This window comes from Giraffa tippelskirchi, chromosome 2 (genome assembly GCF_054371585.1).
Source record: "Giraffa tippelskirchi isolate mGirTip1 chromosome 2, T2T-mGirTip1v1.2.pri, whole genome shotgun sequence".
In the NCBI taxonomy this organism is placed as follows: domain Eukaryota; kingdom Metazoa; phylum Chordata; class Mammalia; order Artiodactyla; family Giraffidae; genus Giraffa; species Giraffa tippelskirchi.
Window position 1 is genome coordinate 223414308 of NC_137276.1, and position 72089 is coordinate 223486396.

Genomic DNA, 72089 nt, shown 5'->3' on the forward strand with positions numbered 1-72089 from the left:
TCTGCTCTGTTATACTAGAATATTAGTCCCCAGAGGAACGTCAATAAATTCTTCCTCCAGAATAGCAGGTATTTAAAGGTTTAACCATGAAGTAATGAAAACCCATGCAGGCAAATCCACAACAGTAAGATCCTATACTTGAAGGAAGGCCCCATACTGTAAGGTCCCACCCACATCAATAAATAGATGAAATAGATAGATGATAGATAATATATACAGATACACATAGATAGACTATAGATAGATAGATAGTGAAAGTCTCTTAGTCGTGTCCAACTCTTTGTGACTCCATGGACTGTAGCCTGCCAGGCTCCTCTGTCCACAGAATTTTCCAGGTAAGAATACTGGAGTGGGCAGCCATTCCCTTCTCCAGGGGATCTTCCCAACCCAGGGATCGAACCCAGGTCTCCCTCATTGGAAGCACATTCTTTACTGTCTGAGTCACCAGAGAAGCCCAGAGAGTTAGGAATTAGAACCCACAGAACCAAGACTTTTTAAAGGTTTGACTCCTCTGCCCATGGAATTCTCCAGGCAAGAATACTGGAATGGGTAGCCATTTCCTTCTCCAGGATATCTTTCCGACCCGGGGATCAAACTCAGGTCTCCTGCATTGCAGGTGAATTATTTACCATCCGAGTCACTAGGGAAGCCCTCAACTTTACTTAGTTGCCTGCCAAATTCTTAGAGGAATGACTCAAAAGAAATTTATAGGCTCAGGGTAGTGGAGAGAAAAGTAAGAAAACAAAGTCAAAGTTAGTGCTCTCAGATGTCATACACACAAATCAATGGGAATCATGTTAAATTTCAGGTTCTGATTGAGTTGCTTTGGGCAGGGAAGCCTGGGCTTTTGCAATTCTAACAAGCTCCCAGCTGCTGTTGTTGCTGGGGGTCCATGGACAACACTGAGTAGCAATGACCTAAGGCAGCAAGTTTTAAAAGGGGGTCAGGGGAATGGAGAAGTCCTGGCTACCTCCTTGTCATGTATTCATGCTAAATCACTTCAGTCATGTCTGACTCTGTGCAACCCAATGGACTATAGCCCACCAGGCCCTCTGTTCATGGGATTCTCCAGGCAAGAATACTGGAGTGGGTTGCTATTTCCTACTCCAGGGACCCCGTTATCATTGGAGAATAAATAAAAAGGCAGACTCATAGGCCCCATGCTTCATGATCCAAGTGAGCAGAGCTTGATGAATCTGCATTTTTAAAACATTCCCCAGGAGACTCTTCTAGGACACTAGGTTTGAAGTCTGAATAAGATGAGATTTTCTCCAATGCATGTCTGGCAAATGAGGTAATAGCTCATCCATCGCTATTATAATAGCATCAATTAACTTTTGAAAAACAGGGTGGAGAGAATTGGGCTAATTCAGATCTGTCACCATCCATGATGACAGATTAAGGATTGTCATCCTCCTTTGAGATTAAGGATTGCAGAACAAGGTCTCAATGGGGAAGAGATTCTATAAACTATCATAAAGGGAAACTGTCTTTGATATGTTGAAACTCTTCATTCAAAAATAAATAGCCTGAATTGACCCTAGTCTATTCCAGTACTTCATGCTCATGTTCTCATTAAATCCTCACATCATCCTGAGAGGTAATATTATATTCATTTTACAGTTAAGGAACAGAATGAAAGGGCTATTAAGTCAATTGCATAAAGTCATAAAGCTAAGGAGAAGGAGAATTGGTATATGACTCAGGTTTTTCCAACAGTAATCTTAAATTTGGAACATCAGATTCATGCATGCTTTAGGATATTTTGGAGAGGATGGCACAAATTCTAATTCAATATTTTGGAAATTTTGCAAATTTCCCCTGTGAGCTATATTTGGTGCCACAATGATAATGGCAAAAATCTCTAGAACTGTTCACATGCTGGTGTAAATGCATGCATTTGGATATATAATGATTAAAGAGAAATACCCACTGAACTGTTTCAACTCATTAGTGATGGTGGTGGTAATAGTCGAGGTGTTTTGTAGAAATCACGTGGTTGTGGAATATGTTCACGCTATGCAAGTCATGTAACTCCACATTGCTGAAGCATCATAGAAAGATCAGTTTGCATAGAGCAGTCATGGTGATAAAGCGGGAAATTTAAAAATATTATCTTCTGATATCAACACATGAATCTGCAAGTTTTTGGAGGGGTACACTAAGGAGAACAACCCTCTAAGTAAATAAAGAAAGAAAAGCTTGGTACACAGTAATCTTTGAATACTAATATGCACATTGATTAATAATTTTTTGCAACACTCAGTATGAATCTCAGTATAAATTAAGGATGCCTTGGAACACAGAAATTGATCCCACTGGCTAGAGGCTTATCCAGTCACCCAGTGAATGGTTCTCATGGTTCTTTGATGTGAAATAAGAGGGAAAAAGAATCTTTGTTCTTATTCAGTAAGTGTGTATGGATGTACGCTCAGTTCTGTATGACTCTTTAGGACCCCCTGGACTGTAGCCCACCAGGCTCCTCTGTACGTGGAATTTCCCAGGCAAGAATACTGGAGTGGGTTGCCATTTTCTCCTCCTGGGGATCTTCCTGACCCGGGGATGGAACCCACATCTCCTATGTCTCCTACATTGCAGGTGGATTCTTTACCTGCTGAGCCATTGGTGAAACAAGAACTACATATAATAACAATAACCGAGATCAAAGCCATATTTTTCTTTTACTATCCCAGTTCATTCTTCCCACTAAAAACTTAATTAAAGTGCATAGGTTAGTGGTAGGGAGTGCTGATTGTGGAGCCAGATTACCTAATTTTGGATCCCAGCTCTACCCCTCCCTAGCTGTGTGACCCAGAACAATGTAAATTAGTCTCAGCTTCATTTGTAAAATACAATTAAGGGCAGTGGGTTGAGTTAAGTTGTGAGACTCACATGAGTCAGTATCTGTAAAGTGTTTGGAACAGTGCCTGTATGGAGTATTTAAATGTTAGACATCATGAGAACAACTTTTGTGGAGATGCTAGGCTCTGTGGTGTACTTAAAGATTGTCCCTACACTAAGGATATTTATAACTTTGAAAAATAACATATTCCTCTATAGTATTCATATGCTGAATACATGACAACCTGAATACAGGTCTTTTTTTTTTTGGAAATGAATATTTAGAATATATTGAGTTGGCCAAAATGTCCATTTGGGTTTTTACATTTTTTTTTTAAGACAATGATAGCTCAGTCCTAAAGAATCTGCCTGCAATGCAGGAGACCCTGGTTTGATTCCTGGATTGGGAAGATCCCCTGGAGAAGGAAATGGCAACCCGCTCCAGAATTCTTGCCTGGAGAACCCCATGGACAGAGGAGCCTGGCAGGCTACAGTCCATAGGGTCACAAGAGTTAGACACGACTTACAGAATAAACCACCACCACCACCAATAGTAATGAGTGAATATGTTCGTTTTAGAGGAAGTAGTTAAATAAATATATGGTTATTTGGTAAGAAGCGATCTTCAAGAGCAGAAATAGGGTATTAGCAGGGGATGGGGGACACATTCAGAATTATAATTCAGTAAAGCTTGGCATTCTATCCAATCATTAACAAAATAATTTAACACAGAAGTGAGTGGCTCAACATCAATATTATTGGTCCTTGTCTGAGCTACTATATCTTCTGGCCCACTTTATTTATCACAGGCACTTTTTTTTTCCTGTTATTCTGGTCTGCCTTGAAGGCTAGTGCTATGGTTGACTCCCCGGGAACACCCTGAATAGAATTTAAGTCACCATGATGTTGCCCCCTTTCTGCTGGCCTTTAATGATCAGCTACCTTGCTCAACTGTGACCACATTACATAAGCATATTTCCTTCACTTCTACATGCTTAATAAGATTTGTTGTTGCTGTTTAGTCACTAAGTCGTGTCCGACTCTTTGCAACCCCATGGACTGTAGTCCGCAGGCTCCTCTGTCCATGGATTCTCCAGGCAAGAATACTGGAATGGATTGCCATTTCCTTCTCCGGGGGATCTTCCTGACCCAGGGATTGAACCTGGATTTCCTGCATTGTAGGCAGATTCTTTTACCATTGAGTCACCAGGAAAGCCCTACTGGTCTTTGGAAAGTCTCAATATTCTCCTTGGAGGGTAGGAATGCAGATAACTGCCCATTTCAGAGACTTGTTGCAGAGATCAATTACCTACCATTGTGGCAAATGTCTTCGAAGATTAAGTTCTTTCTCAAATTAAATAGTGTTATTAGGTACCCTAGAAATACTCCACTAAAACGTCCAGACTCACAATGACCATTTATAAAACACTCGAATCTCAAATACACACAGATTTTACCATTTCAATCTCTGTACAAAGTTATCTCCAAGATAAAATTCTTTGATTTACAAGTACGGCCTGCAAAAACAGGGGAAAATGACCACTTGAAAAATTATTTGAATTTAACCAGCATTACAGTCATTTAGTATAAAGCACTGGGCTCTGATGTTTAGCCTAAAATGGAGAATAATACTATAATCTGATCCTTAAGAAGTTTAAAGCCTAATCTGTGAGATTAGATATCAAAAGTGTACATGTCCACAAGAAAAATGTTAAAGCAGTGGTATTCAACCATATTCTTCCATAGATTATTTCTTAAATGAATCTTAAGAGGAAGTCCAATATGGAAAAAATGTATACTTGTAGTGGTTCTGATTGGAGCTGTGGAGCCTGAAAAATCTGATTCCTGATGTGACAATGTCCTCCATTTAAAATAAAAATTCCAAACAGCACAGTTTGAAAGCCACTGATTTCATTAGCCATTCAAGACACTACCGATGAAATGGAGAGATCTTGTAGATTTTAGCAAGTACTGTTGCTTGTTTTCCAACATCCATTCTCCCATCTTCAATGCTTCTAACAGTTCTACGTTTCCATTCCATCCTTTTCCAGGTAATCATGGCCTCAAGAGAAAATGCTCTACCTCTAGACCCAAAGGGGGACTCCTGATTGGTCCATGAATCCTCAGACTGTCTCCAGACTCTGTTATAGCTTCAAAGACTGAAGACCCCAAAGAGCATTTAGGATTATATATCTATCAACATTTAACATATTAGAAGTTAAGCCTGAGAAATGTTGAAAATATTCATTAAATATATACATAAAATATTTATAAAAATATCAAAATAAGGCTATTAATATTCATTAATATAAATAACATGTTGTATGAAAAATTGCTACAGTTTCCAAAATAAAAGCTATTTGTTAAAAAAGTGGCAACGTTTTATATTTTTACAAGCTTCTTTATTAGCCATCTTAATAGGGGACAGCTAGATTCTCCCATCTGCGTTGCGTTCAGTTTGTTGTATTATGTCATTTTGTTTGAAGACTGAAAAAACTACCTATGCTGTTAGATTGTTGGAAAGGGGAGATTATTTCAATAACCTTTTCAGAGAATTATGGATATTCCTCTTTGATAGAACCAAAACTTAACAAGTGATCATTCCTTAACAATAGTGTTGTGAAATTTAAAAACATATTTCCAAAACTTTTGGTCCTGGTTAAATTAAAATTCTTCAGTTTTATGTGCATAATAGTGCATATAATTTATATGCACTAATAACGAATCTTTTACTCATGCATAGTTTTACAATAACATTCACTGGTCATTTAGAAAATGGCTCAGTGTCATGCATGTCTTCCAAATTTTACATTTCATTTTACAATAGCAAAAGATCACATTTATTAACAACATCATCAATCTCATCAGAAACATCTTTAAGTATTAGGAAGCTGTACAGCTCCTGGTAACAGAAAATAGTATACTCAAATTCCAATTTTTGCTTAGAAGCTAATATTTTATCATTGGTGTAGCCAATTAATGTCAGTGGTTTTCCTTGACATCACTGACACTTTTTTTTCTTTCAAAATAGTATCTGCAGATGCTCATGTCTGAGTAACCACAATGTATCCATCAGGTTTCGTTCAAGAAAAAATGGTGGTCTATGAAAAAAGTGGGCTTCCTATATGGCTCTTATAAAGAACCCACCTGCAATACAGGTGACATGGGTTTGATACCAGGGATGGGAAGATCCCCTGGAGAAGGAAATAGCAACTCACTCCATTATTCTTGCCTGGGAAATCCCATGGACAGAGGAGCCTGGTGGGCTACAGTCCATGGAGTCACAAAAGAGTCAGACACGACTTAGCAACTAAACAACAACAATAGAAATAGTTGCTGATTCAGGGATAACGCAAGCAATTGTATAAGAACTTTTCCTAAATGTAAGCATCATACTGTGGTCACAATAGAAGTTTTTCGTTGTTGTTGTTGTGCTTTTTGCATTTTCCATTTTGTCACACAAAATAATGAGACATTTGTACAAGTAAAAAATTTTTTATTAAGATATAGTTGATATACCAAAATTTGCTATGTTAATAATTTTTACTGCTTCATCAAGGAGATTCTTAAATGAAACAAGCTCTCAAACTATTTACATCATTTTATTTTTGTAAGTATATGGTAGTGAAGAATACAGTAACTTTTTAATCTGATGCCACTGCTCAGCTGGTGCTAAGTCAGCAGTTGCTTTACCCATCATTGCCTTTGCAATGTCAGCACAAATTTCAATAACACAAAAAAAGCAAATAACATTGCATGATTTTTATGACACTAGTTTTGGTTTTGCCAATTGTTATCATTGTTGTTCAGTCACTAAATCATGCCCAACTTTTTGTGGTCACTTGAAATGCAGCATGCCAGGCTTCCCTGTCCTTCACTGTTTCCTGGAGTTTGCTCAAACCATGTCCATTGGGTTGGTGGTGCCATCCAACCATTTCATCCTCTGTCACTCCCTTCTCCTCTTGCCCTCAATCTTTCCTGGCAACAGGGTGTTTTCCAGTGAGTCGGTTCTTCATATCAGGTGGCCAGAGAATTGGAGTTTCAGCTTTGGCATCAATCCTTCCAGTGACTATTCAGGGTTGATTTCCTCTAGGATTGACTGGCTTTGCCAATACCTGGAAGAATTTAGGGGACAGCCAGGAATCTGTAGATCATACATTTTGGACTGCTAGTCTAAGCTAACCATATCTTAGTTACAGGACTGTGATAGGTATTCAACTCTGGCAAATGATCTATAAAGGATGTATGCTTGGAGTTTCCTTGAAACGGTCTCTTGGGTCATAGAAAGACATATTGGCAGAGGTAGCCCTCTTCTTCCTGTATATTTTGTCGTGTCTGTGTGTGGTATCTTGAACTGCAGTAGCCACCAACTATGGGGTAGACTAGACTGTGAAGAGGTCATCACAGAGAGAGTGGCGGGACTTCCAATGCAGAAAAAACCTTGATCCTTGATGGTGTGTGAAACCACCAAATTGACTAACCCCAGAGTCATTCTGTCTCTGAACTTCTTGTTTGGGAATTTAGTAAATTTCCATTTTGGTTTTCTTATTATTTGCCATCAAAACCATCCCAACTGGTACCAAGATACCTTTTCTTACTTTCACTTGGGCTGGGGTTACATCATAGTGAAAGAGACTTAATTCTCTAACTAGCAAAAAAAAAAAAACAACAAGGTTTATGTAATTTGTTATGTAAGGAAAGAAATAGGTGATAAGTTACAACATTTTGAAGTTTAAAAATGGAGCTTATTTGAGCAGATGGTCCTCCTTACAATACTCAGTTGGCTAGAGTTTCTTTAGAGGGCACCATGTTCTCTCTTCTGAATGAATTAAATATGTCGTAAGAACAAAACCAAGATTATAAACCTATAAACTTAGGTTTCACTGACCTAAGTCTGAGTTATTTAAGTGCTACCTTCCTAAACACTCTACTCTTTTTCTATGAAGGAGTTAACTCATAAAGTAGTGCAATCATTTCCCGTGGTATATTTTTTTGTCATATATTAAAATTGGAAGGTGCCCAGTAGAAGTGTGAAAAAAACAAGTAACTGGATGCTAAAATATGTTTTAAGTGAAAATAACATTTGAGCAAAAATATTGAGGATCACAAGTCCAAACTGCCTGCCACTATTCAGTTATTTATTTTAAATATTTATCTAAAAATATCTGAGGTTTAAACTATACCCCAAACTATAAAACAAGCAAATGATGACATTTCAAATCATCATTTTAGTATTGATGCCATCCTTCAAGAAAAGAAGAGCAATCAGCAAATCAGGCCACTGAATTGATAAGCCTCCTTCCCATGTGTGTCTTCTTTTTTTTTTAGAAACCAGAATTACTACATGGAAATGAGACAAACAATGCTTTTAAAGTAACATTCAAGTTCATTATCAAAGCTTACCTCATTAGATGTCATTACTAACTACCTAAAGATTTAATATCTGAATCACCCTTGAACATACTTTGTAGCTGTGTGTGCATGTGCTCAGTCCTGTCCAACTCATTGTGAATCTATGGATTGTTGCCCATCAGGCTCCTCTGTCTGTGAGATTCTCCAGGAAGAATCCTGGAGAGGATTGCCATCTTCTCCTCCAGGGGATCTTCCCAAACCAGGGATCAAACCTGCGTCTCTTGAGTCTCTGCATTGGCAGGTGGATTCTTTACCACTAGCACCACCTGGAAAATGCCACTTTGCAGTTACAGCATTCTAAAGTGTTTTTTTCCTTTTATTTTATTGTCTGTGTATACTTTAAATATAATATATAGAATAGCCACTTTCCATGATCTTAATCACCGAATTAAGGAATTATATTTGACTGTTAAAAACCAGCTTACATTGGCAGTTTTTTTGGTAGTCCAGTGGCTAAGATTCCATGCTCCCAAAGTAGGGGTCATGGGTTTGATCCCTGGTCAAGGAGCTAGATCCCACATGAGGCACCTAAAGATCCCACGTACTCCAGCTAAAGATGTCTCATGGGGCAACAAAGATCAAAGATCTCACGTTCCACAATTAAGACCAGCTACAGCTAAATAAATATTTTTTTAAAAGATTGTTTCCCTAAAAAATTAACATATTAATTATGTTAAAAACTAATTAAACTAAGTAAAGTTATTTATATTAAAATCATGGTGGCACAGTGATAAAGAATCTTCCTGCCAATGCAGGAGGTGCAGGAAACATGGATTCTATCCCTGGGTTCAGAAGATCCCTGGGAATAGGAAATAGCAACCCACTCTGGTATTCCTGCCTGGAGAATCCCACGGACAGAGGAGTCTGGTGGGCTACAGTCCATGGGGTTGCACAGAGTTGGATGTGACTGAGCACATACACACATGTTAAAATTATATTAAGAGAATGTATTCAGTATATGTGAGAACTCTAAAGACATCCAAACTTAATGTGATAGTTTCTACACCTTCTTTCCTTCTAATGTAGAATTCTATTAGAATTCAATCCAATATTGGGTTGGCCGAAAAGATGTACATACATATTTAAACCCTGTGTTCTCCCACTTTTAAGTACTTCAGCCAGAAGGCCCCTGTAGCATACCTACCTGTCCTTCAAAGCCAATTTGAATTCCACTTCTGTCAGAAAGTTTCATCTCAGCTGTCCTGAGGGGGACATAGATCTCTCTTTCCCATAATAATATGGCACTTTGTTTATCTTTTGAACTTAGTATTTACTACAGTCTTTCTTGAAACTGAATTGTTTATGAGTAGCCTCTCTCGTGATGAAGTACAAGAGGTCAGGTACCATGCATAATTTATCTGGACAAACCCCTAAATGCTCATAATAATCTTTTGCATATGCTATCCATGAACAAGGGTTTGTTGAAATAAACTGAACTGAATTTTGAGTATTTTAAAATTTGAGGTAATCTTACATTCAAACAGAAGATCAAGGAAGATAATTTGAGAAGTTTATGGTTTCTTTTGCACTATATTGAGTGACACATTCTCAAAATCAATTGTCAAAAGATGAGGGTCAAAATAAATTTGGAGATTCTATTTTTCAGTTTCTAGTTGCACTCTAATGAAAGTAAGTGGAATTTTATTTTCCCCAGTTTTCCTCAGGCTGCTCATTCCTTAATAATATCTCAATATTTTGTTCACTATTGAACCACTATTGGGGACATCACCTGGGAGCTTGTGAGCAAAGCAGAATGTCAGGTCAAATCAAGACCACTAGGAAAGAAAATCCACAGTGATTTTTGTGCACATTAAATTTGAGAAGCAAATTTGATAATCTTAGAGATAATCATGCAATCTCTAAGAAAATCGCCTCCCTTACCCACCCACTCCTCCACCCCATCCACCACCCCTACCCCATATATACAAGTCCTGGCTGCCTTTTGAGGCAATTTCTGGTTTCTAGACCATTAATAGAGATGGTAAACAATTTTTATTTCCATTTGTATTAGATGAGCTCCACTTAGGTAGGGACTGGAGGACTCTTTTATGTTATTAAAACTTGTCTTTTATCTTCAGTCTTTCGATTACTTACCTCAATTCCAAGGCTAAGTATAAAGTTAAGTAAAACATCCTGTCTGTGAAGCAAGAATAATCTAGATGTTTAAAGTTATGTAATGCATTTGGGCTTTTCATCCTTTAAAAATCATTTATATTTTTCTAGGCTTCATGCCTGATTTCCTTTGCTTCAGTCAGGTAAATGGTGATGTTTTCTTCTACCTCAGTTGTAATTAACAAGCAGGCAAAACTTCTCACATTTTGTAATATTATGAGAAATAGAGCATTCACCAAATACCACCTGTTTATCAGAAATCCAGCTTAAAATTATTCTCATAATCAATTAGATATCATTATTTCCATTTTACAGATGAAGAAAGTTATATGTTTCTTGAGGATGGATTGGATGATCTCCGCAAGATCACTTCTGATGTCATGTATTTGACTTCAAAATTTATGATTTATCAAGCACATTCATACATCCAATAATAACAATTTGTTGAACCTTTCATATTTTCCTGCTCTAGGATTACAGATTAAGAGTAAGTAAAACAGACATAGACTTTGCCCTCAAAAACCTGCATTATACTAGCAGAGCTGAAAAATACTGATGTTATCAAAAATGAGGTATTACCAAAAAACCTCAACAAACAGTTTGGCCAACCCAATAGTAAAACTTTTAGTGAATTCGTTAACAGTGTTTGTGTAAAACATTTTGAAGGAAAGTTTCAAGATGTAATGAAAGTGTGCTACATGAGAATCTAAATTAGTCTGAAAAGCAGAACAAGACTTCCCTGAACTATCTTCTGAGTTGAACTCTGAAAATGAATAGCTATTAACCAGGCAGGAATGTAGAGGAAGATGAGCATGTGTAAATTCCTGGGAAAGAAGAGGCATTGGTCCACCCCCACATTAGAAGGGCAGTTTTAAATTCTGGGATTTGATTCAAAGTTTGTGGATGAAAATTTCAGCTTCACCAAGTTTGAGATTTCTCTGATTTCTAGATTTATTGCAATGAGAATAGAAACCATAATAATAATAACAAAGCAACAACAATAATCAAAACAACAAATCAGGAAAATAATATCTACTGCAAAGTGCCTGGCATACAACAAACACTCTAGATACATTCATTAAATACATGGGTTATTATTATGAGGATAATAATAATAACAATTATTTTATAAGGTGGTAAATGAGGGAAAACCATAATCATTCATTTATCCCTTCATTTATTTGTCCTTCATTCACCAAGCATTTATTCTTTTTGTGAGTCCAGTAATGAAACATTGAACAAAGAACCTTTATTATATAAATGGGCATTATTTTTACTAATATATAACATTGATAAGGACTCCATAAATATTAATGAATCATGATTTTCAATGCTCACATTTTTTTTAATAGCTTATCATTTGTAAAAAATTTAAGTAACCACATATTTCGAAGTGTGTGGCCTTAGTATTTACTTCCAATTTAAGTTTCGGTATTTATTAATCTTGATTTCATATAACCTAGGCTTTCCAATGAGATGGTTGGATGGCATCACTGACTCAATGGACATGGGTTTGGGTAGATTCTGGGAGTTGGTGATGGACAGAGAGGCCTGGCATGCTGCAATTCATGGGGTTGCAAAGAGTCGGACACGACTGAGCAACTGAACTGAACTGAACTGAACTGAGGCTTTCCAAGAGCTTCCCTTGTAGCTCAGCTGGTAAAAAGTCTACCTGCAGTGCAGGAGACCTGGGTTTGATCCCTGGCTTGTTAAGATGCCCTGGAGGAAGGCATGGCAACCCACTCTAGTATTCTTGCCTAGAGAATCCTCATGGACAGAGGAGCCTGGTGGGCTACAGTCCATGGAGTTGCAAAGAGTCGAACTCAACTGAGCAGCTATGCATAGCACACAGCCCAGACTTTCCAAACTGGATGAAACACTGCCTATGCTGATGAATAATTTAATTTGTTCTGGGAGACTTCCATTCAGATAGTTTCCTGCTGAGAAAAACACCCAACTGGCCTCTTACCTCAGGGCACCTTATTCTCTACTACCTGTCTTCACCACTAAGGTAATAGCCAGCTGGACCAGGAAGAGATAACTGACTCAACATCATCCATTGATCTATGGAGTGGACTAGGGTGAAAGCTAGACAGGGCAATCTAGATTGGATGGCAGCTATTAGCACTAAAACCAAATAAAGTCTCTCAGAATATAAATGCAGGAGTTACAGAGAATAAGTAAATAAGTAAATGGTCAGTGTAAATGGAAAAAGTAGAAATGTAGAGAGAAGTTGAGCCATAATAGGCATAACTAGAATGAGGCAAAAAGAACATCAGTGTTTGAGGAACAAATCACTGTAGTTCTAATGACGTCCTATTTGCTGTTGTTCAGTTACTCAGTTGTGTCCAACTCTTTATGACCTCATGGGCTGCATCACACCAAGCTTCCCTCTTCTTCACCATCTCCAGGAGATTTTCAAATTCATGTCCTTTGAGTCGGTGATGTTATCCAACCATCTCATGCTCTGTCATCTCTTTCTCCTCCTGCCTTCAATCTTTCCCAGCATTAGGGTCTTTTCCAGGGAGTTGGCTCTTTTCATCAGGTGGCCAAATATTGGAGCTTCAGTTTCAGCGTAGATCCTTACAATGGATATTCAGGGTTGATTTCCTTTGGGATGGACTGATTTGACCTTCTTTCAGTCCCAAGGGACCCTCCAGAATCTTCTCCAATACCACAGTTGAAAGCAATAATTCTCATATCCGAAAAGTGACTACTAAAAAAACCATAGCTTAGACTAGACAGACCTTTGTTGGCAAAGTGATACCTCTGCTTTTTAATACACTGCCTAGGTTTGTCATAGCTTTTCTTCCAAGGAGCAAGCATCTTTTAATTTCATGACTGCAGTCATGGCTGCAGTTTCTTTTGGAGCCCAAGAAAATAAAGTCTGTTAGTGCTTCCATTGTTTCCCCATCGATTTGCCATGAATACGGCAGAAAGTGAAGAAGAACTAAAGAGCCTCTCGATGAAAGTGAAAGAGGAGAGTGAAAAAGTTGGCTTAAAGCTCAACATTCAGAAAACTAAGATCATGGCATCTGGTCCCATCACTTCATGGGAAGTAGATGGGGAAACAGTGGAAACAGTGTCAGACTTTATTTTTGGGGCTCCAAAATCACTGCTGATGGTGATTGCAGCCATGAAATTAAAAGACACTTATTCATTGGAAGGAAGGTTATGACCAACCTAGATAGCATATTTAAAAGCAGAGACATTACTTTGCCAACAAAGGTCCATCTAGTCAAGGCTATGGTTTTTCCAGTGGTCATGTATGGATGTGAGAGTTGGACGGTGAAGAAAGCTGAGCACCGCAGAATTGATGCTTTTGACCTGTGGTGTTGGAGAAGACTCTTGAGAGTCCCTTGGACTGCAAGGAGATCCAACTAGTCCATCCTAGAGGAGATCAGTCATGGGTGTTCATTGGAAGGACTGATGTAAAAGCTGAAACTCCAATACTCTGGCCACCTCATGCGAAGTGTTGACTCATCGGAAAAGACCCTGATGCTGGGTAGGATTGGGGGCAGGAGGAGAAGGGGACGACAGAGGATGAGATGGTTGGATGGCATCACCGACTCGATGGACATGGGTTTGGGTAAGCTCCGGGAGTTGGTGATGGACAGGGAGGCCTGGCATGCTGTGGTTCATGGGGTCCCAAAGAGTAGGACACGAGTGAGCGACTGAACTAAAATGAACTGAACTGATGGGACTGGATGCCATGACCTTATTTTTTTGAATGTTGAGCTTTATGAAGCCCTGGAGATAATGTCAAATAACCAGAGCCATAGATAATTCTTGAGTCTAGTTCTCAAATTATATATCAATCTTCAAGAAGTTTGGTTATTTAGTAGTTCTGTTTTTCCACATAAGAGCTATGTGGTAATCCTGGATTTTTGTGTTCTCCACATAATTTTAAACAAATGTCAATTCATTAAACTAAAACAATTTGAGAAAACCTAAGGGGTAAACTATGCCAGATTCAAGTTTTTAAATCAGGAGCCTATGTTCCTACTCCTATTTTTTCAGAGAATGCCAGAAGGTGCTTCAGAACAATTTGTTGCAGTAGAGGTTTCTATTTTTTCCTCAACTATCATCGGAAAAATTTCTAACTATTACAAACTATCAAGTGAAAAGCTATTATTCTAAATCATAAACATGTAGTACTAATTGACATTCTCTTCTATGCTTTGTGTAAATGAAACATATATACAGGATTGCTTTCAATTGGCAGCATTTCTACCTAACACATAAACTTACTGACTTAAACTCTATTTTCCTTGGATCAATGGATTAAACACCATTGTAAATCACCAGCAATTGCAACAGGTCTTTAGCAAAATTTTAAGCTTATTTCTATGCATTTCAAATAAAGCATAACCCATTTCTTTCCAAACATTAAAAAAAAAATCAAAAAAAAAAGAAGGAAAAATAAACACTACTGGATATGATTTTGCAACTTTTTAAAATCATAATTTTTATAAAGATGCTTAAATATTTTAATGGAAAATATGAAGTTAGAAAATGAGCTTTTGATATTATAACTCCCAAATTAAGTATATTCCTTTTGATCAAATGACAACTGAAAATATAATTTTCTATAATTGTATCATTTTACTTAGGTAAATTAAAATCAGTTAATTTACTTTGGTTTATATTTTCTATAACATTTAGTGCTTGAAGTGTAAAAATAAGCAGGTGAATTTATCTGGTATTTATTCACTTAGCAATAAAATGAGAATCTGTCCAAAACCATTTACCAGAAGATCAATAATAAAGATCTTATATTAACCCACTTTTGTCAAATTTGCAACAGTGAAATAGAATAACAATTAGAAAAAACAAATTGCTTATCAATTCAGTTCAGTTCAGTTGCTCAGTCATGTTCAACTCTTTACGACCCCATGAACTGCAGCACACCAGGCCTCCCTGTCCATCACCAACTCCCAGAGTTTACCCAAACTCATGTCCATCGAGTCAGTGATGCCATCCAACCATCTCATCCTCTGTCGTCCCCTTCTCCTCCTGCCCTCAGTCCTTTCCAGCATCAGGGTCTTTTCCAATGAGTCAGCTCTTCACATCAGGTGGCCAGAGTACTGGAGTTTCAGCTTCAGCATCAGTCCTTCCAGTGAACACCCAGGACTGATCTCCTTTAAGATGGACTGGTTGGACCTTCTTGCAGTCCAAGGAACTCTCAAGAGTCTTCTCCAACACCACATTTCAAAAGCATCAATTCTTTGGCGCTCAGCTTTCTTTATAGTCCAACTCTCACATCCATACATGACCACTGGAAAAACCATAGCCTTGACTAGACAGACCTTTGTTGACAAAGTAATGTCTCTGCTTTTTAATATGCTGTCTACATTGGTCATAACCTTCCTTCCAAGGAGTAAGTGTTTTTTAATTTCACTGCTGCAATCACCATCTGCAGTGATTTTGGAACCCCCCAAAATAAAGTCTGACACTGTCTCCCCATCTATTTCCCATGAAGTGGTGGGACCAGATGCCATGATCTTAGTTTTCTGAATGTTGAGCTTTAAGCCAACTTTTTCACTCTCCTCTTTCACTTTCATCAAGAGGCTCTTTAGTTCTTCTTCACTTTCTGCCATAAGGGTGGTGTCATCTGCATATCTGAAGTTATTGATGTTTCTCCCGACAAACTTAATTCCAACTTGTGTTTTATCCAGCCCAGCATTCCTCATGATGTCCTCTGCATATAAGTTAAATAAGCAGGGTGACAATATACAGCCTTGACATACTCCTTTCCCCTATTTGGAACCAGCTATTGTTCCGTGTCCATTTCTAACTATTGCTTCCTGACCTGCATACACGTTTCTCAAGAGGCAGGTCAAGTGGTCTGGTATTCCCATCTCTTTCAGAATTTTCCACAGTTTATTGTAATCCACATAGTCAAAGGCTTTGGCATAGTCAATAAAGCAGAAATAGATGTTTTTCTGGAACTCTCTTGCAACATGAATAAATTAATACACTGTCTTATTTATCATTGATTGATTCAAATTGAGCCAGGAAAAATTCATGCAAAAAATGAATATAAATCACAGAGTTATATTCTCCTATAATTCTCATATAATTCTCCTATAATTCCATATCCATTCTCCTATATCCTGTTCTAACTCCTTAAACCAAAACCCATAACATGTAATACAAGCTAATGTTTCACATTCAGAGTTAAAAAATTCTAAAGATCTTGGGGCATTAAAAACTATGGCATCCACTTTGTTGTATGGGATAACCAACAAGAGCTTTTAGGAAGAGATGACACTTGAAATCTACCTTTAGTTGAATGTTGATAATGCTGGGTGGCCAAGGAGAATGAACTTTGAAGGAAGACTGTGAGAAAACCACAGAGGAAAAAAATTCATCTTTTAAAGTCCAAATAGATTGGACTCATAGGTAAAAATACCATATTACTTCAATTCAGAGAGATGCTCATTACACCAGCCCTCATTTATATTAAAGTTAGTATATTTCATCTAAATTTAGATTGTACTAATAATCTGCACAATTATTTAATATCTCAATAAGAGGGAACTGTCAATTATAACATTTCACATCATTAATTGTAAGATGCCTCTAACTTCAAAGATTTGCAATATGGAAATTATATAAACAAGAAATGATGAAATATATAAACAAAAAAATCATATTCTTCACATTGCTGTTAAAATATTTAACTTGCTTTTCTTGTCTTTAAATAAGCAATTTAATTGAGAGTTGCCAACTTACATAAACTTAAATGGCTATTCAGGCAGTTATTCACAGTTTCTGCCAAAAACCTAGCTGGAGTCAGATATAACATAACTTTATCAAACAGCAGGCAAGAACAAAATGTTAACATTACTCTGTGCTTTGGAGATGATGAGGGGATAAAAGCTATCAGTTAAACTCACTGGTGTAATGCTTATATCACAGTATAAGAGGTCTTTTTGCACCTCTGCTCAATTTCAACAGTTCCATTCACTGGGCAGTATCACTTCAGTGCATGGCCAAAATGCTGACAGAAAGCCAGTTTTTCTTTTCTCAATTACTCGATTTCCCTCTATCTACTCAGAAAGTAACAACCTTGAGAGACTAAAAATTTATACTGTAAATGCAAATTTCCAATTAAAACTCTCTCTCCCTATGACTCTGACATGTTTTTCTCTGTTTTCTCCATAAATTAGTGAACTTGTGGGCTTAGCTTTTACATAATAGCTCCAAGGTCTTAACCTCATGTCATTTTGTCTGACAGTTTGGGGTGGGGAGGGAAAAGCAATTTGATTACTTTTCTATCAAAATAAAAACACAAAACCATCATTACATTGCTGAAAATAATAGGGATTTCACAGGTTTTAATGCAGCCTCTCAGAGTTAAGTAGCCTTAAGGTAGTTATTATTTTGCATGGCCAAGGCTGTGGTTTTTCCAGTAGTCATGTATGGATGTGAGAGCTGGACTATAAACAAAGATGAGTGCTGAAGAATTGATGCTTTTGAACTGTGGTGTTGGAGAAGACTTTTGAGAATCCCTTGGACAGCAATATGATCAAACCAGTCCATCCTAAAGGAGATCAGTCCTGAGTGTTCATTGGAAGGACTGATGCTGAAGCTGAAACTCCAATACTTTGGCCACCTGATGTGAAGAGCTGACTCATTGGAAAGACCCTGATACTGGGAAAGATTGAAGATGAGAGGAGAAAGGGACGCCAGAGGATGAGATGGTTGGATGGCATCACCAACTCGATGGACATGAGTTTGTGTAAACTCCGGGAGTTGGTGATGGACAGGGAGGCCTGGCGTGCTGCGGTCCATGGGGTTGCAAAGAATCGGACTGAGCGACTGAACTGAACTGAACTGATGTTGCTTTGTTTCACATTATCCACGAATTTGTTTTAAAGTGATATGGTAGATTAGGTTTCTTTTTTCTCCTGTGGAAAATGAAAACCATGCTCTTTCTAAATAGATACAAATGAAAAAAAGTTCAGCTAATGGAAAATTAACAGCTTACAAATTATAAACAGATTCATTCATTAATTAGTTTCTATCCAAGATATGCATACAGCTGTGTGAATTAATACACATATTGAAACTAAGAAGTTATGAGAGGCAATGCCATCAGCACATGAAACTCTGTTTCATGAATTAGGAAATGCAGGTTAACTCCCAATTCATTGATGATATGGGTATTTGAAGCTGAATCAACATAAAGGGATGTTGAATATCTACCAGATTGATCTACATAACATCAACAGAACGATGTGTCCTCTTTTTCATTGACATTTTTAGAGATCAAAAAAGTCCTGTGCCACAGATGTATGTATGTGCTCAGTCACTCAGTTGTGTCTGACTCTATGCGATCCCAAGGGCGGTAGCCTACCCAGCTTCTCTGTCCATGGAATTTTCCAAGCAAGAATATTGGAACAGTTTGCCATTTCTTACTCCGGGGTTACTTTCCAACCTAGGGGTTGAAACTGGTTGAGTCTCCTCCATTGGCAAGCAGATTCTTTACCACTGTGCCACCTGGGAAGCCGCAGGTACAATTCTTTAATTTGCACTTAAACTCATAAAATATTCTGTCTTCAAAATATAATATGAAATGGTTTATGCACTTTACATATTTGTCTTCTTTTTCTTTACAGATCATGAAGCTTTATATCAGTTCAGTTCAGTCACTCAGTCGTGTCCGACTCTTTGTGACCCCATGAATTGCAGCATGTCAGGCCTTCCTGTCCATCACCAACTCCTGGAGCTTACCTAAACCCATGTCCATCGAGTCGGTGATGCCATCCAGCCATCTCATCCTCTGTCATCCCCTTCTCCTCCTGTCCTCAATCCTTCCCGGCATGAGGGTCTTTTCCAATGAGTCAGCTCTTCACATCAGGTGGCCAAAGTATTGGAGTTTCAGCTTCAACATCAGTCCTTCCAAAGAACACCCAGGACTGATCTCCTCTAGGATGGACTGGTTGGATCTCCTTGCAGTCCAAGGGACTCTCAAGAGTCTTCTCCAACACCACAGGTCAAAAGCATCAATTCTGCAGCACTCAGCTTTCTTCACTGTCCAACTCTCACATCCATACATGACTACTGGAAAAACCATAGCCTTGACTAGATGGACCTTTGTTGGCAAAGTAATGTCTCTGCTTTTAAATATGCTGTCTAGGTTAGTCATAACCTTCCTTCCAAGGAGTAAGCGTCTTTTAATTTCATGGCTGCAATCACCATCAGCGGTGATTTTGGAGCCCAAAAAAATAAAGTCTGACACTGTTTCCACTGTTTCCCCATCTATTTCCCATGAAGTGTTGGGACCAGATGCCATGATCTTAGTTTTCTGAATGTTGAGCTTTAAGCCAACTTTTTCACGCTCCTCTTTCACTTTCATCAAGAGGCTCTTTAGTTCTTCTTCTCTTTCTGCCATAAGGGTGGTGTCATCTGCATATCTGAGGTTATTGATATTTCTCCCAGCAATCCTGACACTTTATATATGTCTCGATATTTTAAACCAAATATGTGTATCTGATTTAGTCTGTTTGTAAGGAAAATGTCAAATGCCATAATCTATATATCATTTCAATAGAAGATAATTTTGTTAATTTTTAAGATAACAAGTGAAAGAGATTCATTGCTCCTATTTTCAGTCTATAAATAGTACCTATTTTTTTTTTTTTGGTTTTTTTTGGTCAATAGTGTCACCCTCCTAGGCTATCAATTCTTTGAATAAACTATTAAATGCGTTAACTTCATTTCCATGGATTTTCATTGCCCTAGTTTGTCACCATATAAAAATGTTAATGAAGCATGAAGTTGCCAAATAGCAAGTTCAAGGATATACTAATTTGGATGTGTTTGGATGCATGCAATAAAAGAAAACACTCACTCAAAGTATCTCATATGGTTAAGAAAATCTATTACGGCACATCTAAGTTGCCAAAAGAGGCTAACTCCCAGGTGAGTTAATTTAGTGGCTCAATAATTTAATCAAAGATCCAATTTTTTGCTGTCCTTATACTCTGCCTTATTTCTTGGATTAACTTTATTTTTCAGGCAGTCCTCCTTTTGATTTCATTTGCAGTCCCATATGAAGACCTGACAAATTCCATGAAAAGAGCGATATTTTTCATCCACTGTTTCAATTATTGCCTGTGAGGAGAGGCAAGGACATCTTTTCCAGAGGCCTCCACATTCTTCTGTCTTTATTGACCAGACATGTTCCTATGCTCATGCTTAAACTGAGCACAGGACTGAAAACCAGGAGATTCATAGCCTGCCCAAGAAGCACATGGCCATGTGGAAGGTGGCGGACAGTGGAACAAACTAGACACTCTATAAAGAAGAAAGAGGGGGCTGAATATTTGCTGAATGGGAGCAACATTTAATAAGAATCAGAGAAAGAAAGCAGGGGATATGTTTCAAACAGTACAAGCTGATAATTTGAGTTTTAAAGAATGTATGTATTCATCCAACACGCTTTTTGGTCCAAAATTTGGTGGCTCCTTACTAACTTGGCTGTAATTCCAGACTTCTGTCATCCCTATTATACCTCATTCTGTACTGTCCTGTTTTATTCTATGTTGCATGCATGCATGTTAAGTTTCTTTCCTGGCGGCTTAGCTGGTAAAGAATCCACCTGCAATGTGGGAGACCTGGGTTTGGGAAGATCCCCTGGAGAAGGGAAGGACTACCCACTCCAGTATTCTGGCCTGGAGAATTTCACAGACTGTATAGTCCATGGGGTTGCAAAGAACAGGACACAACTGAGTGACTTTTCACTTTCACTTCATGCTAAGTTGCTTCAGTTATGTCTGACTCTGCAACCCCATAGACTGTAGCCTACCAGGCTTCTCTGTCCATGGGATTCTCCAGGCAAGAATACTGGAGTGGATTGCCATTCTCTCCTCCAGAGGATCTTCCTGGACCAGGGATCAAACCTGAGTCTTCTGCTTTGGCAGACAGATTCTTTACAGCTGAACCACCACAGGAATAAAAGAGGTTGCTTATTTACTTCTCCAGTAAGCCCAAATTTGATTGTTTTACGGTCTAAGCATTATCATGAAAGGTATCTTTATTTAAAGTAAAACAGACTCTTTACTACAATATATACCATGCTGGTGCATTAGTTATGCTAGTTTACAGTGGTCTTCATAGAATATCTGTTTCTGTCACCGTTTAGTCTTTCTGTCAAAAGATGTATTAAATAATAAAATAGTCATCTGTATACTATAGCTGGGATTAAACAGCTTGGTCCCTTAATCTGAGAATCCAAAATATTTGTTCTCGATTTTTAGAAAGTAAGGAGCTTCATTTGTCCTGAAAGTATTAATCAGCAAAATATAAGATAAAGAATATTGATGCCAGGTTAAATGTGAAGTATGACAAATTGAGTTTTTCCTGTAAGAGAAATAGTATACTTGGCTAGAGAAACCAGCATTTCTCATAAAGTTACCTAGCAGCAGACTCTAATGCAGTAAGATATGTGACTCGGGTTTGCTGTCAAATCCTGTAACTTGAGGCTGTTGGGCAGCATTATCCTTGTTGGCAGATATTGTCATCTTGGTGTGTGAACACCAAGGACAATGACATTTCTTAGAGACAACTCTGTTCCTAAGCTCCATCTCGTAGAACCTGCTCATTCTCCGATCTTTTACATCAATATGTGTCTTAGTGATCCTTTCAAATAATATTAGGATGTAGAGATTGAGCACATGATAGCTTGAGTGAACATTTCTGTGTAAATGAAAGTGATAAATGAGCAGTACTAACAGACTATACCTTCAGATTGGGTGCCTACATCTTCACAGTGAGACACGTGATTTTAAAAATGAGCAACACTATTTAAGCACTATGTTTCTCCGACTTGATCTTCTCCTCATCTCATTCCCTGATTCTGACACAACAGCAGGATAGATAAAACACTCAGAAAATTTAGCTTATTTATCTTAGACCAGAAGATACAGAATTCTTCTGTATCTACAAGAAATCAGAACATCAGAAAGTCTTAAGAATTGATATTTAAGATCTATAAAAAGTTCCCCTTGAAAAAGAATAGAAAAGGTTGGTTTCTGAATAATTTTTTATAGAATATCTTTTTCTATATATGGTTTGTCAATATAATATCTTTGTTTTCAAAAGGGAACAAAAGATTCAGTTCAGATCAGTTCAGTGTCTCAGTAGTGTCCGACTCTGCAACCCCATGGACTGCAGCATGCCAGGCTTCTCTGTCCATCACCATCTCCCAGAGCTTGCTCAAACTTATGTCCATTGATTTGGTGATGCCAGCTAAACATCTCATCCTCTGTCGTCCCTTCTCCTGTCTTCAATCTTTCCCAGCATCAGGGTCTGGGAAAAGCAAAAGATTGACCATATGTAAATTATGAAATTGACATTCTTCAAAGGCTAAAATTCCAGAAAATATTTCATACCAGTTCATGGATGGGAAATAAAAAGAATTGCTCAGACATAAAGTTGAATAAGCTTATTATAAAGCACAGATATTCATTCATCTGAGGTTAATATTTAAGACTATTTTGCTATTGTTTATTAAGACATAAGTCAACCCAAGCAAAAAAAAAAAAAAAAGGAAAAAAAAAGAATCTTATGTTAATGACTACTCTAATAATCTGAAATCTTATAGAGGAACCAGAGATCAGATTGCCAATATCCGCTGGATCATCAAAAAAGCAAGAGAGTTCCGGGAAAACATCTATTTCTGCCTTATTGACTATGCCAAAGCGTTTGACTGTGTGGATCACAATAAACTGTTGAAAATTCTGAAAGAGATGGGAATACCAGACCATTTGACCTGTCTCTTGAGAAACCTGTATGAAGGTCAGGAAGCAACATTTAGAACTGGACATGGAACAACAGACTGGTTCCAAATAGGAAAAGGAGTATGTCAAGGTTGCATGTTGTCACCCTGCTTATTTAACTTATATGCAGAGTACATCATGAGAAACGCTGGGCTGGAAGAAACACAAGCTGGAATCAAGATTGCCCGGAGAAATATCAATAACCTCAGATATGCAGATGACACCACCCTATGGCAGGAAGTGAAGAAGAACTAAAGAGCCTCTTGAGGAAGGTGAAAGAGGAGAGTGAAAAAGTTGGCTTAAAGCTCAATGTTCAGAAAACTAAGATCATGGCATCTGGTCCCATCACTTCATGGCAAATAGATGGGGAAACAGTGGAAACAGTGTCAGACTTTATTTTTTTGGGCTCCAAAATCACCGCTGATGGTGATTGCAGCCATGAAATTAAAAGACGCTTACTCCTTGGAAGGAAGGTTATGGCCAACCTAGATAGCATATTTAAAAGCAGAGACATTACTTTGCCAACAAAAGTCCATCTAGTCAAGGCTATGGTTTTTCCAGTAGTCATGTATGGATGTGAGAGTTGGACGGTGAAGAAAGCTGAGTGTGGCAGAATTTAGGCTTTTGAACTGTGGTGTTGGAGAAGACTCTTGAGAGTCCCTTGGACTGCAAGGAGATCCAACCAGTCCATCCTAAAGGAGATCAATCCTGAGTGTTCATTGGAAGGACTGTTGTTGAAGCCGAAACTCCAATACTTTGGCTACCTCACGCGAAGAGTTGACTGATTGGAAAAGACCCTGATGCTGGGTAGGATTGGGGACAGGAGGAGAAGGGGATGACAGAGGATGAGATGGTTGGATGGCATCACTGACTCGATGGACATGAGTTTGAGTAGACTCCGGGAGTTGGTGATGGACAGAGAGGCTTGGCGTGCTGCAATTCATGGGGTCGCAAAGAGTGGGACATGACTGAGTGACTGAACTGAACTGAGATATATTTGAATGATTAATTTTTAATCAAAAAATTTATGCAAGTATAGAGACATTCTTATATGAACTTTACTTCTGTGAAATAAATTTTGATAATATTTTGTTTAATTTGGTATAAAGGGAAAATAATTCATATCTCAATAAGCTCTAGAAGAATAAATAGAATAGTATGTGAAAATGAAAGTGAAGTCGGTCAGCCATGTCCCACTCTTTGCCACCCCAAGGACTGTAACCTACCACCAGGCTGCTCCATCCATGGAATTTTCCAGACATGAGTACTGGAGTGGAATGCCATTTCCTTCTCCAAGATATCTTCCCGACCCAGAGATCGAACTCAGGTGTCTCACATTGCAAGCAGATGCTTTACTGTCTGAGCCACCAGGGAAGCAAAAAAAATATTACAGGCCAGAATGCTAGAGTAGGTAGCCTCTCCCTTCTCCAGGGAATCTTCCCAAGCTAGGGATTGAACCCAGGTCTCCCACATTGCAGGTGGATTCTTTACCAACTGAGCCACAAAGGAAGCCAGAGATTACTGGAGTGGGTAGCCTGTTCCTTCTCCAGGGGATCCTCCCAACCCAGTAATCGAAGCAGAGTCTCCTGCATTGCAGGCAGATTTTTTACCAACTAAGCTATGAGGGAAGCCTAAATAGTATATGGGAAGCTCTTAAATGTTACCTATTGGTAAAGAACCCACCTGTTCATGCAGGAGACATAAGAGACTCGAGTTCAATCCCTGGGTCAGGGAGATCCCTGTCGAAGGACACGGCAACCCAATCCAGTGTTCTTGCCTGGAGATTCCTATGGACAGAGGAGCTTGGTGGGCTGAAGTACTTGGGGTCACACAGAGAGTCTATAGGACTGAAGCAACATAGCATGAACGCACACAGGAATCTTTTTGTCCTGACATCTAAATCCTTCCACAGTTTAGCTCCATATGACCCAGACAAATTTACTGTCCTCCCTTATGTGTAATATATTTTTCCTTAAGCCACGTTTTCACAATATTTTTATGTTTGTGCTTCTGTTCTTTATGGTAGAAAATGTAGTTTTTTGAACCAGCTGGATCTTCATTTGAGTCCTGATTCTGTCCTTAGCTAGCTGTGACATTTTTGAGCCTCAGGTGCTCCATCTTACAAGCACAGCACAGCAATACACAGTTCATGGGACTTCCCTGGTGGCTCAGATGGTAAAGAATCCACCTGCAACACAAAAGACCCGGTTTCAGTACCCAGGTTGGGAAGATCCCCTGGAGAAGAAAATGGCAACCCACTCCAGTATTCTTGCCTGGTATTCCCATGGATGGAGGAGCCTGGTGAGCTACATTCCATGGGGTCAAAAAGAGTCAAATATGACTGAGTGACTTGCACTTTTACTTTTTCGTACAGTTCACCCTCAAAAGGTTGCTTCAGAAATATTTTTTGGGTTACTCCTTGGTGGTAGGCCAAATGATGGCCCCTACAGAGTTTCACAACCTAATTTCTGGAACCTATGAATGTCACTTTCTTTGGCAAAAGACTTTGCAGATGTGATTAAGTTAAGGTTCTTGTGATAAAGGAATTATCTGGGTGGGCCCAGTGACATATCCGTCCTTTTAAGAGGGAGGCAAAACTCAGTGGTGGCCACAGGATTGGAAAAAGTCAGTTTTCATTCCAATCTCAAAGAAGGGCAATGTTAAATAATGTTCAAACTACCATTTAATTGCGCTTAATTCACATGCAAGCGAGGTCATGCTCAAAATCCTGCTGGTGTCAGCAGTATGTGAACCAAGAACTTCCAGATGCATAAACTGGGTATAGACAAGGCAGACAAACCAGAGATTAAATTGCCAACATTCAATGCATGACAGAGAAAGGGAATTCCAGAAAAACATCTACTTCTGCTTCACTGACTATGCTAAAGCCTTTGACTGTGGATTATACAAGCTGTGGAAAAGTCTTAAAGAACTGGGAAAACCAGACAACCTTACCTGTCTCCTAAGAAACATTCATGTGGGTCAAGAAGCAACAGTTAGAACCTCACATGGAACAATTGACTGGTTCAAAATTGGGAAAGGAGGACAACAAGGCTGTATACTGTCACCCTATTTATTTAACCTATATGTAGAGTATATCATGTGAAATGCTGGACTGGATGAATCACAAGCTGGAGTCAAGATTCCCAAGAGAAATATCAACAATCTCAAATATGCAGATGATACCACTCTAATGGGCACAATAAAGGACAGAAATGATATGGACCTAACAGAAGCAGAAGATATTAAGAAGAGGTAGCAAGAATACACAGAAGAATTATACAAAAAAGAACTTAATGACCCAGATAACCACGATGGTGTGATCACTCACCTAGAGCCAGATATCCTGGAATGTGAAGTCAAGTGGGCCTTAGGAAGGATCACTATGAACAAAGCCAATGGAAGTGATGGAATTCCAGTTGAGCTGTTTCAAATCCTGAAAGATGATGCTGTGAAAGTGCTGCACTCAATACGCCAGCAAATTTGGAAAAGTCAGCGATGACCACAGGACTGGAAAAGGTCAGCTTTCATTCCAATCCCAAAGAAAGGCAATGCTAGAGAATGTTCAAACTGCCACACAATTGCACTCATCTCACTTGCTAGCAAAGTTATGCTCAAAATTCCCTAAGCAAGGCTTCAACAGTCCATGAACCGAGAACTTACAGATGTTCAAGCTGGATTTAGAAAAGTCAGAGGAACCAGAGATCAAATTGCCAACATCTGTTGTATCATCAAAAAAACAAGAGAGTTCCAGAAAAACATCTTCTTCTGCTTTATTGACTATGCCAAAGCATTTGACTGTGTGGATCACCACAAACTGTAGAGAAAACTTAAAGAGATGGGAATACCAGACCACCTGACCTGCCTGCTGAGAAATCTGTACACAGGTCAAGAAAAACAGTTAAAAATGGATATGGAACAACAGACTGGTTCTAAATCAGGAAAGGTGTATGTCAAGACCGTATACTGTCACCCTGCTTATTGAACTTATATGCAGAATACATCATGCGAAATGCAGGGCTGGATGAAGCACGAGCTGGAATCAAGATTGCCAGGAGAAATATCAATAACCTCAGGTACGAAGACAACACCACTCTTATAGCAGAAAGTGAAGAAGAACTAAAGAACCTCTTGATGAACGTGAAAGAGGAGAGTGAAAAAGTTGGCTTAAAACTCAACATTCAAAAAGCAAAGATCATGGATTCTGGTGCCATCACTTAATGACAATAGATGGGGAAACAATGGAAACAGTGACAGACTTTATTTTGTGGGGCTCCAAAATCACTGCAGATGGTGACTGCAGCCATGAAATCAAAAGACCCTTGTTCCTTGGAAGAATAGCTATGACCAACCTAGACAGCATATTAAAAAGCAGAGACATTACCTTGCCGACAAAGGTCCATCTAGTCAAGTCTATGGTTTTTCCTGTAGTCATGTATGGATGTGAAAGTTGGACCATAAAGAAAGCTGAGTGCCATAGAATTGATGCTTTTGAACTGTGGTGTTGGAGAAGACTCTTGAGAGTCCCTTGGACTGCAAAGATATCAAAGCAGTCAGTCCTAAAGAGATCAACCTTGAATATTCATTGGAAGGACTGATTCTGAAGCTGAAGTTCCAATAATTTGACAACCTGATGGGAACTCATTTGACTCAACTGACTCATTGGAAAAGACCCTGATTCTGAGAAAGGTTGAAAGCAAAAGGAGAAGAGAGTGGCAGAGGATGAGATGGTTGGATGACATCACCAATTAAGCAGACATGAATTTGAGCAAACTCCAGGAGATAGTGAAGGACAGGGAAGCCTGACATGTTGCAGTCCATGGGGTCGCAAAGAGTCAGACATAAATTAGCAACTGGACAACAACAGCACCAGGAGGATTAGAGTCTGAAAGAAGTCAGTGTGATGACAAAGCAGAGGTAAACAGAGCCAGAGAGAAAAAAAATGGTCATGAAAACAGAGTGAAGGGACCATGAGCCAAAGGATGCAGGCAGCCTGTAGAAATGCAGAAAGGCAAGAAAATAGCTTTTCTCTGGGACCTCCTTGCCTGCACCTTGGTTTTAGCCCTGTGAGACACAATTTTGGATTTATGATCCCCAGAACTATAAGAAATAAACCTGTGTGGTTTTCAGCCATTAAGTTGTGACAATTTGTTACAGCAGCATTTGGAAACTAATACTCTCTTTCTGTCAATATTTTTAAAATTCCTATGACAGCTTTTCATTTCTTCAGTAATAAGTATCTCTCGGCTAGTGAGTCTATTTTCACAAGCCTTGTCAGAAAATGGAAGAAGCTTTATTCCAAGGCTTTTCCAATGCAAAGAAGAGAAAGTGGGGGAGGGAAGGAAGCAAGGAAAGAAGGAAGGATGGAAGACAGAAAGGAGGAAAAGAGAAAAGAAGGAACAAGAAAGTATACGAGGGAAGGACAGATAGAGTAAGAGCTATAATAAAAGTGTAACATGATTGTTGTTTCAAGGGGAAAAAACAAACTTTCTTGTTACTAGTAAGAGAGATGAATTTCTTTACATATACCTATTTCAGTGTTAAGTATAATCAAGTCTTAAATTGTAAAAATGATATCCAGCATTGCTTTAAGAAAAGAATGAGAAAAAAGTAAAACACCTGTGATCTTGTTCATCTGAGAAGAAAGATGATGGGAAGCATGACTCAGCCATTTCCAAAAAATAACGTGTATTCTTCTGTAAAGTATATGGAATACCTATTTTTGTTTGCCAGAGGGACTCACCAGTATCAAATGTCTGGTATTCTTATATTTTTTGTCCTGGGGGGAATAATCCCTCTCAGTCTCAAGGTGGGGACTGAGGGGGTTTTCGGAAATACTCCCAGAAATAAAGTAAATACTTCAAAATATCAAAGAACAACCAGTGGCTCACTATTGCTTTGCTTCACCAACCTGGGGCCAGGACAAGTAGTTCAGCATTTTCTCCACCAGGAGGCAAACTTCAGAGACATCTCTGGCACGCAGAAATCAGACTGCTTAGACTCTGAGGTGTAACCTACTTCATTCCTCACGAAAAAATCACGTCTGTCTTCTCCTTGCAGATTGATTTCATTTTGCATTTGATTTTTCATTTCATTGATTCCCCTTATGGTGTCCAGCCCCATCACTTCATGGCAAATAGATGGGGAAAAAGTAGAAACAGTGACAGATTTTATTTCCTTGGGCTCCAAAATCAATGAGGACAGGACTGCTGCCATGAAATTAAGACACTCGCTCCTTGGAAGAAAAGCTATGAGCATATTAAAAGGCAGGGACATCACTTCGCTGACAAAGGTCTGTATAGTCAAAGCTATGATTTTTCCAGTAGTCACGTATGGATGTTAGAGTTGGACCATGAAGAAGGCTGAGTGGCAAAGAATGGATGCTGTTGAACTGTGGTGCTGGAGAAGATTCTTGAGAGTTCCATGGGCAGCAAGGAGATGAAATGAATTAATCCTAAAGGAAGTCAACCCTGAATATACATTGGAAGAACTGATGCTGAAGTTGAAGCTCCAATATTTGGCTACATGATGGGAAGAGCTAACTCACTGGAAAAGCCCCTGACGCTGGGAAAGATTGAAGGCAGGAGGAGAAGGGGGCAACAGAGGATAGGATGGTTGGATGGCATCACTGACTCAATGGACATGAGTTTGAGCAAACTCCAAGAGATAGTGAAGGACAGGGAAGCCTGGTGTGCTGCAGTCCATGGGGTTGAAAAGAGCTGGACATGACAATGACTGAACAAAAACAAGAGATCCATCTTTTCATGGAATTGCTTTGTCTTCTCTTCTTGATCCCCAGGGATAACTTTGCACAGGTTCTTTATATATTTTTCATACTTTGGAGAACTTTCAGTGTTCAGTTTGGCTACATAAATTTAAAGAAAAAGAAAGACATCTCATTCCAGTGTCTTTGTGTCTGTATCTATCAGTGCTCTCCTGTATCGTTTAGCTATTGCTGTGTAACAAACTCAATTTCAGTGACTTAAAACCAAAAGCATTTATCACTCCTTAGGAGGCTACAGGTCAGCTGGATAGTTCTTTTGACCTCAGCCAGGCTCGAGCACACACCTGTGGTCAGCTGTCATTGGACACTAGGTGGTTCTGCTGACCTTAGCTGGACTGTCTCTCATGCTGCAGAATCAGCTGGCTGCAGACAGATTTAGGACAACCAGGGTCTCTTCCACATGATCTTTCAGTTTGTCAATCTAGCCTAGATTTTTTTTCCCCCATGTTGGGGCAGAGTTCCAAAAGAAAAAGAGTGGCCAACTGAAGTCCAGCTTTGCCTTGGCATATCATTATTTTCACTGCATTCTATTGGCCAAAACAAGTCATTAGATCAGCCTGAGGCAGGAGAAATACATTCCACATGTTGAAGGGAGGCACTGCAAAAGGCCCTGAGAGGTAAAGCACTGGGGATAATTTTAAAATTTAACATCTTCCTTTGTGGAAATGCTAACCCTTGCCCTGTTTCTGCTTTAATAAAGAAAATTTTCCTAAATTTTCTAGCTTTAAGCACTGAATTTGGTTCAATGACTTTCACAATATAAATCTTTGAAAACATGGTCCATACCTTAATTCTTGCTGTTCAGATCTTCTGCAAGTGAATCAACTGCCTTCATATACATAAAATGATAAATAAATGACATCTGATATGTGATTCTATCTTCAGAATATACCTTTGCTTATGCAGTGACTTTTACTTAAAGTAGATTTAAAAATGAAAGCTAACATACAGAACCTTTGGTTCTTTTTCTAACTAGCAAAGAAGTACACTCCGTGCTTGGTATCAACAAGCTTTCTGCCAATACTACTTATTACTATTATTATTTATTTTGTCTGCGATCACTTCTGGATGGGAAAATTTCATTACCTTATGTATATAACAAGTAACGAAGCTGTTTCAGTTAATAAAGAAAAGAAGCTTTGAAAAAAGAATCATGAATGATTTTTTCCTTTGTTTGCTTCCCATTCAGGGAATAGAGAGGTTATTTAGCACCTAGAATATCCTCTTTATGGAACTTAGCAATTTCTTCCTGTTTCGCAATGAATTTATCATTGGTTTTTGGTTTTGGGAAGTTATTTGCTTGAAATAGTGTGGATTTTCTTCTCAGAGATCTCAGGCATTCATTTTTCATTTGAAATGTCAAGGTATTTAAATTAGAGTATTAGACTGGGTGTGTGGGTCACCAGTTTCACCCCCAACCTCCATAGGTTTTCTGTAACTCACGTAATTTTTCACATAAACAGTTTCTAAAGGAGCAAGCGATCTTACCAACTTTTGCATTCATTTCTCTGGAAGTATGTCATTAGTCTCTCAGGAGAAAAGTCTGCTCCTTTCAGTGGGGCCTCATATAGACTGCAGAGTGAGGACTTGTCATATAAAAATAAAATAAAAATCTCACCCAGGGGATATACACATAGCTTATAAACTCTTGGTGTTTTCCCTTTTCCATATTTTTCTTAGGTACTTTTAGTTACTAAAGTCTTGCTTTCAAATATTTATGCAAAAAACTGCTGGAAAAGACTTCATTTAATTACAATGCACTCTCGTTAATCTCTTGGAAAGGGCCTCTGGTCCCTCTGGGCTTTTCTTTGGTGTTGATTAATTATGGGTACACTAGAAAGAAAGATTCAGTTTAACCAATGGGGATATTTTTGATTAAGGGTCCTAATCTTACAACACCTCACTTCTGAATTCCCCTTAAGTGGTAAAGGGGCACTTGCTCCTTTAGGAGGCAAAACCATGTACCCTGGTGGCTAAACAATAAAAAGCAGCTAAAATGCATGTTAGAGATCCTTGTGTCTGCCCCCTCATCTCACTCCCCCAAACCTCAATTTCTCAAGAGACAAATCCTGAATTTATTCTCACCAAAGTCACACACATCTATCTTGAATCTAGGCTTTTCTATCTTAGAGAAGCAAGTCTGAACAATCTCATTTCTCTTTGGTTGAGCTACCACTTAGAAATACTCAAAGAATATTGTCTCCACTAGGTCTGACTTACTGCTCCAGTATAGTCTGCTCTTTCTCATCATAATTATAGCTAACCTTTTTTGAGATCTTACTGTATGCCAGAGAGAAAAGTTGAATTGGATCTTTGAGTGTGTGAGTACTCAAAGGCCGTGCTTTAAGGGTGAGATGTTGAGAAATTAGTTCCAGGTAGAGGGCAACCACTCCCTCATAGCTGCCTTATTCCTGCCAAACAGGTCTTTTGATTTCTCTCTGTAATAGTTATTTATTGTTATGGTTACTTTTGTCATATCGCTAGGAGATGTAAAATCTTTGCAGTCTGCATTTCTGCAAGTGGTGCTGGGAGGTATAGAATATTAGCTCTTCAAGATAGAGACTTTCTGTTAATTCTTTTCATATTCCTTGGTCCAGACCTTTCCAAAGGTGTTGCCAAGCAGGCTGGCTTCTTCCTTCATTGCAGCTCCTTCACAGGCATGTTAGGCTGAAACTATCTACAAGGTGCTTTACTAATGTCATCTCATCCACCTTCTTTCAAGTAGAGTTTTTACTTTCTTCTGATGCCTCCATGGACCTCCCAGCCAACATTATTCGCTTTGCTATTGCGCACTTGTTACTGGAAGGGAAATACCTTGCAGGGCCCAAGAGTAGGTTCTTGTCAGAAATGAATTGTCTGAGGAAACACACATGCTGATAAAGCAAGAGCCTTAATTGGAAAGGTGAGCTTGAGCAGAGAGTAGCACTGTAAGGGAACCCAGGAGGACTGCTCTGTCATGTGGCTCATAGTCTCAGGGTTTATGGTGGTAGGGTTGTCGACTGAAAAACTAAAAAACCTGAATGGAGAGTTATTTTATTTGGTGGGAATGTTTAGGACTCTGAGCCCAGGGAAGAGCATCTCAGTAGCTCTGAGAAAACCTTTCCAAGGAGGCAGGAGGCGAAGTCCGCCTATGTACAAGTTTGCAAAAAAGGGAGCAAACAATCTGAACAATAATGATCAGGTGTCAAGTTAAGGAATTTAGCATTCTACATATGGGAAGATGCAAGCCTCTGGGCTCACTGAATTCCTTCCTTTCATATGGACCTCAACTATCTGGGGCCAACCTGTTTCCTTCTTCACCTTGCTTCCTGTGTTCCCCAGCTCCTCAGCAATTCCTGTGGGTGGAGGGAGGGGTAGCATCCACTGGATCACAGTTTCAGGAGCGCTTATTCTCATTTGGAGGCCAGAAATGGATAATAGCTGTTTCTTGTTTATTGATATGGCAAGAGATATTTTCATTTCACGGGGTTAAGCTTTTGGGTTGTCTCTGGCTAATTGTCTTGCCCATGTCCATATTTGGTCTGATTCAAGGTCCTTCCTGCTGTGTGCATTTCTTAGTCAAGGTGTATTACAGTGTGAAGATTTCTGGGAGGTTTGCAGGCCATTTTATTGGCTAAAGCATATCCTCCTTCCTTTTTGCCTCTCCCAAATTCTTGAATTCTTCCAGCTGGAGGCAAATTGTCAGTTCCTTGTTCCTTGTTGGGACCTCCTATTGTGAGATAACTCATGCAAGTAGTTATTATCATGCCTGGCTAGGGTGGGTGGTTTTAGTTGATGGCCCCTAGACACATTTTTACCTTTTACTTATATTTTCTGGGGCTTCCCATATAGTGATAGTGGTAAAGAGCATGCCTGCCAATGCAGGGGATGTAAGAGATCTGGGTTCAATCCCTGGCTGGGGAAGATCCCCTGGAGGAAGACATGGCAACCCACTCCAGTATTCTTGCCTGGAGAATTCCATGGACTAAGGAGCCTGGTGGGCTACAGTGCATAGGATCACAAAGAGTCGGATGCTACTGAACTGACTTAGCATGCACCCATTCTATTTTCTGAAAATTTAAAAGGATCCCGAGAGGATGGGGGAATATGGTTGCTCAACGTGGCAAATAAAAATGCAAGACACTCAGTTATATTTTGATTTCAGATAACTTTTTCTCTTCTAATGTAAGCATGCCCTATGCAGTTTTGGGAATATACTTGGAAAAATAATTTGTTTATCTGAAATTAAAATGGAACCAGATAGCTTATAGCTTATCTGACAACCTTAAGGGGAGGATTTCTCACATGCAGGCCGCTATCTTTAAGCACAATATTCTCCTAGATTTATGATGCTTCCTTTCACATTTCTAGTGATCCCAATGACCAAGAATCTATAGAGTGGACTCAAGGTAATTTTCAACTTCCTCATAATCTCTCCATTTCTGTGGTTGCTTTGCAATTATATTCCTTATCACTTTGTTGGAATAAAATATAACATGGGGTTACTCTAAGCGACCTTTCTTCAGCCTTTTTCTGAGACAGTAATAACCTCCAGGCTAAAATCCATGCACTCATCGAAACATATTTCTTAATGTTTACACAGAATCCGTTTTGAAGTTCAGGCTCAGAAGAAATAATTCTTTCATAGGTCAGGCAATTTTATCAGAAAGGTAAAACAAGGGCATTGTTTCTTGTTCACTTATCTTAATTAATCTGGATTGTTTTCATTTACCTCATGCATGTTACTTCACCAGAGCAAGTAGGAAGACAGCATATAGTTACGCATGCAGGTGGCGAGGCTTTGACTCAACTGAAAACAAGCTATACTAACCAGTTACTGCCAGAAAGAAATAAAAGGAAATCGAGTATTCCAGAACAATTTCATCATCTTGGGTAGATGTTCCATATCATTTATCACCTTGCATACTTAACCCCTTGCAATGCAGGAGACCTGAGTTCCATCCCTGAGTTCCTTGGTAAGATCCCATGGAGAAGGGAATGGCTACCCACTCCAGTATTCTTGCCTGGAGAATTCCACAAACAGAGGAACCTGGCAGTACATGGGGTCAGAAAGAATTGGACATGACTGAGCAGCTATCATTTTCACTAAACAACTAATGAATGCTTTTATTTATTTTTTGTATTAATTGTGCCAACCTTTTATTTTGGAGGAACACTTTAAATTTACATCACTTACTATTTGACAGACTTTGGTTGTTAATATGTTGAGTGTGTTGCTTTTTAATGATAACTATTTGGTTACACTGACTTTACAGTTTTTCTGTAGTCAAGTAATTGCCACAGGCACTGTGGTACTGAAAGTTGAAAGATCTTGATTGGTCATTGGTTTGTTTGCTAAGAGTAAAGCCCAGATTTGTTCTGAATGACAATTTAGATCCTGTTTGCAACTCTTTCCTGGGATCCCTTTTATGTGAAAGCAGGGCAACTTCTGTTTAAGTCTGTCTGCAGCAGATCCCTCACTGCTCAGAAGATTTCCACATGGCTATCTGCATTTCAGATTCCCATAGAGTAAGAGACCTAGAACTTGTCACTACTTAACACTTTGCCAAAGCTCAGACCAGAGAAATACTGTGAATGGACAAATACCAAGCAGATAGGCCATCCATCCCCTTTGCTCCAAGTTCAATTTGCATAGAAACTAGAAGAGTAAGATCCTGAAATTTACCTGGGCCAATTTTTTCTCATGCAAGTAACTCCCAAAGAAACAGAGTTATGCAAATCATAGTTGTATTTACAGCCAGGATATCGCTAGGAAACTGTACACTCCATTACCCAAAGTCTTCCTTTTACAAAGACCAGATATTTTTCTTGGCTCCTAATACCAAGATTAACCGTGTTTCTCTTTGGAAATCCGTATCTTTGAATCTTCTGAATACTGTGACTCTAATGACATGTTTACATCTTTTCAATGGTTGCTAGGAAGCTCACAGAAAAATTTGCAAATGTTGAGCAAAATGTGGGGCCTTCTCGATGCCTCAAGTGGTAAAGACTCCACCTGCAGTCCAGGAGATGCAAGAGACATAAGTTTGGGAAAATCCCCTGGAGGAGGAAATGGCAACCCACTCCAGTATTCTTGCCTGGAAAGTCCCACAGACAGAGGAGCCTGGTAAGCTACAGTCCAAAAAGTTGCAAAGAGTCAGATATGACACAAGCACAAGCAAACTTTGGCTCAGAGCTAAAAATCATTTTTAGTGTTAGGTACAGAACCCAAAGCGTACTTTATTCATGTTGCACTAATCTCTTCCAAGGTTTTATTTTACTCAATTTTCTTTTTATTCTAATTTTCTCATTTATTTTCTTCAAAAATTTCATCTATTTGGCATAATTTCAGCTTTAGAGCAAAATTAAAAGGAAGTTATAGAGCTTTCACATGTATCTGTTCACCAGAGTGATACATTTGTCACAATTAATAAGCCCTCATTGGGGTTCACTCAATTAAAAGACGCATACTCCTTGGAAAGAAAGTTGTGATCAACCAAGATAGCATATTGAAAACTAGAGACATTACTTTGCCAACAAAGGTTGTCTAGTCAAGGCTATGGTTTTTCCAGTAGTCATGAATAGATGTGAGAGTTGGACTATAAAGAAAGCTGAGCGCCAAAGAATTGATGCTTTTGAACTGTGGTGTTGGAGAAGACCCTTGAGAGTCCCTTGGACTGCAAGGAGATCCAACCAGTCCATCCTAAAGGAGATCAGTCCTGGGTGTTCATTGGAAGGACTGATGTTGAAGCTGAAACTCCAATACTTTGGCCATCTGATGTGAAGAGCTGACTCATTAGAAAAGACCCTGATGTTGGGAAAGATTGAGGGCAGGAGGAGAAGGGGATGACAGAGGATGAGATGGTTGGATGGCATCACCAACTCAATGGACATGAGTTTGAGTAGGCTCTGGGAGTTGGTGATGGACAGGAAAGCCTGGCGTGCTGCAGTCCATGGGGTCGCGAAGAGCCGGACAAGACTGAGCGACTGAACTGAACTAAACTGACGGTTCACTCTAGGTGGCATACATTTTCTGGGTTTAGACAATGTATCTATCATTAGAGTATCATACAGTGTATTTTCCCTAAAATTCTTTGTATTCTGCCTATTCATCCCTCTGCAACCACTGATCTATTTCTCCGTAATTTTGCTTTTATCAGAATCACATAGTTAGAACCATAGCCTTTTCAAATCTGCTTCTTCCACTTAGTAACATGTATTTAAGGTGTCTTCATGGCTTGATAGCTTTAGAACCAAACGAACAATATCCCATTGTCTGGTGTCTTCATGGCTTGATAGCTTTAGAACCAAACGAACAATATCCCATTGTCTGGAGGTACCATGGTTTATTTATCTATTTACCTCCTGAAGGACACCTTAGTTGCTTCCAAGTTTTGACAATTGTGAATAAAGCTGCTATAAACACTCATGTGAAGGTTTTTGTGCAGGTATAAATTTTCATCTTCTTTGGGAAAATATCAAGGGCATTACTGCTGTATTGTATGAGTGTATTTAGTATTGTATGAAATTGATAAGCTATCTTCCAAATAATAATGTTTTCCTATATGTTTCCATAGATTTTTTATATATCCCTGAAGGATGTTAAGCTTTTTAAAAATAAATTTATTTTAATATCTATGTATTGTGCTAAAAATGGTTTTAACCAAAAATATGTATTAAAACTTTACCTCTATGGAGTTAAAAAATACTTTATGAGTTCTGCTCTGTCTAAGGACATAGAAAACTTGATGAGAACATCATTCTCAACCTGACAATGAGAAAAATTTGGATAGTCAACTAAATTATAACTGGTTTTCTTTTTTTTTTTTTCAGTTCATCAGAGAGCTGATGCTTTACCAAATAGGCAAAAGAGGAAAAGGTAGCCATTATGGAAACTAATATGAAGAAATCAGCTAAAACTTTAGTAAATTCCTAAAGGCCAAGTGTAAGCCTGTTTCCCTTTGGAATAGCTGAGAGTCCCAGACACAAAGGGAGTTTGTGTCCACTTCCAAACTCTTTTCAAGGACCTCCACCAAGTACTCAAGTTTGGAACAGAGAGAGAGAATCCCCTCCATGATACAAGCATGCAAGTCGTAATTAGTGGGCGCTGGAAGACAGGTATGGAACACTGCTCACTTCTCCAGAACCTTCTCTCACACATAAGAAATAGAATATTTCTAATCGTATCAGTAAATAAAGGATGTCACTATCATTATCAATTGTAGCCCTCCAATATGAGCTGGTGAGCCCTGAGGGAACTCAGGAAGGAAAAGAATGCCATCTAGCAGTTACCAGATTGCAGCCGCTCTCTAAACTGAGCAAACCCTGAGAAAGCTGAGGATGTGAAAATACAGTACACTGGCCCCAGATAGCTCAGATGTACATCAAAGGAAGATGTCAGTGAGCCCAGACTCTTCCATCTTCCCACGTGTAGAAAAATGCTAAATTCCTTAACTTGAGATATCTAATTCTCTTTAATTAGCAATAGTCTTGACATTCAGACAACCTGTCCTTTGTTGCGACATTGTATATAACCTGGCTCCCCAACTCAGGCTCCTCAGAGCTTTTTCATCAGGGTTACATGAGATGTTGCTCCCTGGGCTTGAAGTACTAAAAATTCCTCCCCAAAAAACAAAACTCTTAACTTTTAGGTTGTACAAATCTTTTCTTTTTTTTTTAATCACCATAAGAAAGGATATGAAACACTTCTATTTCCTGGACTTAAACAAAGATCTATTACATCTGTGCAAGGGGTGGAAGTAAAAACCCTCATAGGATCTGGATCCTATAAGAATACAAAGCTGAGTTCTTCTCCCTCTAGAAAGTGACAAGAAAGCGTCTCTTGCCTCCAATCTACTGTAGATATAAGAAAATTTTGCTTGTCTGGGGAAGAGAAGCAAGAATGCTGAGAAAGACCCATACCCAAGGCTCAGGTATACAAACTAGATTGGAAAGTCAAGCATTCTTGTTTCCACCACAAGGCTTGCACCAGATGACAAGCAATAGTACATAATCTATGACTGAGGAAAGGGCAAGAGTGTGGGGAGAGGCAAGCACACCAGAAGCACTAAAAGCCAAGAGGGTGGAGGAACACTAAGAAAACCCTCTTGCCGACTGGGTCCCAATTGAAGCAGAAGGTAACAGCAATTCACTGCAAAGAGACTGAAATCTGCGGAGGCAACAATAGCAGTGCAAGTCCCAAACCCTATGCAAATTGTTAATAGATTGACTGAAACTTCCCTCCTCACACACACACACACACACACATACACACACACACAATCTCTCTGAAAGAAAAGACACACATTTCTCCAAGAATAAATACTATTTGCCTCCATTTTTACTGACATTCTACACATAGAATTTGGTACTCAGTAAATGATTAGAATACAAAAAAAGGAGACAAAAAGTCAGGCTCAGAGATATTGGAACAGTTGGACAGGGACTTTAATTATGACTAATATATAAAGGCATCTAGGAGAAAAGGTGGGCTTCCCTGGTAGCTCAGATGGTAAAGAATCCACGTGCAACATGGGAGGCCTGGGTTCGATCCCTGGGTTGGAAACATCCCCTGGAGGAGGGCATGGCAACTCATTTCAGTACTCTTGCCTGGAGGATTCCCATGGACAGAGGAGCCTGGCAGGCTATAGTCCATGGGGTTGCAAAGAGTTGGACACGACTGAGTGACTAAGTACGGTAGAAAAGGTGGACAAAAATGCATAAACACTTAGAAAATTTATCATAGAGATGAGAGTCACAAGACAGTGCTAGAAATATACTACAAAATACCCAAGATGAAGGAATTCTCTGATGGGTTCTTTAGGCTAGTGGATACTACTAAGACAAAAGCAAGTGAACTGGAAGATGGATCAATTGAAATTAACCAGATTGAACTATAACGATAAAACATAAAGAGTAAACAATAACAAGACAAAATAGAGCATCCCACAACGGTAGTGCAACATCACAGGGTCTAACTCATGCGTATCAGGAGTTCCAGAATGAGAAGACAAAGAGGTTGGGACCAAAAGAGTATTTGAAGACATAATGGACGACAGTTATTCCAAATTCAAGAAACACCACAAACCAGAGATCCGTGAATTTTAAAGAAATCTTTAAATACTAAGAAAATCAAACCTAGATGCGTCATATCTAAACAGGTGAAAAACAAAAAATCAAAGAAGGCCTCAGATATAAAGAAATAACATGTATAGAGAAGCAGAGATATAAATCAATTCAAGTTTGTTTTTGGAAACCGTGTGCAGTAATTTCCTAGGGCTGCCTTACCAAATGACCACAAACTGGGTAGATGAAAACAAAAGCTGTCAGTAGGACCCTGGTCTCTGCCTTGGAATTCTCTAGGGAAGAAGACTTGTCTGCAACTTCCAGTGGGTGCTGCAGTCCTTGGCATTCCTTGACTTGGAGAAGCTTCACTCCAATTTCTGCAGCTGCCCATTTCCTCCTGTATGCTTCTGTGTCTTCAAGTCTCCCTCTCCTTATAAAGACACCAGTCATTTGCATTAAGGGTTACACCAATCCAGCGTAGTCTCATCTTAAATTAGTTACATTTGTCAAAACCTTATTTCCAAGTAAAGTCTCATTTACAAGTATCCAGGTTTAGGATTTTCACATATCTTTTGAGGGGCATAATTTAATCCTCAGCATATGTTCAAGAAAATTTAATTAAAATGAATGTGTAATCAATGTTTAGGTACTGGGAAAAATTATCTGTTGAAGCCCTAAATTTTGATTAATTGGTTGGGTAAGTATCCTGTGAATATTTAGCAGGATGCAATTATACTGTGTAAAAAATAAGTTCTTTGTTTAACACATTGTCAGGATAGCTTTTCATTAAACCAGATGGAACTAAACAAAAAGTGTATTCCAAACTTCTTGAACCTAAACTATGTGTATGGGGTTTATTATCCTCAAACTTGCATTCCTCAGAAGATGCTGGTGTACATACAGAATTAAGAACTACTATACCAGGTGAACTTCCCTCATAGCTCAGTTGGTAAAGAATCAACCTGCAATGCAGGAGACCTGGATTTGGTCTCTGGGTTGGGAAGATCCCCTGGAGAAGGGAAAGGCTACCCACTCAAGTATTCTGGCCTGGAGGATTCCATGGACTGTATAGTCCACGTAGTTGCAAAGAACTGGACATGACTGAGCGACTTTCACTTTCACTTTCGTACCAGGCCGCGGGTCTACAAAAAGGCAAGGGTCTAATTTGGCATTCCTGAAGTCTGACATTGAACTTACTAGTTATATGTGAATGAATCAATGAAGGAAGGAAAGACTTGAGGGTAAAAAAAAGTCACCCATTGTTGTTAATTTGAGTATAAATTATTGAAATCAATTATTAAAAAGGAGGCAACAGGCCCGAAATGGAGTCAGTTTTGCTAAACCTTGTGTCAACACATCGAGACTTAATGCCTAACATAATGGTGATTTCAACTTCCCCAGAAATGGAACATTTAACCAGCTAACTTGAAATTACCTGGTAAGCACTACTGAGGTAATTCATTTGAGAGACTCATTACCTTCCCCTTAGAAGGGAGACCTTGCTTAAAATAATGCATCCATTGCTAATGCATCAACTTCTTTTTTGCACCCTCTTTCTAGCTTGAAAACCCTTTTGCTTCTCTATAGCTCTGTAGATCGCCTTTCTCATTGCTAGATGGGACACTTCCTGATTCATGAATGTTTTAATAAAGCCAGTATACTATTTAAATTTATTCAGTTGAATTTTTGTTGTTTAACACAATCTATCTTAATCTTTCAGTTCAGTTCCTTGCATCAGGTGGCCAAAGTATTGGAGCTTCAGCCTCATCATCAGTCTTTCAAATGAATATTAAGGACTGGTTTTCTTTAGAATTAACTGGTTTGATCTCCTTGCAATATAAAGGATTCTTAAGAGGCTTCTCCAACACCAGAGTTCAAATGCATCAGTTCTTCAGTGCTCAACCTTCTTCATGGTCCAACTCTCACAACCATACATGACTACTCGAAAAACCATAGCTTTGACTAGACGGACATATGTCGGCAAAGTAATGTCTCTGCTTTTAAATATGCTGTCTAAGTGTGTCATAGCTTTTTTTCTAAGGAGCAAGCGTCTTTTAATTTCATGGGTGCAGTCATCATCTGCAGTGATTTTGGAGCCCAAGAAAATTAAGTCTCTCACGGTTTCCACTGTTTCCCCATCTATTTGCCATGAAGTGATGGAACTGGATGCCATGATCTTAGTTTTTTGAATGTTGAGTTTTAAGCCACCTTTTTCACTCTCCTCTCTCACTTTCATCAAGAGGCTCTTTAGTACTACTCTTTGCTTTCTGCTATAATGGTGGTGTCATCTGCATATCTGAGATTATTGATATTTCTCCTGTCAATCTTGATTCTTGCTTGTGTTTCATCCAGCCCAGCATTTAGCATTATGTACCCTGCCTATCAATTAAATAAACAGGGTGACAATATACAGCCTTGACATACTCCTTTCCCAATTTAGAACCAGTCCATTGTTCCATGTCTGATTCTATCTGTTCTTTCTTGTCCTGAATACAGATCTCTCAGGAGGCAGGCAAGGCAGTCTGATATTCCCATCTCTTGAAGAATTTTCCAGTTTGTTGTGATTCTCAAAGTCTTTGGTGTAGTCAATAAAGCAGAAGTAGGTATTTTTCTGGAACTCTCTTGCTTTTCTCTGTCATCCAACAGATGTGGCAATTTGACCTCTGGTTTCTCTGCCTTTTCTAATCCAGCTTGAACATCTGAAAGTTCTCAGTTCACATACTGTTGAAGCCTAGCTTTGGAGAATTTTGAGCATTACTTTGCTAATGCGTGAGATGAGAGTAATTGTACAGTAGTTTGAACATTTTTTTGGCATTGCCTTGCTTTGGGGCTGGAATAAAAACATCTTTTCCAGTTCTATGGCCACTGTAGAGTTTTCCAAATATGCTAGTATATTGAGTGGAGCACTTTCACAACATCTTTTAGGATTTGAAATAACTCAGCTGGAGTTCTATCACCTCCACTAACTTTGTTTATAGTGATGCTTCCTAAGGGCCACTTGACTTTGAGCTCCAGGATATTTAACTCAAGGTGAGTGATTACAACATTGTAGTTATCTGAGTCAGTAAGATCTTTTCTGTATAGTTCTTCTGTGTATTCTTGCCACCTCTTCTTAATATTTTCTGCTTCTGTTAGGTCTGTACCATTTCTGTTCTTTAATGTGCCTATCTTTGCATGAAATTTTCCCTTGGTATCTCTAATTTTCTTGACTACTTCTATTCTATTTTCTAGATTTAACACAATCTATATCAATCCTATTTTGTTTCAGGATTGAACCATATTTTGAAGCCTACATATTCAGTTCTGATGACTATTCTTTTTTGATGTGCTATTGAAAAGCAGTGTGTTTGTTTATGTGTATCTATTAGCTGTGTGCTAAAGATGGAGAAGCTCTATACAGTGAGGAAAAACAAGACCAGGAGCTGACTGTGGCTCTGATCATGAACTCCTTATTGCCAAATTCAGACTTAAATTGAATAAAATAGGGAAAACCACTAGACCATTCAGATATGACCTAAATCAAATCCCTTATGATTACACAGTGGAAGTGACAAACAGATTTAAGGGACTAGATCTGATAGAGTGCCTGATGAACTATGGATGGAGGTTTGTGACATTGTACAGGAGACAGGGATCAAGACCATCCCCATGGAAAGGAAACGCAAAAAAGCAAAATGGCTGTCTGAGGAGGCCTTACATATACCTGTGAAAAGAAGAGAAGCGAAAAGCAAAGGAGAAAAGGAAAGATGTTCCCATCTGAATGCAGAGTTCCAAAGAATAGCAAGGAGAGATAAGAAAGCTTTCCTCAGTGATCAATGCAAAGAAAGAGAGGAAAACAACAGAATGGGAAAGACTAGAGATCTCTTCAAGAAAATTAGAGATACCAAGGGAACATTTCAAGCAATGATGGGCTCCATAAAGGACAGAAATAGTATGGACCTAACAGAAGCAGAAGATATTAAGAAGAGGTGGCAAGAATACACAGAAGAACTGTACAAAAAAGATCTTCACGACCCAGATAATCACAATGGTGTGATCACTCACCTAGAGCCAGACATTCTGGAATGTGAAGTCAAATGGGCCTTAGAAAGCATCACGATGAACAAAGCTAGCGGAAGTGTTGGAACTCTAGTTGAGCTATTTCAAATCCTCAAAGATGATGCTGTGAAAGTGCTGCGCTCAATATGCCAGCAAATTTGGAAAACTCAGCAGTGGCCACAGGACTAGAAAAGGTCAGTTTTCATTCCAATCCCAAAGAAAGGCAATGCCAAAGAATGCTCAAGCTACCGCACAATTGCACTCATCTCACATACTAGTAAAGTAATGCTAAAAATTCTCCAAGCCAGGCTTCAGCAATACATGAACCGTGAACTTCCAGATGTTCAAGCTGGTTTTAGAAAAGGCAGAGGAACCAGAGATCAAATTGCCAACATCCACTGGATCATCGAAAAAGCAACAGAGTTCCAGAAAAACATCTATTTCTGCTTTATTGACTATGCCAAAGCATTTGACTGTGTGGATCACAATAAACTGTGGAAAATTCTGAAAGACATGGGCATACCAGACCACCTGACCTGCCTCTTGAGAAACCTGTATGCAGGTCAGAAAGCAACAGTTAGAACTGGACATGGAACAACAGACTGGTTCCAAATAGGAAAAGGAGTATGTCAAGGCTGTATATTGTCACCCTGCTTATTTAACTTATATGCAGAGGACATCATGAGAAACGCTGGACTGGAAGAAGCACAAGCTGGAATCAAGATTGCTGGGAGAAATAACAATAACCTCAGATATGCAGATGACACCACCCCTATGGCAGAAAGTGAAAAGGAACTAAAAAGCTTCTTGATGAAAGTGAAAGAGGAGAGTGAAAAAGTTGGCTTAAAGCTCAACATTGAGAAAACTAAGATCATGGCATCTGGTCCCATCACTTCATGGCAAATAGGTGGGGAAACTGTGGAAACAGTGTCAGACTTTATTTTGGGGAGCTCCAAAATCACTACAGATGGTGATTGCAGCCGTGAAATTAAAAGACGCTTACTCCTTGGAAGGAAAGTTATGACCAACCTAGATAGCATATTAAAAAGCAGAGACATTACTTTGCCAACAAAGTTCTGTCTAGTCAAAGGTAGGGTTTTTCTGGTGGTCACGTATGGATGTGAGAGTTGGACTGTGGAGAAAGCTGAACACCGAAGAATAGATGCTTTCAAACTGTGGTGTTGGAGAAGACTCTTGAGAGTCCCTTGGACTGCAAGAAGATCCAACCAGTCCATCTTAAAGGAGATCAGTCCTGAGTGTTCATTGGAAGGACTGATGTTGAAGCTGAAACTCCAATCCTTTGGCCACCTCATGCGAAGTGTTGACTCATTGGAAAAGACCCTGATTCTGGGAAGGATTGGGGGCAGGAGGAGAAGGAGACAACAGAGGATGAGATGGCTGGATGGCATCACTGACTCGATGGACACGAGTTTGTGTAAACTCCGGGAGTTGGTGATGGACAGAGAGGCCTGGCGTGCTGCAATTCATGGGGTCTCAAAGAGTCGGGCACAACTGAGCGACTGAACTGAACTGAACTGATTAGCTGTGTACACGTTCAAAATGAGCTGTAAATATTTAAGGAATTTATTGTCTAATTGATCCTTGTTTCTGGGCTTAGGAGCAGTTAGTGTGATATATGAAAAATAATCTTAATGAAGAATCTTTCTTTTCCAGGCCCTGTAGTTGTATGTAAAGCTGTGGCCCAGGGTGAGAGTGCCTTCTCTTTAATGTGCTCTTCTGTCCCAGAGGCAATTTTTGCCTCTGTTACCCCAGGTGATATTGAAATACACTCAGTGATGTTTTATTCATGGAAGTAGATTTTGTGAATATAGCTCTCAATACACCAGAGGGACAAACATATCGCTACAATTGCACCTAATCTGTAGTTATGTAACAAATTGACACACAAATTAAATTTTCACCGCTAATGCCTGCCTTAACTCCATAATCATATTACAGTTAGAAACTCTGATAACATAATTAGTTTAGCTCACATTTACTCATCAAAGATTACTCAACATTGGAAGATTTCAGGACCTCTTAATATCTGTCCCACCCAGGTAAGCTTTTAAGGTTCAAGTCACAGCTATATACCTATTATTTTACATTGTATTAGATTTAATGAATTTCCAGATACTCCTTTTTTCCCCTTGAAAACTGATTTATCTCACAATGGACGTGTCTTCATTTCCTATACTTTTCCTTCATGTTCTATGATAAGTCATCCTAGTGTGGAAAAACTTTCTGTTTTCCGTATAATTGATCTTTTAGGTGGTGGAGGAGTCCTTGTTAAAATGGTGGTTGGAAAAATCACATCCTTTCATCTTAGGTTTCATCTTCTGAAAGAATGAAGAATTGAGCTATTTACCAGTTGTTGTGAACTGTTCAGACTTCCTCTGGGGGAAGAAACAGTCTCTTTCAAAGCTCTGAGGAGTATTAAAAAAATGCTCCAAGGCTCAAGAAAGTAAATAAAAGGCAATGTAGCCTCTCAAAGACTGCTCTGGAGGCTGGAGATAAAGTTTTAGTTGCTGTGAGAATCATTGAAACAAAAACCTGTGGAAAATACAGACAAAATCAGGAAGAAATCTGTTTAGTTAGCCTAAGTGTAGTAATACCACTCATGACCCTGATGAAGTAATAGACTGAAAAGAATTATGTGTAATTTCTTTCTAAAATCTGTGAGCTTACAAGTTAAAAATAGAGTTTACTGATTCTTGAACTAGATTTATTAATATAGACTGACTTGCTTTTTAATCTCTGTTTATAGGTTCTTACTTTTACAACAGGCTTCTCTACCTTATCTGTCGGATTCTGAACTTGCTATTTAAAATACATCCTGCACTCTAATATAAAAAAAGAAAAAAAAATAATACAGGATACAATTTTCATAACATTCTGTGGTACACAGGCCCCAAGAAGACCTCTAATGTTCTTCTGGGAGTCACAACCTTGTGTAGACTTTTCTCACACTGTAGTGTATATTCTGTGTGTTCAACAGTATATAGCAGAGTTGGTAATAAGACACTTAAAGGTTCTTTTCTTTCTTTCTTCCCTCTTTTTCTCCCCTGTTTTTCTTTCCTGGTTTCATTCATTCTTCCTTCCTTCCCTCTTTCTTTGTTCCTTCCCTTCTCTCTTCCAGGTATGCCACTACATTCTTATGCTATTGTTTCTACTTGAAATATAACTGGTAACATCATCTTAACTGCCTTAAAAATCCTTACTGTGGTACTCAAGATCTTTCAAGTATGGACTATTAGCTACCACTTTTCACTTTATTTTCCCAGTGAAACTAAACCACTAAACCACTTCAGATTTAGTTATATGTCTCACAAATAGGATTGCCAGATATAATAAACAAAAGTCAGGAAACCCAGTTAATTGTGAATTTCACATAAACAACAAAAATTGCTTCTTAAATATACCTCATGCGATATATGGAATATATTTATCTTAAGTATTAGTTTTTGTTAGAAATATAAATTTAACTGAACATTCTGTATTTTATCTGGAAACCCTACCAATGCTCATATTTTCCCCTTTATCTTTCATATATCTCTCCATCTCTATATTAAAATCTTACATATCTTACCACTCAAGACCAAGAGCTCAATTGCCACCTCCATTCTGAACAGCCTAGTAGCTGTCCTGGAATAAATAAAAGCTTTCACATATCTCAATTTTTGTGGAATCTGTGTATTCTGAACTTAGAAATAAGAGAATAAAAATCAACACACATTAGAGTAATTTGTTTGGCTGTGAATTATCTATCACCTGAATTATTGAATGCAAGTCCCAATTAAAAGCGGTCTGTAGTATAGTGACAATGTCACCTCTATTACCCTGGTGAAATATTCGATTAACTGGCAAACTCCTCACTGTTTCACTGTGGTATGGATATCTTCACACTTAGCTGTTGTTCAGCAAGAGTTAGCTTCATTTTTTTTCCCTCCAATATGTTTGTTGTAATCACATAAATTAATTAAACAACAACACTGAGAACTGTTATTTCTATGAAAGCTAAACTATGTTTCAAATACTTTAATAAAAGCAAGTTGTTAGAAAGTACTATTAAATTGGATATGGAATTCAAAACAAAAATTGGAAAACATTGAGAAAGCAATGAAAAGATACTGAATAATATTATATTCAGAAGATTTTAACTATATTTCAATTTTGAATGCATTTCAAAGGAGTCCATAGTAGAAACTCTAGGTGACATGTTATTATCATAGTTTATGTTAGAAAAAAGAATGAAACTCCAGTTAGTACAACCATGTGAAGTGAAATGAACTGAAAGTTGTTCATTCGTGTCTGATTCTTTACGACTTCATGGGCTGTAGCCTGTCAGGCTTCTCTGTTCATAGAATTCTCTAGGCAAGAATACTGGAGTGGGTAGCTGTTCCCCTCTCCAAGGGATCTTCCCAATCCATGGATCCAATCGAAGTCTCCTGCATTTCAGGCAGATTCTTTACCATCTGAGCCACATGGGAAGCCCAAGTGTGTACAACCATACTCACACACACAAAAAGTCCTGGCCATAAGGCAAAGGGTGGAAGAAGGAATATATCTTTTAAAGTTTGGCTCAAAAATAAAATTTTTACAATAGATTAGGATTAACCAATGCTATCATTTTAATCAGTGTTTTACTTTACTTTTTTAATTGAAGTATAATTGACATAGAACACTACATTAGTTTCAAGTGTACAACATAATGATTTGACATTTGTATACGTTGCAATGGCACCACTGACTCAGGGGCATCACTGACTCAATGGACATGAGTTTGAGCAAGCTCAGGGAGATGGTGAGGTACAGGGAAGCCTGGAGTACTATAGTCCATAGGGTCACAAAGGGTCAAACACGACTGAGCAATGTGATTCCCACAACAAGATTAGTTACCATCTGTAACCATACAAAATTACTTTTGTTCTTGTGATGAGAACTGTGAAGATTTAAATTCTTAGCAACATTTATATTTGGAATAAAAAGTTATTGATTATAATCACCATGCTGTACATTACATTTCCATGACATTTTATTTTTATAACTGAAAGTTTGTACCCCTTGATTCCCTTCACCCATTTCACCAAAAACTCTGGCAACCACCAATCTATTTCCTCTATCAATGAGTTTTGTTTTGTATTATTTATTTTGCTCTTTAGATTCGACATATAAGAGGTATCAGGCAGTGTTTGCATTTTTCTGTGTGGTTTATTTCACTTAGCATAATGCACTTCAAGTTCACTAATGTTGAAAATGAAAAACAAAATCTCTTATTCTTTACAACTGAGTAGTATTCCATTGTATTTAAATACCACATCTTCTTTATCCATTCATTACTTAACGGACACTTAGGTTGCTTCCATATAAAGTCTCTCAGTTGTGTCCAGCTCTTTGTGACCCCATGGACTATGCAGTCCATGGAATTCTCCAGGCCAGAAACCTGGAGTGGGTAGCCTATCCCTTCTCCAGGGGATCTTCTGGACCCAGGAATTGAACCAGGCTCTCCTGCATTGCAGGTAGATCCTTTACCAACTGAGCTATCAGGGAAGCCCACAGGGGCACGTATATCTTTTCAAATAAATTTTTTTGTTTTCTTTGGATAAGTACTCAGAAGCAGAATTGCTATTTCATAAGTTAGTTTCATTTCTAATTTTTTGAGGAAATTACCCACTCCAGTAATCTTGCCTGGAAAATCCCAAGGACAGAGGAGCCTGGTGGGCTGCAGTCCATGGGGTCGCTAGGAGTCGGACATGACTGAGTGACTTCACTTTCACTTTTCACTTTCATGCATTGGAGAAGGAAATGGCAACCCACTCCAGTATTCTTGCCTGGAGAATCCCAGGGGCGGGGGAGCCTGGTGGGCTGCCGTCTATGGGGTCGCACAGAGTTGGACATGACTGAAGCGACTTAGCAGCAGCAGCAGCATACTGTTTTCTATAGTGACTATGCCAATGTACAAGGAGTACAACAAGGTTGTATATTGTTACCTGCTTATTTAACTTATATATGCAGTGTACATCAAGCAAAATGGTGGGCTGGATGAATCACATGCTGGAGTCAAGATACTCAGGAGAAATATCAACAACCTCAGATATGGGGATGATACCACCCTAATGGCAGAAAGCAAAGAGGACCTGAGGAGCCTCTTGATGAAGGAGAAAGAGGAGAGTGAAAACACTGGCTTAAAATTCAACATTCAAAAAACAAAAATCATGTCACCCAGTTCCATCATTTCCTGGCAAAAAGAAGGCAAAAAAGTGAAAACAATGTCAGATTTTGTTTTCTCGGGCTCCAAAATCACTGTGGATGGTGACTGCAGACTTTAAATTAAAAGATGCTGTCTCCTCAGAAGGAAAGCTATGACAAACCATGACAGCATATTAAAAAGACAACTCATTGGAAAAGACCCTGATGCTGGGGAAGAGTGAGGACAGGAGGAAAAGAGGGCAGTAGAGGATGAAATTGGTTATATAGCATTACTGATTCAGTGAACATGAATTTGAGCAAACTTCAGGAGATAGTGAAGGACAGGGAAGCCTAGAGTCCATGGGGTCACAAAGAGTGGGACATGACAGTGACTGAGCAACAATAAATGTACATATATATATGTAAGTTATAAAGTTAAATCTATTTAGTAACACTAATGTATCTAAAGAAAAAAGACATGATACTCATTCACAAAATACTTTGAAATAAAGACTGTATAACTAACACTAACAATAATGTCAAGTAGCCTACCACCTAGATTTTCTTCTAGGAGTTTTGTGATTTCTGGTCTTTCATTCAAGTTTAAAATCCATTTCAAGTTAATTTTGTGTATTGTGTAGTCAGTGTCATTCTTTTGCATGTGGCTGTTAAATTTTCTGAACACCGTTTGTTGAAGAGACTGTCTTTCCCCATTGTATATTTTTGACTCCTCTCCTAACCATCTTGATGTGATCTTTTTATCCTTTGTTATAGATGAGCTGTGTAAACTAGTTTTCAGGTCTTTTTTCCAGGAAATTCTTCCACATATGGCTATAGATTTGTTGTGTCTTTGGGTACAGGTCAATTCAAGGTTTTTCTGCACTACTATTTGAATTGCCTCCTTTAATTCAGGCTTCTCTGATAGCTCAGTTGGTAAAGAATCCACCTGCAATGCAGGAGACCCTGGTTTGATTCCTGGGTCTGGAAGATCTCCTGCAGAAGGGATAGGCTACCGAGTAACTCCAGTATTCTTGGGCTTCCCTTGTGGCTCAGCTGGTAAAGAATCCGCCTGCAATGCAGGAGTCCTGGATTTGATCCCTGGGTTGGGAAGGTCCCCTGGAGAAGGGAAAGGCTACCCACTCCAGTATACTCAAGATGAACAAAACTTAAAATATTTGTTCTCAAGTTAAATCTGTTTAATAACCCTAGCATATCTAAAGAAAATAAGATACATAGAGAAGACTGTCATTTACAAGGGTATTTTTAACTAAAGAGTACAGAATATTGAACTCAGTAAGGGGACATTTAGCTTTGTTTGGGGCACAGGAAAGCTTAATTAGACACGGAGTATTTGCATTGCAAGTTCATTCCTTTATAGAAGGCTCTATAGCCCTTGAACTCTTCCATAATATCTTAGATGAGGACCTTTTGCCACTTCATCTAAATTCCTTTCCTTTTACTTAAATTTCTAAAATACAGCCTTTTATTTTGATTTTTATTTGACTTACTTCCTAACTTATTTACCAAGATAGATTGTGGTTAAACAGTTGTTGGAGAATTTTAGTTCCACTGCTTTCTGAAAAATATATCACACTCAAACTGTCTTTCTAACGTCTGTCATGTTTTCCTTTATTTTTGTTGCATGTATGTTAGTGCATGAGTATTGGTTTCAATGGGCTCCCTAGGTGATTCTGGGATCCCAGAATCAGGATCCCAGGATCTCAGATCTCCTACTACTCAGGAGATGTGAGTGGGTTCTATCCTTAGATCAGGAAGATCCCCTGGGGTAGGAAATGGCCAGTCCAGTATTCTTGCCTGGAAAATCCCATGAACAGAGGAGCCTGGTGGGCTATAGTCCATGGGGTTGCTGAAGAGTCAGACATGATTTAGCGACAAAATAACAGCAAAATTGGTTTCACTGGTTCTCTTAACTCTTTGAAATTAACCCCTAGTTCCTTTGAAAAAGAAAACAATTTTGCAACTTGACAACCTATCTTAAATAATCCTTTCCTGACAAATTCAGCGCTCTTAATGCTTAGGGATAGAAACACAATCCTTGGCAAACTTCTGCTATGTGGCTGTCTTTTATAGTAATGCTCACAGTACCTTTCGATGTATGATTAGCTATGCACACACTTTTCTCCCTTACTGTTTTGTGAAGTTCTTGAGGGCAGAGATTTATGTCTTCTGCATCACTTTGTGAAATTCCTGGTACATAGTGAGTTACATACTGAATGTGCTTGAATTAAATGCAGCTGATTAACTTCTTGGTGTCTAAATCCAGTACTTAAGGCAGGAGATACCCTATACTTGAGCATAAACAAACAGGCACAGCTTGGCTACTGAAGGAAAACTGTAGGGAAAAAACACTTATCGGCATGCTGTAAAGAGCTTTCTTCCTCTTTCCTCAGCATGCTGTCCTATTAAAATGAACCATTTTTCCCTTTGGACTCATGGACCAGGAAAGCAGCATACTTAATTGTAAGACGGTGATGACTGACCTTGAACCATCTTGGCCCTGAAGGTTTCTCTTTTCGCTGCAGAAGAACACATGTGATTCTAAGATAGAAATGAAAGCAAATGCAAGAGGTAGAGTTTTGGGTTCTGTCTTTTATCTTCCAATAAGGTGTTTTTGTTCCAAATAGAGAAATGACTTTTTGGTCCAAATTTATTTACATAAATTTAGTGTAAAATATGGGCTTTACTGGTGACTTAGATGGTAAAAAATCCACATGCAATGTGGGAGACCTGGGTTCTATCCCTGGATTGGGAAGATCCCCTGGAGGAGGGCATGACAATACAGTCCAGTTTTCTTGCCTAGAGAATCCCCATGGACAGAGGTCGGCTACAATCCATGGGGTCGCAAAGAATTGGCCATGAGTGTGTGATTAAGCACACAGCACAGTGTAAAACATGTAAGCAGGAACACATATTAATATTAGAATATAAAATATTCTAATAGTTTTGCATAGTGTCTGTTAATTCCGATCTCAAATCTCCTCTGTTCTCCACTCTTCTGTCTTGTCATTTGGTTTGAGGTTTGCCACAAGGAAAAAATTACCCTAACCTTTACACCATTTTCCTTTAGGAGCAGTATTTCAGATAGCATCTTTTAAGTTCAAGATCTTAAATCTACTTCTATATCCTCTCTTGTATTTAATTTAATGTCTTCATAATTCTTATCTCTATTTTCCACTCTTATTTTGCATATTTTCTACCTCTATAATCAATCTTAAAGCCTATCTTTTTTTTAGGCATAGTAAATCTTTTTGTATTTTTATGGTTCAACTTCTGATTTAATTTATTTTAAATGTTCCTACTTTCTGCTTCATTTTTCTCTATAGTCAAATGGGGAATATTGGACTTATCTTGCTTCCTTTTAAACATGTAATGGCTTCTATCCCCACTCATTACCTTGTATTTCAGCTACAACTGAAATTTGAATTATTTATCCTGTTCTATGTTAGTAAAAGTTAATCCTGATTTTGCCCAGCCTTTATGGAGTTTAAAGCTCCACAACAAAAACAAAACTTGACATGCACATACTCAGGCACTTTTACTGAACCAACTTTTGCCTTGTGATGTCTGGATGGCACATAGATAAAGTTTCAAGAATCTTTCATGTAGATTTCTGCAGCATTTCTTTAATTAGAACATACATCTAATTTGTTTGGAAGATTTCTGGGTCCTGAAAGAAAGGATTATGATTTAGTAGGTAAGTCTGAGATGAAGTCTAGAAACAGATGCTCTTTAATCAATATCCCAGGTCATTTTGATGAATATGTGCATTGACAAACACTAATTATATGGTACCTATGACAAAAATTCTATAATGAATATCTGGTACTCTCAATTAATGAACTGGTACTCTCTCTAAGATTAATCAAAGTATTCTACAACACATTGTATTTTATATAAATTTTTAAAGAACCTCTGAAATCTTGGACAATATTATTCATATAATCATTTATATATCATATAAACATATATTGTCTTCAGTGCAGAGTCTTTGTTGCTATAGCAGTCAAACAAAGGAAGCAAAAATCCATGCTCTCATGAAGCTCTAGTGAAAGAGTATAAACAAAGTAAATTTCTGAAATATATAAATTACTAGCTGGTGATAAACACAAAGGAAAATAAATCTTGGAAGAATCAGGGTGTAGAGGTCAAAATTCTAGATCAGAAGATTAGGGAAGACTCCCTTCCTGGGAAAGTGACTTTAGTGCAAACCCTTAAAGACATTTAAAGACACTTTCTTGGGCTCCAAAATCACTGTGGACAGTGACTGCAGCCATGAAATTAAAAGATGCTTGCTCCTTGGAAGAAAAATGACAAACCTAGACAGCGTATTAGAAAGCAGAGACATTGCTTTGCTGACAAAGTAATGGTTTTTGAAGTCAAAGCTATGGTTTTTCCAGTAGTCATGTATGGATGTGAGAGCTGGACCATAAAAAAGATTTAGTGCTGAAGAATTGATGCTTTTGAACTGTGGTGCTGAAGAAGACTCTTGAGAGTCCCTTGGACTGCTGGGAGATCAAACCAGGCAATCCTAAAGGAAATCAACTTGGAACATTCATTGGAAGGACTGATGTTGAAGCTTTAATATTTTGGCCAGCTGATGCAAAGAGATGAATCACTGGAAAAGACCCTGAGGCTGGGCAAGATTGAAGGCAGGAAGTAAAGAGGATGACAGAGGATGAGATGTTTGGATGGCATCACTGACTCAATGGACATGAGTTTGAGCAAACTCCAAGAGATGGTAAAGGACAGGGAAGATTGGCGTGCTGCTGTGCATAGGGTCTCAAAGGTTCAGACGTCACTGAGCGGACTGACAACAACAACTTAAAGAAGTGCACTAACTTTTACAATGCTCAGTTCAATTCAGCTCAGTTCAGTCGTTCAGTCATGTCCGACTCTTTGCGACCCCATGGACTGCAGCACACCAGGACTCCCTGTCCATCACCAACTTCCGGAGTTTACTCAAACTCATGTTTATAATGCTAGAGTGATGTTTAACATACTTGGAAAAAAATGTGACCTGGGCTTGCCCCATCTCTCTTCCTGGGAGATGCTATCTCCAACTTCATCTTCCATTTCACTCTCATCCTTTAGATGACCTTATGCCTGCTTCAGAACGGAGTTTCTACATTTCATCTGATTTCTTTGACTATAAAGAAAAGATTCTGATGAGGCTATCATCAGATAGTTTACAATATGAGTGGGAAACCAAGTCTATAGAGCAAGACTAAGACCAAGAACCAGAGCATCAGAGATCACTTGACTATCTCACTCTGCCTCCTGTAGAAATAAACATAATTGAATTATCTCCCAGTTTGTCTGACACTCATCTCTATATCCATTCTAACAAGAGCCATCTGAAAACACTGAAGTCACACCCTTACTCTTTGGCCATGCTGGGGTACAAGGAAGCACTTGGTAGAAGGAATAGCTAAAGCTCTTGTATAGGCAGAAGCTCTAGATTTAGAGATCTATCCAGAAAATACGCAATTATAGTCACGATTTCTTTCAGCTCTTCAGGCTCTGCAGCAATATATATGAGCACTTTGTTTAATCTCATTAGACACATTCTTTCTACTAGTGTGTTACATAAACTTTTCTGTGCTAACAGATTGATGAATATAATGAGTTATACATCAAGTGACAACCCTTACAATGAATCCCACTGAGAGAAACAACTTACAGTGTGAAATACAGTTTCTCCTTCAAGATTTCTTTAGCTGTTTAACTGGGCTAGAATTCTACAATTGGACAAATGCCAACTTATATGATTGACATCTAGGGAACAGAAGCTATTGAAAGGGAAGGGACAAGAAAATTGGGACCAGTTGTCTATTTAAAAAAAAATAGGAAAAATAAATTAATATGAATTTTCAAAGTCTGTGTCTTATCTTCTTTTTTTGGAACTTACTATAAAATTTCATTTTATTTTACTCTGTGAATTTTGTTTTTCATAACAGATTTCTGATTTCAATGACCTCTCCTTTCTCTGCAGTCAACTTTTTACAAAACCTGTTCTGGTTCCCCCAGGAGTTTTTGCAGTAGTGGCATTTGCAGTTGGTGGAGACGGCATTTCTAAAAATTTCTGTCTCTGCTGGAAAATAAGACATATGCATTGACATTTCCAATTTGAGCACAATAGCTCTTCTTTAATTCTGTATTGTAAATGCCACTTCTGTATTTAATTTTCTTTGATTTTTCCTGGTTCATTCATTTCAATAATTCTCTCCTCCACAGAATCATCTTATCTTTATTTTTGGTATGTTTATTCTGGTATTTTTTCACAGACCCAGTTTTATGATTATATGTTGTTTAATTTACATACAGGAAAAAATGAGTTATTATACAATGGATTTGCTTTACTGTCATAGACATATGTTTTAAAATGCAAACATTCTGGGGAAAGGAAAATATATTTAGATTTGGTGGCCCTAGTGGTAAAGAACTGCTTACCAGTGTAGGAAACATGAGACGTGGGTTCAATCCCTGGGTCGGGAAGATCCCTTGGAGGAGGGCATGGTAACCCTCTCCAGTATTATCACCTGGAAAATCGCAAGGACAGAGGAGCTTGGAGGGGTATAGTCCATATGCTCACAAAGAGTTGGACATGAATAAAATGACTTAGCACGCATGCACAAGTTCATAATCAAAGTAGTCCCTTTACTCAAACAAATGATTGGATGTAAATATTGAAATAAAAAGATATGAATAATTATGAATTATCTAATTTTATTTTCCTGTCTGAACACTAACAAGTCATTTTGTTTGAAATTGATGACCATGGTTGCTGAGTATGGATAAAGGTATTGGGAATTTTGTGAATACTCATTTGTTGACTTTAGAGATATTGGAGGAAGTTTTCCTATTCCTGAATATTTGTGTCCCCGTTCTCTCTGGGAACCAAGAGATGTGAGATTCTGACTCTCCTCTGAAGCAGTGTGGGCCACAGAATAACCTCCTATTGATTTGTTAGAGGGCAGATACCTGAGTCCTACTCAGAATATAATAATATCTAAATCTGAGTTTCTACATTAAAAAAATATCTCAGATGAATCTTATGTTATCTGGAGTTTGAGAAATACTTACAGTCTTCCTTTCCCTAGAGCTGATACCATTTGATCTCTGAATTCAGAAGTTTTTCTTGTCTATAGAACACATTCTGAAAGTAATTAAAAACAATCAACACAAAATGAGAAAAGGATAGTTTCTTCAGTAAATGGTGTTGGGAAAACTACATATACACATGCAAAAAGATGAAACTCCATCCCTATCTTATGCGACTCACAACAATTAACTTGAAATAGATTAAAGACTTAGTTTTAAGACCTAAAATCATAAAACTCCTAGAAGAAAGAAGGGAAAATGCTTTTCGATCTCAGTCTTGAAAATAAAACTTAGGATATGATTCCAAAAGCATAGACAACAAAAGTAAAAATAAACAATTGTCATTACATTAAACTAGAAAGCTTCTGCACAGAAAAGAAAATCATCAAGAAAAAGAAAATGGACTAAGAGTTCAGTTCAGTTCAGTCACTCAGTCGTGTCTGACTCTTTGCGACCCCATGAATCGCAGCACGCCAGGCCTCCCTGTCCATTACCAACTCCCGGAGTTTACCCAAACTCATGTCCATCCAGCCATCTCATCCTCTGTCGTTCCCTTCTCCTCCTGCCCCCAATCCTTCCCAGAATCAGGGTCTTTTCCAATGAGTCAGCTTTTCGCATGAGGTGGCCAAAGGATTGGAGTTTCAGCTTCAACATCAGTCCTTCCAATGAACACCCAGGACTGATCTCCTTTAGGATGGACTGGTTGGATCTCCTTGCAGTCCAAGGGATTTTCAAGAGTCTTCTCCAACACCACAGTTCAAAAGCATCAATTCTTCAGCTCTCAGGTTGCTTCACAGTTCAACTCTCACATCCATACATGACTACTGGAAAAACCCTAGTCTTGACTAGACAGACCTTTGTTGGCAAAGTAATGTCTCTCCTTTTTAATATGCTATTTAGGTTGGTCATAATCTTCCTTCCAAGAAGTAAGCGTCTTTTAATTTCATGGCTGCAATCACCATCTGCAGTGATTTTGGAGCCCCCAAAAATAAAGTCTGATACTGTTTCTACTGTTTCCCCATCTATTTGTCATGAAGTGATGGGACCAGATGCCATGATCTTAGTTTTCTGAATGTTGAGCTTTAAGCCAACTTTTTCACTCTCCTCTTTCACTTTCCTCAAGAGGCTTTTTAGTTTTTCTTCACTTTATGCCATAAGGGTGGTGTCATCTGCATTTCTGAGGTTATTGATATTTCTCCCAGCAATCTTAATTCCAGCTTGTGCTTCTTCCTGTCCAGCGTTTCTCATGATGTCCTCTGCATATAAGTTAAATAAGCAGGGTGACAATATACAGTCTTGACGTACTCCTTTTCCCATTTGAAACCAGTCTGTTGTTCCATGTTCAGTTCTAACTGTTGCTTCCTGACCTGCATACAGGTTTCTCAAGAGGCAGGTCAGGTGGTCTGGTATTCCCATCTCTTTAAGAATCTTCCACAGTTTATGGTGATCCACACAGTCAAAGGCTTTGGCATAGTCAATAAAGCAGAAATAGATGTTTTTCTGGAACTCTCTTAATTTTTCGATGATCCAGCAGATGTTGACAATTTGATCTCTGGTTCCTCTGCCTTTTCTAAATCCACCTTGAACATCTGGAAGTTCATGGTTCATGTATTGCTGAAGCCTCATTTAGAGAATTTTGAGTAAATATTTGCAAATAATGTATCTGATAAGGAGTTACTGTGTAAAATATGTAAAGAACTCACATAACTCAATAGAAGATAGATCTAGTTAAAAATAGGCAGAAGATCTGAATAGACATTTTTTCCAGAGAAGATATATAAATGGCCAATAAACACTTGAGAATATGCTCAACATCAGTAATCATCAGGGACATGAAAATCAAAACTAATGAGATACACCTCATACCTATTAGAATATCTATTTTCAAAAGGACAAGAATTAACAAGTGCTAGTGAGAATATGGAAAAAAGGGAGTTAATAGTGGGAGGTGACAGATGTGTTAATGAACTTGATTTTGGTAATTTTACAATGTAATATATATATAAATATAAATATATAATTTCCACTTAGAAATATACAATTTTATTTATCAATTATTCCTCAATAGCTGAAAAAAAATAAAAGATATCAAAGACGGAATAAACAGTCAACACATTGAATAATCTAGGATTCAGCATCAAACTCCTCATGTTTTTCTTGTCCTTTTTTCTCTCTAGACAGTGTCTGGCAAGTTTTATAGTCTGCCAAATAACCTTGCCTCTAGAGAGTTAGAGACCTAGTACATAGATACTGTTTTTGGTTTTCTACCCTTGTTCAGATTGACTTTACTGGTTTGAGAGCCTTCAAGTCATGGCTAAGTGGCCATGGATCATAGGAGGAATGATTCAATCTCTAAGGCTGAGTTTCACCTCTAGGTTTCTACCTGCTCATATCACTAAATCAGTTTTGTCCTGTTACCTTGCATTGCTGGTTGGTTTCTAGGGTAAGCTCCCTACTAGCCAATAAGAAAATCTAGAACAAACATCTTATTTATGAATTCTGGCATTTGCAGAGCTTATGAACTTCTTGACTTCCAATAAGCATATCATAAATACTTGTTGCACTAAAAGGAATGAAATCATTTCTGTGCCAGAGAATGAGCACAGTGCAAAACCTGATTCTTGCTGTCTATTTCACCATTTAATTCTAATTTTTGCTCTTTGATCATAACTTAACATATTGAAGCAAAAAAGAGAGCCAGGAACATTCTGTTCTCTGACTAAATAATGTTTATTTTAAAATTTCAGAGAATTGAGATAGCCTACTTTCTCTAGACTTAATGAAAGTTTGTGATTCAAAATAAACTAATTATTGCTGAAGTCTAGTTTTCAATTTGAATGAAAGAAAATATGACTTTTAAAAATCTTAATTAAGCCTCTAGAATATCAATAATAATCATTTTTTTCACTGATTAGGCTAGAGCTCTCTGTCATCTTTTGTCAATGAGTAAGCCCCAGCTGGGCACACAAAGTTTGATAAGAGTAATGTACTAATGGCTTTGAAAACAAATATTTATTTGCTTTTATTGAACTTTTGTGAGCCCATGCAAGTCCATTATCTTTGAAATTCTGGATCTGGCTATAGCTTAAAAATGTTACATGTAAATTATATAAGAAGAATTGAAGCCATTGCTGCATATTTTTCTTCTGTGAAATATATGTGTGCATATCCCATGTATCATCAAAATAAGATCTTGCAAGAAAGTATAAATAAACTTAAGTAATAGAAAGCATTCAACTGCAAAACCACACTAATTTGTTCTACTTTTAAAATTGCTTTACCAAATTATCTGCTATCTTACTAAGATAATAATTAAGTCTGCTAGAATTTTAAGTTAAAATTTCTGAATTAGTGGGTTTTTGGAAGGAAATTCGACAAAATGTAACAACACAAGTATACACACTCTTACAAGTGCTTATTTATAGATTTATCCTAAAATATGCTCAAATGTGGGAAACGTTTAGAATAATATGGCTATTGCATATTTTCTTAAATGACTTCACACTTGAAAAAAGTGAAAATTCAACAGTTGAACAAGATTACTGCTTGACTTAGGGATTGTGGTTACTCTTGAATGTTTTTCTTTGTATACATTTTTTATATTTTTGAAAATGGTTATGATGATTTCTATGATAATCAAAACCAAAAAGACAATTGTATGGTTATTTGAAAAGATATAATGAATTAACAGTTTACTTAAGACTGTTTCACTAGATTTCTAGTTATGGTTCCACTGAGTATGAAAATTGTCTATAAATTACTCTTTTGAGTGTTGGGTCTTAATCAAGCTATTCATCCTGTTAGCAACAGGAGATTCAAAGAAAGAATAAATCAAATCAACAAAGGTTTTCTGAAGCTTATATCCCATACTAAGATCTAGGAAATATTAATACATCAGAAATTCCCACTCTTATCAGAAGCTACTACCTCCAAGCTTAGGTACCTACAAGTTATCTTTCTACTGCATGAAAAATCTCTCTCTCTCTCACACACACACACACTTAATTGATACATTTTCATATACTTGTAGAGTGATGGTGACCAGTTTAATCCATATTCTTTCTGAAAGAATAATGTGTGGCACAGAGAAATATATTTAGTTATCACAATATTCCATGAAAGGAATAATTTACTTCCTCTTGAAAATAATTGGTGCTAAGATGGATCAGATCAGACATTGTCTATGTCTACATCTATATCCATGTCTGTTTTTCTATCTATCTATCTATCCGTAATAGTTCTTAAAAGCTCTTTTTAACTGGACATTTTATCACAACAGGTCCTGTTTAAATTCAGAAACCATATCCCACTGGAATCATGCATGCAGTCTGGATGTTTATTGGTATTATTCCTTCAAAGTTAGTATCTTATGAGATAAGAAAAGTATTTGTTTTCACTGGGTGTGCACTGTGTACGTGTTCAGTCATGTCGAACCTTTTGTGACCCCATGGATTGGAGCCTGTGAGGCATTTCAGTCCATGGGATTCTCTAGGAAAGAATACTAGAGCAGATTTCCTACTCCAGCGGATCTTCCCGACCCAGGGATTGGACCTGCATCTCCTGTGTATCCTGCATTGCAGGCAGATTCTTTACTGCAGTATCACACTAAACCTATTAAGTGGTCTTCTCAGAAGTACCTCTCAGCTTGAATGCTTTTTCCCCCACCTCTATGAGGCTGTTTACTGCTGCTCATTGGTCACTTTAATTTGTTCAAGTGTTATTACTTGTAGTGATATGTGTGTCCTCAAATAGACCCAGTAAGGAGACAGACTGGAGGGAGACACTTCCTCTATACCCTGTAACACATTATGAAGATACGCACGTTTCTGAATTACCCTAATAATTAACTAAAGAGTTAATAAAGGGAAGAGCTAAAGTGTTTCTAAGGACAAGAATGTTTTCTAGTGTCCTCTGCCTCCAATATTTACATGCTAGCTTTAAATATCACTTCCCTTGCTCTCCAATTAAACTTTTCTCATCAAAATGTCCTTTATTTCAAGGCCACCCATACCAATATCTCCACCAACCTCCTCAAATTGTTTTCCATTGGAAAGAGCTCTTGCCCAGACAACTGACCAAAATTATTAGCTCTGGAACCTGTATTTTGAATCTTTCATTTAGCTCACACTATGTCTTTTTTTTTAATATTTAATATTTATTTTCATTTGTTTATTTGCCAGAAGTTCCAGTACTTTGGCCACCTGATGCGAATAGCCAACTCATTGGAAAAGACCTTAACACTGGGAAAGGTTGAAGGCAAAAGGAGAGGAGGGAACAGAGAATGAGATGGTTAAATACCATCACCAACTCAATGGGCATGAATTTGAGCAAACTCTGGGAGATAGTGAAGGACAGGGGAGCCTGGCATGCTGCAGTCCATGGGGCTGCCAAGAGTAGGGTAGGACTTAGCAACCGAACAACACCAACAACAGTAACTATTTATTTGGCAGTGTAGGGTCTTAGTTGCAACATGCAGGATCTTTTTTTTCTTTTGGTTGTGTCATGTGAACTCTTAATTGCAACATCCAGGCTCTTAGTTACAGCATGTGAGATCTTGGTCACTGACCAGGGATCGAACCTGAGACCCCCGCATTGGGAATGCAGAGTCTTAGCTACTGGACCACAAGAAAAGGCCCAGACACCATTTTTTAAAAGAAGAAGCTGACATTACACTATAAATGAAATTTAAATAAAAATCCAAATTTCTGATTCTTCAAGTAAATCCAGAATCTCTGTTAACCATGCATTAGAGTTGAGTAGGAGTTGGGTCCTGTCGATGAGCAGCTGATTTACTTGTTATTACATGGTCCCTATAGCATCTAGGGGACTTCTCCAGTGACTCAGTGGTAAAGAATCTGCCTGTAATTCAGAAGACACAGGAGATGCAGTTGTCTGGAAGAACCCAGTGTTGGGAAGATCCCCTGGAGGAGAGCATGGCAACCCACTCCAGTATTCTTGCCTAGAGAATCCCATGGACAGAGGAGCCTGGCAGGCTACAGTCCATAGGGTGGCAAAGAATCAGACACGACTGAAGCTGCTGAGCACACACATAGGCATCTGAGTGTGAGAACTTTGCCCAAGACTCTTCTCCCTCTTTATCTCCGTTAAAGTTGAAATCATTGACTTTGTTACTGTTCCCTTGGGCCTCAGACCTGGTTGGGGGTGGGGAGAGGGTGGTGTCATAGTGAATTTTCATTTATGATGCAAATCCAATAAATATTGAAGGGAAAAGTGGGGCTAGAAGAGAACCAGTTCTCCCCAAGTGAGTGAAGCTATTAGAATAAACACACACACACACACACACACCCTAAAGGATACAATTGAATTTTATGAAAAACAGTGCACTCGAGAGCCTAAATAACAAAAGAAGGCAGTAAGACCCATTATTCTGTTTTTTTTTACTTTTTTCTTTTTTACCTTGGCATCTCCTGAAATAATAAAGGATCTATGTGTTCACTTCATCTGAGCTTCCTTTATATTCCCAAGGTCTTCTCAATCTCCCTCTGAGACTTGGGGTTGCACCATAGGGGGATAAGTCTTCAGTTACTTATATTCCTTTAAAATATACAATATGTAAAAGCATATATTTATATGACACAAGATAAAGAATAAAATGAAAATAAAAAGACAGATTCAGATATGAGGTCTCATTTCTTCTTATTAAATTGGTAAAAAAAAAAAAAAAAAAGAAAGCTTACATTTAGCTTTTCCTTTTTTTGACTTTTGTAAGTGCATCACCCTATTCTTTTCTGAGGTTGGTCTATGCTGGGGTGTTAGTTTTCCATGCAAGTTCTCAATAAATATTTGCTCTGTGTTCTCAGTCTGTGTTATGCCATTATTCACACTTGCCTTTATCTCCAAGACTTTTATATTGTTGTTAAGGAGTTTTTTTCTTTTTTCTCCAACAGCCTTGACAAAATGATAGCTTTCTAAATTCATTATTTGCCTGAGAGAACTTGAGTTCAGCATCCTACAAATCTGAGAGTTCATCTATGTGTGTCTAACATTCTTGGTTTTGTCTCCATTCTTTACCCTGATTGGAAAGCATGCTCTACACTTGGTAGTGAAGAAGTAGAGTCTTGCTTGAGGTAATGTAGAGAGAAGAGTGTGGAGATTGTAGTTGCATTGAAAACCCTCAGTTAACCTCATGAATAACCATTTCATGCTCACTGTCAAGGCGGATACAAAAGAATCAGTCTTTCTAATTGTATGCTTTCCGACTCTTTGTTTTTAACAGGAATTAAATTATCTTGACCTAAAATATTTTCCAAGGAAATGTATGCCTTTGCACTTGATGCTTTGACCTTCAGGCCCTTACAAACTCAAAGAAAATTTTCAGAAAAAAATCAAAAATGGGCTACTGGTGATTAGGGCTTCATTGACATGAAGACCAGGGGATTATAGGCAGGAGTTTCATAGGATCTCATGAAGAGGACACTCTAATGGTATTAAGAGCTTAAATCTCTCTAAAATATGAGGACACAGATACTAGAATTTTTAAAAGTGATGATAGGGGACAAAAATATATGTTTCCTGATTTAGGGGGTGACTATGGAATCCAGTATCACTAGCTCATAGCAATGCAACAACCTAGAAGCTGGAAGCCCAAAAAACAGAAGCATTCAAGCCTCCAGTGACTTTGTTAACAAATGAGTCAGAGATGGACTTTGAAACTGTGTGGTAACAGCAAAGACTGTGATAGATTCAACCTGGAGTGAGGAAATACGGCAGCCAGGAGGACATTTGGGAGCACACAAAAGTCCTTTGGAACAATATGAAAGGGCAAGAATTGATCGAGTCTGAGCCCTTCATGAGTGTGGGTAGGACAGGGAGGAAAAGTACACAAAAGGAGAGAGAAGTGGTTTTGTGATTTCGTCTTGGTCGTATTTTTCAAGTTGGTTTGGATTAGCAAAACACGGTGTTCTCTATGAGCCACCATAAGAAAATAATAGCAATGTTTACTCTCAGGATAGCCTAAAATGTCCCCATGCTGTACACTTTGTGGAAACAGTTGCATTAATATTAATATCTGAATTTCATTAATGTGGAGTGCCCTCTCAAGCTGTTTCAAGATTTAATTTCTTTTCTCAGAGTTTCCATCGTATATGTTTGGGAAAGACTCTTACATTTTCTTCCTAGAAGCCAAGACCAAGAAGAAACTTTCTGGAAATAATTGATGGGAACCCCCATGCTTGCGCCTCTATGAGTAAACTCTTCAGCCAGATGGCACGTGTCAAGCTGATCAGTGGGTACCAGTTCCACATGCCAGGAGAAGACTCCAGCTACATGGGGAAGAGCAAGATCATCACAATACTGGCCACCAGAATAAAAAGTACCAACATCTCTGCCTATTGTGTCTTGATATCAGAGTTGCCAAGAAAAACACAACAGTCAAGTACTAGATGAACAATGCTTTGACTCACATGGAGAAGAGACAGCAAGGTCAGCTCCAATAGAGTACAGGTTCATAGCCAGCAGGCTCCCCTAAGCAGGTTCCCCCAGCAACTGATGCAGCGTGGTTTGTCTATGGGCACTCTTCTTGTGCCAAGTCAGAAAGACAGTCCCTCCCTGCTAGAATCTGAAATACTGATCTTTGAGGGCATGCATGAAGACCATGGATGCACATGCTTATGCAACAAAGGAAGATTTAGCCTGAAACAGGACAGACATCCCCACACAAGGTGATAAGCCAGCCTTGCACAGGCTACATGTACTTTTTATCTTTGGGTAAGGAAATTTCAGACTCAAGGCCCATTCTCACATAGATACATGGGGATAAAAAGACTGCACAGGAAACTACCTTTCCAAACATTATACCATTTCTATGATTCCACTAAGCCAAGCATTTATCTACAGACAACCACCCAGGGCATTCAGACTGTCAAAGTTATGATAAACTACAGTAGGACAAACGGAATGATCTACTGTTCAACTCTGTTCTAAACATTCTCACCTAGACTCTAGAAAGAAGTAATTTTGGAAATGTGTGTTTCATTTACTGTACCAAAACAAGTTCTCTAGTTGTATCCAATATCTTTTTTTTTTTTTTTTTTGGAAAAAGAAGAGGTCAGAGCAAGAGTCTTGGGTTAGATTGAAGTTAGAAAACCATCATGTTCTTCTTTCCATTCACTTTTCTAGGGTACCTAAGCAGAAGAACATGCTTTATGATTTCCAGGCAAGAAGAAGAACGTCATCATAAAAAAATGAAAACAAAAGCAAAGCCTCCACAGTTTCCTACAACAGACACATTAATTAAGAAAACCAAACCACAACAACAATAAGAACAGATTCCTTCTCCATGAAAACTTGGAAAACTCTTAAGGCAGGAGGGGAGTCTTGATTTTCTCAAATCCAAGCAGACTTTGTTTGTTAATGTTTGCGACCTCATGAACTGTAGTGCACCAGTCTCCTCTGTCCATGGGATTTCCCAAGCAAGAATACTGGAGTGGGTTGTCATGCCCTTCTCCAGGGGATTTTCCCTACCCTGGGATTGAGTCTGGGGCTCCTGCATTGCAGGCAGATTCTTTATTATCTGAGTTATCAGGGAGATTTTGCTGAGGCTCCATCCAGCCTACCTTAGCTACCTAAAGTAGGTGACTCTGAGTTCTCTCATCCTGCTTATAAACTGAGTTTGTAAACTGAGTCCTCTTTATCTGGCTTCCCTAATCTCGATTCTCTTTCTGCTTCTCTTATTCCACCAGAACACTATTCTTTTGCTCAAAATTTCTTTTTTTCATCAGTTTCTATGTTTTATTCTCTCAGCACGTGGACTTGAGAACAACTTTAATATGTGGAGTCACATGTGTGACTATAGTTTAGAAAGGATTTGAGGTTATGAGTAATGGAAACAATTCAAAAATTTTGGGGGTGAAAAGAGAAAGCTTGGGGAAAGCTTGATCCTGTTGGGCAACAGGATCCATCATGAAGTTTATGCTGAAGGAAAAGAATGGATTCCCAGGCACTTTGTTTATGATGAGCTTGATCTGCAATAGCAGTACTTCAGGAGAACAGAACTTCAGGCAGGGAAAAGTAGTCAGCAAACTCCTTAAGCTTTCCGAGAAAAGCAGCCCTTCAGAGCACAAGATAACTGGAGGTGGGAGGATGAGGGAGTGGTTCTTAGGGCAGGAGGTCTGAGAAGCAGTAGGTGAATCAGGGCGGAAAATGCCTTTGGGTCATCAGAAGGAATTCAGTTTTTACTTTGGGTGAAAATGAAAACCACTGCAAGATTTTAAGCAAAAGAATGGCATGACTTACATCAATTGCTTTTGTCAGAAGAGAACATAAGGGCACGACAACTGACAAAGGTGGTGGGTCTGGTGGCTCCTGCAAAATAATCCAGGTTCAGAAGAGGGTGATCAGATCAGGTCCTGCATTCGATGGAGACTTCTGGCAATCGATGCAAAACAACGTTTGTTCCAACAAATATAATATAAGAGCTTCCAACTCCGTATGGCTATATAATGCATTCAAGATTTGCCTGAAGAGATGCTAGAGATTGTCTCACCCTCATTCACATGTCTTTCACTTGCCACTGGACAATACTAGGTTGTGGGGAAATGACCGCTGCTTCCAAAATCTATACATATAAGAGACACCCCCCACCAGGGAAAATTGAGATAAAAGAACTTGGGTTTGGGTGGTTAAAATGTGACAGATGCTCACTAAGAAAGGCAAGCTCATTGGCTCACAATTTTAACTGGCTTTTACCCTGGAAAATGCTTTATACCTATCGAAAATGTTATTAATTATGTTTTTAAAAATATTGATCCAATCTTCTGTATTTAGCATAGAAGAATTTATCCTACACTTATCTATATAAACTGATAAGGTTTGCATGACTATTATTAGACTGAAGGAAATCTTAAAATAAGCACTTCTATAGCTTTAACACTTCCCGTGTTTTTATATAGTCTTCATATCAACTGCTTTGATGGTTCTGCAATTTCATTAAATAGATAAGTCACAATTTGCTTATGATCCCTGCCTTAGCCCATAGTCATTCTATTTGACATTTAGGTTATTTTTGTTTTGTTGACTAACATAGGTAATAATATATGTGTGTACACACACACACACACACACACACACACACACACACATATATAATTCTTTTCTTCTTTGGGGTTATTTTTAAGATAAATACCCAAGAGGAAAACTACAACATTAAATGTTATAAACATGTTAACATATCTGGATTGGTATTAGCAGTTTCTAAATTTAGTCAGTATTTTTAAGGTTTTTTCCAATGAAAATGAATTGAAAGTGAAAGGGACTCAGTCGTGTCTGACTCTTTGTGACCCCATGGATATACAGTCCATGGGATTCTTCAGGCCAGAATTCTGAAGTGGGTAGCCTTTCCCTCCTCTAAGGGATCTTCCCAACCCAGGGATCGAAACTAGGTCTCCTGCATCTCAGGAGGATTCTTTACCAGCTGAGCCACCAGGGAAAAGTGAAAGTAGAAAGTCAAGTCACTCAGCCATGTCTGTGACCTTATGGTATGCAGCCTGCCAGGTTCCTCCATCTATGAGATTTTCTAGGCAAGGATACAGGAGTGGATTTCCATTTCCTTCTCCAGGGGATCTTTCCAACCCAGGGATCAAATCTGGGTCTCCCACATTGCAGGCAGACTCTTTACTGTCTGAGCTACAAGATATATATATATATCTCCACCAGGGAAGCCCAAGAATACTGGAGTAGGTAGCCTACCCCTTCTCCAGGGGATCTTCCTGACCCAGGAATCCAGCCGAGGTCTCCTGCTTTGCAGGCAGGTTCTTTACCAGCTGAGCTACAAGCAGTGCAAATATGAGATGGTTGAAACTTCAGCTAAGGAACTCGAGGTAATGTAATTGTTATTTAAACAGAGAAACTGATTGCCCTAGTCTCTATAGAAAGATCAAAAAGCCTCCCTCACACAGACTTTAAACTATAAAGACAAGCTATATGAATCTGATAGATGATGTAACTGTATGATAATCTTAACAGAAATCTGGTCTTGGAGCTCATACACAGTAACATGTTAGCACTTCATTATGCGTTATTGACGTTCACTCATATTTGCTAAAACAAACATTCCAGAACCATCTGCAACTGGATAAAGTGCTCATTTTGCATGTTAGGAAAGCTATAAAAAAATGAATGCATGAAATTAAGGCAATATCTGAGCTTCTGGGGTTACTTATCACGTTTAAAGTTGACAGTATGGATCTCAGGAGGCAGCAGAAAGCTTATGGATAAACACAGCATGTAGTAAAAGAACTTAAATGCCAAAAATCACTTTACCGTAGAAAAGAGATAGAGAGGTAATAGATGAAACTAAAGACATAACACGTAAGACCTTACTGCTTCAAAGCAATTTCCTTTTAAAATGTCCAAAATAATTACTTTAAATAATTAACTGGCAGAGTGGTCTGCAAACTATTCAACTGCTAAAATTATTTTGAATGTCCCTCTGCGTGCATCTGTGCTCAGTCACGCCCAACTCTCTTGCAACCTCATGGAATGTAGCCCATCAGGCGCCTCTGTCCATGGGATTATCCCAGCAAGAATACTGGAGTGGGTTGTCATTCCCTCCTCCTCGGAATCTTCCCGACCCAGGGATGGAACCCAAATTTCCTGTGGCTCCTGTGTTGACAGGCGGTTTTTTTTTTTTTTTTTTAAACCAGTGAGCCACCTAGAAAGTACCTGAGTGTCCCTCTGAACACTCACAATTTTTGGCTGAGTCCACATAGGGCAAAGCAGAGAGAATTCTAAATAAGTTTGCCTAGGCTTAATTTCCCTTTTAAGCATCAGGGTTTATGTTTCTGATAGAGTTACAAGAGTTCATGAGATCTCTGAAGCAGGGTCTACGTCATAGGAACTTTTTTGTTTTTAATTAACCAGCTCTTATGTATTTAAAAAGTCCGTCCTTCACCCAGTCTTCTGTAGTATGACATTGGCTGTAAATCAAGGATTCACATGCATCTGTTTCTACAAACCTTATTCTTTCGGTTGGCTGGTTTGTCTATCCTTGCACCATTGTCACACTGTCTTTATTACTTTGAGTCTATAAACATTGATATCTGGTTGAGAAAATTCTCTAAATTTGCTTTCCTTTCTTGAGAATTTTTAACATCTTTATTAAGATGTAATTTACATACCGTACAATAAAAAAGTCAAAGTGAATAATTTCACCCATTTAAATTATACAAATAAATGGTTTTTAGTAAAGTCACACATACATCCCAGCATCACCATCCTTATTTCTTTTTAATTTTTAAAGATTTTTTGGGACCATTTTAAGGTCTCTTTTTTTATTTGTTACAATTTGGCCACAAAGCGTATGGAATCTTTAGCTCCCCAACCAAGGATTGAACCTGTACCCCCTGCAATGGAGGTGAAGTATTAACCACCTGACTGCCAGGGAAGTCTCCATCACCACCTTTATTTTAAGACATTTTCATCATCTCACCAAGGCTCCCCATACCCTTTAGATGTCACCTCTTTACCTTCACATCTCCCCCCTAGTTCTAAGTGACAGCTAACCTCTGTTTCTTTAGATTTATCCATTCTGGACTTTCATATGAATGTGATCATATAATGTGTGGCCTTTTGCGACTGGCTTCTTCAATTATTATGCCTTCAAGATTTATTCATGCTGTAGTATGTGTTAGTATACTCCCTTTTATAGCAAAATAGCATTCTGTTGTATGAATATGGGGTTTCCTAGGTGGTTCTGGTGGTAAAGACTCTGCCTGCCAATGCAGGCGACATACCTATATACCATATTTTTTAATCCATTGATTAGTTGAGTGGCATTTGGGCTGTTTCTTTCTTTTGGCTATTATAAACAACCCTGCTGTAAACATTTGTGTACAAGCTTTTCTTTGAATACATGGTTTCATTTCTTTTGGGTCTATACCTGGGAGTGGACTATCTCAGTCTTAACAGTAACTCTATGTCTAATTATTTGTGGAACTGCCAGATTGTTTCCATTTTCATTTCTCACCAGCAGGGTATGAAGTTTCACATTTCTTTGCATTCTCACTAACACTTGTCACTATCTTTTTTTTTTTTTTAATTCTAGACATTCTACTTTGTTTGAAGTGGTATTTTGAGATTGGTTTTGATTTGCATTTCCCTAATAACTAATGATGTTAATCATGAATTATCACTAGAACATCAACAGGAACAAGTGTAAAAAGTACAGAGTGAGGTAAGTCAGAAAGAGAAAGACACATATCATATATTAAGGCATATATATGGAATCTAGAAAGATAGTATCAATGATCCTACTTGCAGGGCAGCAAATGAGACACGGACATAAAGAACACACTTTTGGAAACAGTAGGGGAAGAAGAGGGTAGGATGATTTGAGAGAATAGCTTTGACACATATACATTACTGTATGTAGAAGCCCAAGCTTTGTGACAACCTAGAGGGATAAGGTGGGGAGGCAAGTGAGAGAGGGGTTCAGGAGGGAGGGGCCACGCGTATACCCATGGCCGATTCATGTTGATGAACGGCAAAAACTATTGCTATATTGTAATTATCCTCCAATTAAAAATATAAATTTTAAAAAAAGAATTGCAGAAATGAAGCAATAAAGATTGTCCAATTGGATAAAAACAGCAGGTAGAATATGATTCTGATTTTGTAAATAATAATCTTAACAAGCAATTTTTTTTCAAAATCAAAAAAGTATAGCTTTCTTTTCAACACTGAAAAATTTCCACTGTACATTATGTATGCTATTTCCTGTTTTAATCATTATTGTAGAG